General features: G+C 35.5%; 1 protein-coding gene across 1 annotated transcript; it reads right to left on the reverse strand.

Annotated features, from left to right (window-relative positions):
- Window positions 1–50,765: 50,765 nt before the first annotated feature.
- On the reverse strand, window positions 50,766–51,428 carry LOC126024669 (AP-3 complex subunit sigma-1-like). The gene has a single exon (XM_049785112.1). It carries the CDS (start codon window positions 51,426–51,428, stop codon window positions 50,847–50,849), a length of 582 nt encoding a protein of 193 aa, XP_049641069.1. The 3' UTR covers window positions 50,766–50,846.
- Between the last annotated feature and the right edge of the window lie 20,661 nt (window positions 51,429–72,089).

The raw sequence follows: 72,089 nt of genomic DNA on the forward strand, positions 1-72,089 counted from the left end.
GGAAAAGATAGAGTGAGTATGAGAGAGAGTGTATGAGAAAGAGAGAGAAGAAAAAATGTCTGCCATAGAGGCAGTATTGGGGGAGAGCCAGAGGAAATGGGAACAATGGTGGCAGAAATAGTGCACTGGTGAAGGGATAGGTGTTGGAACATAGTATGACTGAAACTCAATCACAAACAACTTTGTAACTGCTATCTCCTGGTGATTCAATAAAAATTTATTAATTAAAAATAATTTTATCTTTATTGGGATTTTTTATTGATAAGATTTCTGGGTTTTATATTTTATGAGAGAAATTGTGGTGATGGTAAACTGGTAAAACTCAATGGTTGATTCTTTACCTAAAAGTCACAACTTGGTTGCCTAGCTGATTGCTGCCATGTTGAATCATAAGCACAGGTTAAAAGACATCCATTTTATAAGATAATTCTACAACAAAAACATGAATGTAAACTTTCTCCTTTTGAAAATGTTGGTAAGTAATTGATCAAAAATTAAGACTCTAGAAGAAAGAAAAAAAAATATATGGTCAGAGGGGAAAGATGAGTACAACTTTTCCTAGAATGTTTTAATTGTCATACAGAGCTTTTATAATTATTTTATATAGTAAAGTACAAAAAAGACCGAAGTTTAGCTATTTTAACAGGAAATTGACAAATTATTAATCATACAGTATTTATTTGAGTTAAAAATGCTTGCATGTTCTATGTGACATTTTCTATATGCAGTATTTAATCTATTTTTATTAGTGGATTATTTGGTTCAGAAAGTTTGTTTCTTTTTCAGAAAAAATGTGCAAATTATTAAGACTAATAGGTATGGTGTAGTGAATATAGGCAATTTAATCAAGAATAATAAAAATTTTCTATTGAAGTAAGGGTTTATTTTCCATGTAACATCACAAAAGCAATTGTCATTTACTAAGTATTGAAGACCTAGCCTAATAAGATCTTGGGGAACAAATACCAAAGCTAACATGTGAGTCACATTCATGTTTTATTTCATCATTTTTTCCTAAGAAAGTGTAACTAATTTTTTAACATCAAATTTAATCCTGCTAGCGTATATAGAAATAAGAATTTAGCACCTCTGTTAAGTAGTTAGTCATTCATGCTGAAAATTTTGGGAACTAGTTACAGAAAGTTTGAGATGATTTCTGCTTCATAATTGCATATTAGACAAAACTGAACATAGAAGTAACTTCTTCTACAGTAACTTATTACTTGTTATAAGATATGTCTGTATATTGAATGTAGGTCAGGGAGCAAACAAAGGCTTATGCACTAATTAATACATATTTTTATTTAATATGAGTTTTAGTTTATAGCCAACAAATTGTCAATGTTCTTATTGATAATCTTTGGTTTTTAACTGATTGATATAGTTCATTTAATAAATACCATATTCATAATGTTTAACTCATTGCACTTTTGTCTTAAACTTTGCTTTCTTTTTTTGAGCAGTTTATATAATTTACTCACATCTTTTTCATAGAATATAAGTATAATCTGGTAAAATCTGATGCTGGCAGAGATTGTGTATGTGTGTGTTGTGTGTAAATTTCTCTATATCTAGTAATTATATTGATAACTTTGAACATACTTTCCATTCACCCCAGAATATTCCTCTTTCTTGGATGCTGTGTTCTCTGTTCCCACTGGACCCATGCAGAAGTCTTATTTCAATTTTCTACATCAAGTTGATTGTGAATTATCTAGACTGAAGGAGTGAAGAGATGAAACACCAGAACAAGACGAATTGAAAGGAACCTAAACACAGATACTAGTACTTAATAATGTTGTGACAAAGATAATTTTTTGCTCATCTACAGTGATGAATGACATTCAAAAATATTTTGGTGATTGCCACCAAACGAATTATAAGCGGCTGCTGTCCTGACCTGCTACTGTGGGTTTTGGGATCAACCATACCCAGAAGCTTCTGAAGAAGCTATATTATCAGAGGTGAGCTGACACTGGCCAAGAAGGGTGGAGTCAGAGAAGCATGACCACTCTGCTATGCTCTGTAGTCGCATGCATCTCCTAGTCAATGAACCCTAGAACAATACTCAGAAGACATCACAATATAGGTGCAACAATGGGGAAACAATGAAGGCCAACACCATGCATAAAGAATAATGATGGCAGCTCTGATGACCTGAAAATTGCCAACCACCTATTTAGCCTTTCAGATAGAGTTTAGAGAAGAAATATGGAGATGTTCATAGAACTCAAAGAAAGCATAGATTGAGCTGAATAGACCACAAAAGAAATTCAAAAGGATAGGAAAATAGAAATTAGAAAACTCTAAACTGAAAAAATGGGACTGAAAAATGTGGTAGGCAAAATGAAAACCTCAATGGAAAGTCTCTCCAACAAAGTAACAGCATCTGAGGACTGAATCAGTGAGCTGGAAGATTAGATGCATAATAACTCTATATAACAAAAGAAATTAAAAAAGAACCTTAGAGAGAGTAGTGGAGAAGAGGCATCAGGAGAGAGAGCCATCATCATCAGAGATACAGCATCGGATTCACCATCAGCAACTCGGTATCATCAAAGAAGCAGCAGCAATAACATCACCAGAGAGAGTTGGTCTGCCTGGAAGCCAGTTGTTAGGAAGCCTGGTAAAAGAAGCTGAAAGTGAGACAAAGGCCGAGAGAGCCCAGTAGGAGTAGAGAAGTGGCTGCTAGGAAAAGGCTTAGTATGGGAGGCCATGTGAGATGTGGTAGGAACTATGAAATAAAGCTGGCTGACTCCTGGAAAAAAAAAAGAACCTTACAACAAATGATCAGACAATGGAAAAATCATCAAAGAATGTGAACAGATAAAAATAGAAGTCTTTGATAAACTCAATAGAAAATGTAATAATCATTGAAGTCTCAGAGACTCAGGAAGAAATACCCAGGAAGAATAAGCAGACAAGGAAATCATTGCAGAGAAATTCCTAGAGCTCAAGTGTTCATGCATCCAAATCCTGCATCCTTAAAGAGTTCCAGCTAAAAGAGATCTGGAAAAAAGCTCCCCAAGACACATCCTAGTCACAATGACAAACCTTACAGATAGGGATAGAATACGGAAAGCAGCAAGATCAAAAAGAGAAATTACATTCAAAAGAGCATTATTAATATTTAGAGCATATCTGTCACAAGAAGCTCTCAAGTCCAAAAGGCAGTGGTAGAATATAGTGACAAAAGTCAATGAAATGAGGTCAGTGGAATAGACTTGAATATTCAAAGAATGCTCCCCAGACATACAATCGACTAATTTTGATAAATGGGCAAGACATCCAAAATGGAGCAAAGAAAACCTCTTCAACAAGTGGTGTTGGCACAACTTGTTAACCACTTGCAAAAAAGCAAACTCAGACCCCCAGCTAACATCATGTACGAAGGTAAAATCCAAATGGATTAAAGACCTCGATATCAGACCCAGAACCTTTAGGTATATAGAAGAACATGTAGGTAAAACATTCCATGATATTGAGACTAAAGGCATCTTTAAGGAGAAAACAGCATTCTCCAAGCAAGTGGAAGCAGAGATAAACAGATGGGTATACATTAAGCTGAGAAGCTTTTGTACCTCAAAAAAAATAGTGCCCAGGATACAAGAGCCACCCACCATGTGGGAGAAACTAATCACCCAATACCCATCAGATAAGAGGCTAATATCCAAAATATACAGGGCACTGACAGATTTTACAAGAAAAACAACAACTAATTCCATCAAAAATGGGGAGAAGAAATGGACAGACACTTTCATAAAAAAGAAATACAGGGCCCGGAGAGATAGCACAGTGGCGTTTGCCTTGCAAGCAGCCGATCCAGGACCAAAGGTGGTTGGTTCGAATCCCGGTGTCCCATATGGTCCCCCGTGCCTGCCAGGAGCTATTTCTGAGCAGACAGCCAGGAGTATCCCCTGAGCACCGTCGGGTGTGGCCCAAAAAAAAAAAAAAAAAACAAAAAAAAAAAAAAAAAAGAAATACAAATGGCCAAAAGGCACATGAAAAAATGCTCCTCGTCACTAATCATCAGGGAGATGCAAATCAAGACAATGATGAGATACCACCTCACACCACAGAGATTGGCGCACATCACAAAGAATGAGAACCATCAGTGCCGGCTGGGATATGGAAAGAAAGGAACTCATCCACTGCTGGTGAAAATGCCATCTAGTCCAACCTTTATGGAAAGCAATATGGAGATTCCTCCAAAAACTGAAAATTGAGCTCCCATATGACCTAGTTATACCACACCTAGGGATATATACCCTAGGACCACAAGAATACAATACAAAAGTCCCTTCCTCACACCTATATTCATTGAAACACTATTCACAATAGCCAGACTCTGGAAACAACCAAGATGCCCTTCGACAGATGAATGGCTAAAAAAACTGTGGTACATATACACAATGGAATACTATGCAGCCATCAGGAAAAATGAAGTGATGAAAATTTTTTATACATGGATGGACATGGAAACTATTATGCTGAGTGAAATAAGTCAAAGAGATAGATAGACACAGAATAGTCTCACTCATTTATGGGATTTAAGAAAAATAAAAGACAGTATTGCAATAATACCCAGAGACAATAGAGATGAGGACTGGAAGGACCAGCCCATAGTATGAAGCTTACTACAAATAGTTGTGAATGCAGTTAGAGAAATAACTACACTAACAATTATCATTACAATGGTAATGAGAGAGAGAAAAATGGAATGTCTGTCTTAAATACAGGAAGGGGGCTGGGGAGGAGGGAAATGAGGGCTGTTGATGGTGGGAAGGTTGTAGTGGTAAAGGGGGTGTTCTTTTCTGTAACTGAAACTCATTTTAATCGAAACATTTTTGTAATCATGGTGCTTAAATAAATATGTTATGAAAAAATATTTTGGATTCTTAGTTTAGATTAATTTGTGTTCAGATAGCTTTTTAGCTTTATCTGGTGACTTATTTATATTCCTAATATATAGATATAATGATACCTACCTCAGTGAATGACTATATTTTTAAATGCATTGCTGTTTTATAGTATATGGTATATTCTGGTGAAAATTAGATGTTAGTTCTATGCTGTAAAATAACCTTACATATTTGGCTTTATTTTTTGTCTTTTTAAAAATTTATTTTCTTTGTTTAACTTTATTTTTTAATTAAAAAACCAAGAGTTGGGGGCTGGAGATATAGCATGGAGGTAAGGTGTTTGCCTTTCATGCAGAAGGTCATCAGTTCGAATCCCTACGTCCCATATGTCCCCTGTGCCTGCCAGGAGCAATTTCTGAGCATGGAGCCAAGAATAACCCCTGAGCACTGCCGGTGTGACCCAAACACCACACACACAAAAAATAAATAAAAATACAAATAAAAAAAACAAGAGTTAAATACAGAGTTAAAAAGTTGAGTTTTATAGTTGCATTTTGGTCATAATTTATTTACATTTATTATTATTAATATTGTTGTTTTTGGTGTTTTGGTGTTTTTGGCCACCCCAGTGGTGCTCCAGGGTTATTCCTGGTACTGTGCTCAGAAATCACTCCTGGAAGACTTAGGAAACCATATAAGATGCCTGATGTTGAATTCAGGTGAGTTTCCTGGAAGTCCAATGCCCTACCTGCTGTGCTATCACTCTAACCCCACATAGAATATTTTAATACTCACCTCTCACCAATACTCAGTGTTCATTTCCCATCACCACCATTTCCCCTGTTACCCTCTTATTCTCCTCACACCCATCCCCAGCCTACCTCTATGGTAAATATTTTTCTCCTTTCTTTCTCCTTTTTTCCCTTTTCCTTTTTTTTCCTATTAGGCACCATGGTGAGCAGTACTGTTACTGAATAGGTATCATGCATTTCACTTTATTTCCTAATAATTCCCAGTTCTTGTTCAGAGTGAATATTTTCAACTATTATTGTCATAGTGGTCCCTTCTCTCTCTTACCTGCACTTTCCCCTAAAATCTTTTTTTATTATCTTTGGATATTATTCTTATACTATGGCTTTTCTTATATCCCACATATGAGTGTGACTATTCTATGTCCCACTTCCTCTGAGTCATTTCATTCAGCAGGAAACTCTCAATGTCTATCCACTTACAAGACAGTATCATGATTTCATTTTTCCTAACATCTATATAATATTCCATTATGTAATATATCATTGTTTCTTTATCCACTCATCTGTTATTGGTCATTTGAGTTGTTTCAAATTATGACTATTGTGAACAGTGCTGGAATGAATATAGGAATACAGATGTCTTTTCTGACTTGTATTTTTGGGCCTTTAGGGTATATTCCCAGGATTAATAGAGCTAGGTCAAATGGAACCTCAATATCTACTTTTTATTTTATTTTATTTTATTTTTTTAGGAAAGTGCATCAATGGTGTTTCATCATTTATGAAGTCTTTAGCTACAATGTCATGGAGAGTTCCTCCTATATTTTTCTCTATATACCTTATTGTTTCAGGCCTGATATCAAGGTCTTTTCTTGTTTGTTTGTTTTTTGGGAGGTGTCATACCTGGTGGTTACTCAAGGGTTACTCTTGGCTCTGCGTTCAGAAATCACTCCTGGCAGGCATGGAGACCATATGGAATAGCCGGATTCGAGCCACAGTCTGTCCTGGATTGGCTGCATGCAAGGCAAATGCCCTATCACTGTGCTAACTCTCCAGGCTCATGATATCAAGGTTTTTAATCCATTTTGATTTGATGTTTGTGATCAGTGTTAGAAAAAGTCCGAGTTCTTTTTCTTGCACAAAGTAGATCAGTTTTTCCAGCACTGCTTGTTGAAGAGCTTGCCTTAATCCAGCTCTTATTTTTGGCTTCTTTTTAAAAAAGTAACATCTACCTGGGGATATGTTTCAGTATATATCCAATTCTGTTCTACTTATCTAAGGGTCAGTCTTTATTCTTATATCATGTCATTTTAACTATTACCTCTTTGTTGTAGAATTTCAAGTTGAAGAAATTGATGCCTTTCATTTTCTATTTCTCAAGGATTGCTTTAGCTATTCATGAAGGTTTATTGTTCCCTATGGTAAAACCTGAAACCATATGATACATAGAAGGAAATGTAGACAGAATTTTACGTGATATTGAAATTGAAGGCATCTTCAAAGGATGAAACACCACTGATGAAGCAAGTGGAAGCAAAGATAAACAAATGGAACTATATTAAACTAAGGAGCTTCTACATCTCAAAGGAAAGAGTGACAAAGACAACATTTCAGAAAAATTTCTGAGGTCCTCCCCTCCTCACTATACCGTTATTCTTTTTGCTTATAGAATGTAGTACCATGATACTTTTTTGAGTTTTTGTCTTTCCAGTCAGAGGCCTGAAAAAACATCATTTATTTCCTGAATTACTCCTAGTCAACAAAATTATCTTTTTTCATGAAAAAATTTTGATTATACGCAACCTGGTGGCTGGAGGGAGTATATAAGGAAACATATTTAACTTGTACATAGCTTACCCATGTTAGATTACTAACAACTCTTAAGATTTCCAGAGTCCTGCTAGAAGTGATCCCTGAGCATAGGGGCAGGAATAAGTTGTGAGCACCACTAAAGTGGCCACAAAACATTATCTGGACTTCTGTGAATGATTCACTGCTTTATTCACCAGCAAGTTTTTTACCTCAGAATTCTACTATGAAATTCTTAGCTGTTTGCGATTTCATTACAGTATGATATAAAAGAACAATTATTCTATATAGACAGATTAATATTTTGCAGGTTCTCAAAGGAAGCTATATCCTAGAGAAGATTGATAAACTATTTTTGAAGATATATTTGGTTTCTCTGATAATATGTACTAAAAGTCATAACATACAGGAAGAACAATTGTCTAAGTTAATTATCTTGGTTAAGCCCAGAAGACTGGTAATAAGGTGAAAGAAAAACTGTTTACTGGTAAGAGTTTGAAATTGAACTTTGTTGTCCTTTAAAAATTATTGGAAAGTCTTCACTCAGGGGCAATTGATGTTGACCATGTACCATATGCGATCTATTCACTAGCAGCTTCCTAGAAATGTCATGGCAGTTGGAATTCTGGTAAGCAATGAAAAGAGGCAATTATTTCATGAACATGGACGTTAAAGCTAGAAAGGAACTTAGACATCACCTAGTCTAACAAACCAAAATGTCACAAAGGAGGTCTGTAAAGATTCAATGATTTGCCCAAAAGATCCATGATAAATAATGATTAGTCTCTGACACTCCCAGTTGCCTCATGCCATCTTCCCTTCTAAAGCAGAAGCTTTAATAATTAGCTCCTTCTGTCACATAGATCATAAACACTTGTTATTTTGGTCAAAGTACTGAAGCTCTGAACACAACAGAGGACATGTAGCAGGTGTGTTGGTAACCTACTCTGATTATGTGTAAACTGTTGACATTTAGAGCATATCTTGCTTTTCATATAATTAGACTTTCTAACCTGGCTTAAGGAGTTAACAATTCTATAACTTAAGGCAAAAAATATACTTTTTAACTATTGAAAATAATTTGGTAATATATAATGGATGGGAAATAAAAGAAAGATTAAAAATTCACCCATAACCTCAGAACTAAGGAGTAACCCCTATTATATATCATGGCACATTAACTTCTTAGTTTCTCTTTATGTGTCTTACTCTGTCCTATAGATTTGGGATCATATTGCACTGTACCTGCTTGTTCACTTATCACTATATCATGAAATGTCTTCCATGTCTTTAGAGAAACGCTTAAAAACACCACATTTAATGCTCACAAGTAAGCTATTGCATTGCTTTCTCCTGATCCCAGATCAATTTATTCTTGACCCAGTGGCTGGACGTGTGTGTCTGTGGATGTTCTAAATAGTGCTGTGATGAACATCTCCACACATAAATCTTCATTCCTACTTCTTATTACTTCCTTGGGGGTAGATAACTGAAAGCTGAGCTACTCGGGCAAGAGGCATGACCTTTTCCGAATCTCATGATACCTACTGTCAAATTCAGAGACATTTTAAATGTGAAGTAAAGGTCAATGGAAAAGGCTCCCCTCAAACTTCTTTTATGAGGCGGATTTACTAAACTTGCTGACCCAAACCAGATTTTTAATAACTTGAACATATCTGAAACTTGCTAATTATTAAAAAGGATCCTATGTCTATGCTCAACATCCCATAAAGTGACTTCCTTTCATTTGAAAAAAAAAATTATTGGGCACTTGCTGGGAACTGAATACTGCAGATAAATAGTTTGTGGAGGAAAAAGTTATCCCTCCTGATGATGTGATTTCATGGCTAATGCTGACTGAGTGGCATCTTTGGCTTTCAGGCACCAGCTATATTTCAAGTAAGGTTTCAGATGCTGTTAGAATAAATCATTTTATTTGTTCAGAGTCTATTTCATTAAGTATCTTTATAATTACCCTGATCTTTCTTGAATTTTGAAGAAGTTATATGACTTTGATTCATTCTATTTATTTTTTAACCAAAGAATTGCTCATTGGGACAAATTTTAACTTATTAAGAGAAAATATTTAGTTTAGTTAGAAGTTGTTTTTTATTTAATATGTATATAACTAACCCTGTTTTCTAGGAAGAAAGACTGTTCAATTTCAATAATGTTTCTATCTGTTGTTATGATGGTCAGTCAAAGATTGTCAGATGAAATATGCCTCCTTCCTGGAGGCCTGGCATACAATTTAGTCTATAAAATAAAAGGGCTATTAAAGAGAGATATAGGATTTTATTTTTATATTTATTAATTTGCTTATCTAAAGAGAAAGAGTATGTGCTAAGGAATGAGCAATAGTATATCAGGAAAGGCATTTAAATTGCACTCAGTTAATCCAGATTTGATCCCCAACATTCTATATGGTTCTTCCTAGCCCCCTCTAGCACCACCAAGAGTAATTCCTGACCATGGAGTCAGGAGTAAACCTTGAGCATTGCTGGTGTGGCCCCAAAATTAAAAAAAAAATTAGATCTTATGTACCTTTGATTTATCATTGTGTAGCTATTTGCCAGAGTCCAATATTCAAGAAATATTTACAATGATTTTGTTCTAAAAGCAGAGACTTCTTTGAGTAAAAACTAATTTTTGACATGTATACAAGTATTTGAATAATGGATAGAAACAATAAATTACTAGTATCAAGTGATTTCGTTGCTCTTAAAAGCAAAAAGCACTTTTGGGAATTTCATGGAAATGACTTCATTTTCATATCACTCCCATGACAATCATTTGATATTACTCTGGGGTACAAGTTTACTTTTAATAAGGAAATACCTATATATTTTCTTCTGAAAAACAAGCAGAGGAATGGGTATTAGAAAAAAAATATCGGGTTGTCTAAAAGCAATTGTGATATCTTTGATGATCTTGCCTAACTTTAGATTTCATGGCTGCAAACAAAATTTGTTTGTAGGAACTGCTTTGAAAGACTATGCTGTTCTTTCTGAAGCTTAATGAGTATTCATTATTTCGGCCATTTGTATTTTTCTGTTTCTCAGATTCCAACTGCATAATCTAATTACAGTCTATTTATCAGTGAGTGAGTGGTGTGTGTTTGTGTGTCTGTGTGATTGGCAAATGATCAGACTGGGGAATTCAGACTTTGAAACATGCCACTCTCTGGAAGGCAGAACCATCACTGGATCAATGTTAAGTAATGGATCTCTGTGATCAGGTAATTCATGAATTTTTGGATTTGTTCATATTAACTTTGAGGTCTAGGACACTGATGTTACTACTCCTTGTTTTAGCTCTCTGGGACTCAGCACCACATTTGCATAATGAGAAGCTTCACAAGAGAATAAAGGGGATTAAGTGAGTTAATGCATACAAAGTGGTATATAGCAAGCTCTAAAAACATTTTAACTGATACTGTTACAGTGAAAGCACACAAATGATTATCTTGTTTCAAGATAGGTAAAATAACACTCAATAGATTGAACCAATGCAGACATTTGCAATCCAGGTGTGCCTTTTCCTTTAAACATGCACAGATCACATTCCTTACATACATTACTGAGTCTTCTTTCTTTGGTACTAGGAATATTCACCACAGTGCCTCCAGAGTACATTAAAAAAGTTTATGCTCTCTCTCTTTTAAGTTTATGTTCTCTTTTGAGATGTTTCCTTTTATCTGCTCAGTGATAATAGTTTCCTGTATTTTATCCATGATATCATATTCAAAATATCTTAGTGCCTGGTTTAACTGAAATCAAGCCAACAACGCTAGCCCCAATTTTTGAAATAAAAATGTGCCTATTACAAAATCATTCTAAAAGCTGAACACGAGTTGTGCTAAATAGAGCAAATGAAGCCGTGCATTTTAAAACAAACAATATCCCTTCAAAAAAAAAAACCTAATTTTGATCTTTAGGATGAATTGCAAGTTTTCTCAAATATTATGTGATTGATACTTTTTAACACTCACACTTATTTTCACTTTTTAAAAATAATTAATTGCTTTATTGAAGCAATCACAATTACAAAATTGTTAATTGTTGGGTTTCAGCAATTCAATGTATACTATATAGTATACATTATATATATATATATATATATATATATATTGGTATATATACTAATAGTCTTTTCTCTACTCTAGTTGCACTAACCAAACTCTGTGGTGAGCCCCCCTAGCCTGTGATGGCCCTTCCTGACCCTAACTCTAATGTATCTGAATATTAATATCATAATATCTTTTGTTTTCTAATATTCCACAAATTAGTGAGATTATTCTATATCTATTTATTTCCCTCTGGCTAATTTAGCATAATAATCTCCTTGTCCATCCATGTATAAGCAAATTTCATTACTTCATTTTTCCTAACAGCTGCATAGTATTCCATTGTGTAGATAAACCACAATTTTTTTAGCACTCATTTGTTGTTGGACATCTGGATTGTTTTCAAATTCTGGCTATTGTAAATAGTATTTTGCTGAACATAGTAGTGCAGAAGGCATTTTTGTTTTGTGATTTTGTGTTCTTGGAGTATATCCCTATGAATGATATTACTGGATCATATGAAAGCTCAATTTCTAGTTTTTTGAGGAATTTACATACTGTTTTTCAAAAAGGCTAGACCAGTCTGCATTCTCACCAGTAGTGAAAGAGAGTTCCTTTCTTCCCACATCTACACCAGCACTGGTTTAAACTTATTTTCAAAACCTAACATGTCTCTTTATCTGGAGACTCACAAATCATTAGGCTTCTTGTGTCCTTTTCAGTAATCAGAATTAAATATAAACTCTGGCTTATTTGGGAATTTTTTAGAAGATTATTTTGAGTTTTTTAGCTTCTAAAGTTGGCCTTTGACCTAAGGAAAGATCAAAATCATTGTTTCATCTTATTCTTCTTTTGGGATGGCTATACCCAGCAATGATCAGGGGTTTCTCCTGGTTCTGCACTTAGAAATCATTTCTGTGGGCTCAGGGAACCATATAAAATGCTGAAGTTACTATTTTTATCTTTACTTTTCTTATACTGGCATGGGAATGCCCACTGTCATTTTTAGTAACATAGTTGTATCTACCCTGAACTTTTCTCAGATGTATCACTATTTCTGCTTCCTGCAATGTTTTTCCCTTCTACTACACACTATTTTATATTATAATTTGTTCTATTACCACCTTCACAATTTGTCAGCCATCCTTCTATTCTTCTATCACTTGAACAATTATTTCTCTATTATTTCCCTTTAGATCATGTAATTAGTAACTTAAATATGTTTTAAAAGGAAATTAGTGGAAAATAATGAATAGAGATGGACATGAGATTTGGAGAAGACTATAACCTCATAAAAATATTTTGATCACAGCAGAAATAGCAATTGATGAGTTTTTGGAGCAAGATAGAGGAAAGTGAATCTGAACTGGTAGTACCTATTCCAGAGACCAGAACATTAGGAAAACAGTAGAAACAGATATGCATAGCTAGATATAGATAGCGGTTGACAGTGTCAGAAGGAATATATTGCTAATTTAGAAGAGTACAGGGGAGGAGGAGAAATTAGTATATAGTTTATGATATGGATAGAAGGTATTGGGTGAAAGATGATAAACAGTATAAGAATGTTAAATGAGAAAGAAACTTTGAAAATTGGAGATTAAAGTGGGGAAACCCAGGGTGGGTAAGAGAGGGGGTTAAAGTTTATTCAGGATAGAGTTTATGCTTAATGGGGACTGTTAATTTTTTTTTGAGGGGCCATACTTGTATTTAGGTACTTATTAGTGCCCTCTGTTGTCAGGGATCACAGTTGGCATTTTTTTTTAGGGAAACGTATTAAGTCCCTGAATTAGGGATCAGACCAAAATCACAGTGTGCAAGGCAAATGCTTAAACTTCTTCATTTGTCTCCAGATTATTGAGTACTGGTTTTATAAAGTATGAATGCTCCTAAAAGGGACACTTGAGGACCAAGGAGAAACAGTTGAAATTGGGCAGAATAGCATACTTATGTGAATATGTGTGTGTATGTAATGGGGAGGGGCATATGAAGAGAGATAAATGGAGATCATTTTCTTAGTTCTTTAATTTGGTAGAGAAATCTAAAGTGTTACTCTCAGCCTTGACAGAAAAGACAGATTCTATGAATAATGCTTATATATGTTTATGTTAGATCGCAAAGAGACGTCCATAATAGTCTGAAAACCTTTCTAGGGAAGGCAGTGATTCTCAAGTTATAGAATGCCTAGGAAACCTCTGGAGAGGTTGTTACAACTGAAGTTCTAATTCAGGGATTTTGGATTTGTATTTCCATCAAAATCCTTACTGAAGTTGCTCTTGCTTGTTGGAGATTATACTTTGAGAACCACTTGAAAAAAAAAAAACTCTCTGTGCTCTTAGAGATTCATTAAAAATGCCCATAAATTTCTTTTGAGCAATAAAGTACTTGGTATAAGGAGCAATGTGAACATACTCTTTCACCTCTAAATTATATGCATATATTAAACATTTGAATGTCCATAGGAAATATTTAAATTGTTATTAATTCTCATCAATGTAGTAGTTCAATAAAGAAAAGAATATTTTTTAGCTCCCCTTTGTTTTCTGTTTTAACATAAAAATTTAACTTTGCTTTCTTCTAAGAAGCCTTCATTTCAGATTTAGTATAGAGTGACCCTTCTATGGCATAGGGAAGAAGAAACAAAGGAGAGAGTTGGGAAGATTTTCTTTCTTGGATAGTGGAAGGATGGCTAATAGTGAAGAAAGAAATATAATTATCTAGCTAGGAGGCTCCTCCAAATTATTGCCCACGCAAAAGGGTATGTTCTCTTAGCAACCTTCTTGTTCAATGCTTCCTGCTCTTACCACTCTCTGCTGCTCTAGACTCCCCACTAGATTGAAGTCTGCATTGGAAGTTCAAGGAACACACTAAGAGAAGGATGGGGCACATTTTTCAATCTTCTCAGAGTAGAGATTTAATTGAAGTAGGAGCCCCTGCATCTACTTGAACATTTCTCATGATAAATGAACACAATATACACGCCCTAATAGACATTGGCAGGATAAACAAAAAGCTTTTAAATATTAGCATAACTTTCACATTTGTTCTTGTTCAGACTGGATAGAGTTGTCCTTGCTCTTGATAAAGGATTCCAGGAGCTGAGGCAATGATGAAGAGAGTTGTTTAAGTAAAAGAAGGGAAAGAGTCCAATTAATAAATAATAATAAACTGCAGAAAAATGAAAAATATTGACTTGTTAGTGTTCCTAGTTATCAGTTATCAGCAAATTGTATATGTTGGTTACTGTAGTTATTGATATTTGATGTTTTTCTCTGAAGAAAAGAGAAAATGAACTAATAGACAAATCAGACAGAGATTGTATATTTGGATTTAGAGCTTCCAGATCAAATACAAAATACAGCATAACATGGATTTGAGATAAGTGATCATTAGTTTTCTGTATGAAACTATAAATATGAAACATATTTATATTTATAAAATTAGTTTTTCTGGGAATCTTGTACATTTGTTTGATAAATCTTTCAACTCTACTTGGGTATTTTTTTTAAGGTATAGCCTTAATTTTAAAGCCTATAAGTTACTTGTCTAGTTTTGTCTGGTTTCCTGTCTCAATAATATTGAAATTTCTTAAGTAAAAAGATGCAAACTCATAGGTGATATCTATGAGTTTATCTTGGTGTTCATAAATTATATTTATATTCTTAGAAAAGGAAAAAATATAAAAGTAAAAGTGACTACATTCTCTTTGGCAGTCAGCTAAAATTGTCAGCTGGGCATGAACTAACAGTCAGGTCTTCTTTAGACTATATATGCTATGTTCAACGCCTCTTTGGACAATAATTATAATCTGTTATGGAGAATATCAATTTAAAGGTCAAGTGCTTTTCAAAAATGGCAATTATTCAGTATTTCCTACTTTGAAGCAAAGCACACACCAGGATTCGTTGTAACACTGTCTTTTCCACTATACATATATGCTAAAAAATGGATCACTTAATTATATGACTATCTGTCTTTTGGGAGGATAGGTGAACATAAATGGGAGCTGTCAGGACAAGTACATTGCTTTATCTGTGACTCAATCTATATCTAGAGCCATTATAGGTTACAAGTTGACTTTTAAAACAAATATCTAACATATAAATTACTTTTACAATGCAAAGTGGGCATTTTGATATAAAAAGACAGCTTGGATAGAAAAAAAATGGTACATTGCATTAGTGTAACTCCAGACTAACCTCATTCCTTTTCCTTTCCTCTGATTTCTTGTCATCAGTCAGTTTAGAAGAGGACTGAGGAACATTCAGCTTCCTAATTAACTGGGGAGGTAAGGGGGAAGAAAGCCATGCAGTTAACCCCTGTAATTGAATCACCAATTACAATAATAGAAAGGAAGGCAATAATGAATCAGAAATCTGGGAAAGTTTCATAGAGAAGAATCTAGGCAACACCAGAGTCAAATGATTGGATATGTTAAGTATGGGCAGCCAAACCCCATTAATTTCTTCATGTGTTTTACTTAGTCCTTTGGGACTCATATTTGAAAGGGGATTCAGCATGCTGGAGTAAATGAAGACAATAATGCTGGAGTCAGCTAAAAAGTGAAGCTAGGTTCAGCTGTAGTAATAGGAAAAGTGGATGGTAAAGGACTGTCTTCAAAAGGTTCTAACAGGTGCAAACATTTCCAGTAACACCCTTGGAAAACTAACCCTAAGATGTCCTAATATTTGAGCTAGATAAGTTTTAATTCAATATTTTCTGATAAGAAAGCATGAAGACAGGGTCAGATTATAAAAAAAAGGAAAATAAAGCACTAAACAATATTGTTTTAGGTTAGATTGTGTCTCTTGACTGCAGATTTTAAATTGAATAATGGATCCTGAAAATAAGTACTTAGTTTCAGCTTTTATGGGCTTCTTATGACTTTAAATACTTGCTTTAGGGTCACTTATTAATATATAAAGCCAATACAGTACTCGCCTTATTTTTGATGGAATAAGCATGATATATACTAATGTTTTTAGATATTAAATTAATCTAATGAAACCTCCAGTCCCACAAACTTATTTTCCAAAAGACAAAAATGTGCTAAAAGGCAGAAAATTCTCCTTATGAAGCTTATCATAGTTTTGTAATTCAAAGATGAGGATCTGAGTATCTAGAATATTTCACTCTGTGAAAATTGCCCAAAAATCTTCCTTGTGAAAACCCTGTGCCCATGATTACATCATGCCACGTGAAGACTCTTTCTTTGGAAACAATAGCTCCATATTGCTCTTCTTGAACTTACTGCCTGGTTTCAAAGGGCTTTTCATTTTATTTTTATTTTTTTGCCTCTCTTGGCTCTGAGTGGCTGCAACACATGGTAAATCTTTAACTTCAAGTGTCCTTCTGTGGTGACCAACTAAAATATTAGCAAAATAAATGTTTTATGGGAAAATGTTGGCAGGAGCCCCAACAGAAACAGGTGGTATTGGGTTATTTCAATATAATATAATGATACAGCCAGGTTTCCATCTGGACAGCATGTGGTTGGGTCTGCTCAGAGAGTATCAAAGAGTGTGAGTATGCACGGGGGAAACCAACGGTGCACAAGTGTGCAGCTAGATGGCTACTTTACAAAATAATAGTCTGGGTTTAGAGTCCTTTGGGTTAAATATTTTTACTGTCAAAATCTGAATTTCTTCATAAAATATTAAAGGCGAAGCAAACCTCTGACATGCAATACGAGCCGTGTAATTATAAGGCAGTTCCTGGAAACCAAAGAGAGCATGCATTAAAGTGAGGCGTTTATTATAAAAGACTTCATTACCCTTGGAAGTGAAGACATATTTAAGAGGAAGCCTTGGAACAGAGAAGCCTTTTTTTTTTTTTTTAAAGAGGGCTTGCTATACTATGAAAACAAGAGTCAGCCTTGTTGGTAGGAATACAATTAAAAAATAAAGAGAGAGTGGGATTAGTTAACTACTTAGGACCTGATTATGATCCAAAACTCAAAAGATGTATTCTTAATTTACCACCAGGGAAGAGTCTTTCTCTCTCTTCCATAAAATTCCTGCTTTAGGCACTTCAAAACACATGGAATTAGGAACACTTGGAACATTTGGTCTTGCATTCAGCTCTCCTCACTACATTCATGCTAAGCTTGATAATAAACTCTTGGCACAAGAACTCCCTCTATGTATCCCAGAGAGAGGCATCAAATTTTGGCTAGTGTGGAGGTAGATCCTCTTCAGAGGCAGAGGGACCTCACTCCCTGGCTCTCTGAGCAATAGCCAGAGGAAGAAGACAGGATTATGCATATGGGGAGAAAGCAATTTGGAAATGGCTTGCAATCTTTTCAATACTGACAAGAAGACTCAGAAGCTTTGGACACCGTCTGCCAAAATGATGGAGTCACTTGGACTCCAGAATGTTTAGTTATAAAGACCTGAATTCTAGAGGACTATTTGCAGTCAAACACTGATAATGCAGAAACAGGGAGAAATTCAAAACAATGACCTAGACTGATATCTAAGTTTTGGTAGACAAAAGGGCTGTAATTATGAAGGCTCAGGAAGAAGAGATACTGAAGGCAAGCACTTAATTGTAATGTTCTCATGCCATAACCTTGGGGAGAAGCATCCAAGATACTTTTGCTTGTTAAAAGACTGTGGTCTGTCCTTTCTAACTACTACAGTTTCTAGATTAACAAAGAGAAACATATGAAATAATGCAATTGGAGAGACATTGGAAGCTCAGAGGCTGATTCTTTTCCTATGACATTCTTTGGGTACATCTGATCTGTAATTAGAGAAGTTAGTAGTACCTAGAGATAAAGCAAGCTGTAATGTGGGTTATATAGGAACATGATTTTCTACAACTGGAACCTAACTGACACGAAGCAATAATGATGTACACCAGTTATTCTCTACAAAATGTATTGGCTGCACCATAAGATTTTGTTTCTCATGAGGTTCCATATTGTGGAGGCAGACACAGTTTTCCTAATTGTGATATTATGATCTAATGGGGAGACATAGACTTTGGATACCCTCTATGACACTGTTTCTGAACTACCTGGCAGAAGGACTCCCCATAGAGTTATTGTTTGGGGGGAATCCCATGGAGAAATTGTTCTGGGATTCTCCTTGAGGTGAAAAGCTTTGAAGATGGGAAAGGACAGTACAAAGAGGAGCACCATCTCCCCAAGATTGGTGGTTAGTATAGGGCTTGACTCTAGACTGTCCCTCCTCCCTCACAGAGAACTTTGATTAAAGTTAATACCTATTAACACTTTATTGCTTCTGAAGCATTTTATTAATTTATTATTATTTTTTTATTTAAACACCTTGATTACATACATGATTGTGTTTGGGTTTCAGTCATGTAAAGAACACCACCATCACCAGTGCAACATTCCCATCATCAATGTCCCAAGTTTCCCTCCTCCCCACCCAACCCCCACCTGTACTCTAAACAGGCTCTCCATTTCCCTCATACATTCTCATTATTAGGACAGTTCAAAATGTAGTTATTTCTCTAACTAAACTCATCACTATTTGTGGTGAGCTTCCTGAGGTGAGCTGGAACTTCCAGCTCTTTTCTCTTTTGTGTCTGAAAATTATTATTGCAAGAATGTCTTTCATTTTTCTTAAAACCCATAGATGAGTGAGACCATTCTGCGTTTTTCTCTCTCTCTCTGACTTATTTCACTCAGCATAATAGATTCCGTGTACATCCATGTATAGGAAAATTTCATAACTTCATCTCTCCTGACAGCTGAAGCATTTTTAAGGCCCAGTGCTCATGCTTTTCTTCTCCCTGGTTCCTCACTTGCCCAGGTTGTTATGCTTCTGCTGTGTCCTGTCACCCTCTATGTATCCTAATTTCTCTGGTCTTATATAAGCATTGTTGGAATGGAATAAAGTGTCTCTGCTTATCAGCCTGGAGCTTGTTCTTTTTTGGTCATCAGCTGGAGTGAACAACCTTGGTCCCAAATGCACTAAGGGGATGAAAATTGACCCTGCCAGATAACAGAGTAGGTACTGTAGACAACCAGAAATTGAGATGTTCAAGGGCAGAAAATGCATTATTCTTCATTTTATCAATCATCCCCGTCAAATTATATATACTTGACATGACCACACTAAATGTTTAATGAAAAGATGGAGTTTGGCAGACATCTATCAACAATTTCAGAAATATCTTTTGACCTTTTTTTGATGGGCACAAATTCGATCAACTGGGTTTATTTCCTATCTAGTTCTCATGTCATACCTTAGAGAATATAGAGAAGACAATAAATACATAGATATACCAATGACCACAAATCTTACCACTCCTGAGAATCTTTTCTGTTAGGGTCTTTAATTCTCATCAGAATTCTGTGAATTTAGTAGTTTTATCTTCATTTTCTAAGATAACTTATTTTTCAAGTTCACAAAGATTATACATGTTGAAACTCAGGTTCTTCAGCCAAAGTCTAATCTGAGTCCAAATATCAGGTTCTTTTCTCTACATATCAAGCTGTATCACTTTTCCAAGCTAAGGAAATAGTAGAGTGAATGTAATGCTTTAAAAAATTGGTGAGAAACTTTGTTACACCGATCAAATTTATGCCTCAGATTTTACTGTTTTACTTTTTACTGGGTAGGTAGAGATATCTCAGTCTTTATAAATCATGAGCAGGTTCCAGGGATTGATCCTATGTCAGCTATGTGCAGAGCAAGAGTTACTCAACTACTATACTACTATATTCTCCGAGGATAGGACAATTTTCTGAATTAATTGCATAACATTAAAAACTTACTGAATATCATATTCTGAAGGTATCTCTCCCATTTTCTTTTTCCCCTAAATATTAAATTATTCATGTCTCCAAGTATAAGGAAACTTGTTCTAATGAAGAATAAAGCGTTTAATCCATAGAGGTAAATGAGTGATCTCTGATTTAGAGAAGTCTGAGAGCAGCCTTGTGTTTGGCAGGTGGGAGAACATGGTCTCTCTCTCTCTCTCTCTCTCTCTCTCTCTCTCTCTCTCTCACTCGCTCTCTCTCTCTCTCTCTCTCTCTCTCTGCTACAATTCTCTGGTGGCTTAACTTGTAATAAGCAGAAAGAGAAAGAGACCTGAAGCTTGATGGAGATATGCAGTAAGCCTGAGATTTGGTCAGTGCATGGCACAATTGCCTCATTAGTTTCAGGCTATTGGGGAAATTGTTCAAATTCCTCTTTGGTGTTGTAAAGACAAAAAACTCAGATGCAGATGTGATATTTGGATAGTAACTCTAAGGTATTTCTGAAAATGTTGCTAATACATAGTATTTATTAATTATGCATTCAATATGGGAGTTCTATGCAAATTACTTTGTACATAAGAAATATTTGGGCTTAAAATGGAGGGATAACTGGCTTGAGATCATAGATGTAGAAGAGGTGAATTCAAAGCACAGTCTAGTTTGCCTAACTCTAAAAACTAGACTTTTAGCCATTAAGCAAAAATTATAACCCAAATATAGTGTTGTGTAAATAGGATATTTGAGAATGCATTTCATATCAGTGAGGGTAAGTTTGGATCCATGGATAGCCATTTAGAAAGAACTAAATGATCCTTTCCTCATGCCATGGCTAAATAAGATTTATATAAATTTAATGCATAAACGGAAAACAAAAACAAAACACAGACTAATAAATGTAATAGATAAAAATGTTAGTGAATGGAATAAATGATGGCAGGAGATGGAGAAGGACTTTAGAACCATAATTTTAAAATACAAGATTTGGCTACAGAAACTCTAACATTTCTTCATGTCAAACTAAAAGGGAGATTAAAAAACGAAATATGGAAAAAGCATATGAATACTTTTTGTCATCTGAATTATGCATATGTCCAATGCATACAATTTTTTTGAACTGATTGACAAATACTCTAATAGAAAAGTGCCAAAGAACATGAACACATACATAACTTACTGAAAAGAAACACAAATGAGAAATCAACAACTAAAATTGGTTCAACATTACAATCACTGATAAATTTTTCTTAATACATTTCTTATTTTTTCATCAGAGAGATAAAATTAATAGTTAATAATATTTAATAAAGCTAATACAGGTAAATTGGCTATAATTAGGGTGTCATTAAATAGTTCTGAAAGAGTAATTAGTAGAACCTATATGTAGGGCACTTTGCCCACAGATAACAATGTTTTAAATTTGTTCAACATTTTTTTGTCTAAGCAACCCTAATTTTAGTAATCTGTTCTAGAAAAAAAATAATACTGACTGTGAGCAGTGACTTATCTTGAAAGCCATTGATTCATTTTCTTTACTTCCCCTCTTAAATTTTTTAATATAAATTACTTTATTTAAAGAACATGCATCATATAGTTGACATAGTTGATCACAATATATTTGTTTCCAGTTAAGTGGGAGTGAAATTATTAAAAAGTTAAGAAAGAAAAAAAGAAATAAAAATATTAAAAGAGTGCAGCGACAAGAAACTGAAAATTATTGTATCTCAGTGATAGTCAATATCAGAAAATATAGTAAGCTCTTGGTGCTAATTGATCATTCGGTATTTCATTTGTTTATAAACATTAGATTGTTTCAGTTAACATTGGCATCTAAATTGGTGTGCTCCTGTAGGGTTAACTATTTAAAAAATTGAAGTATTTGTGCAGCCACAGATTTTGTGGTCTAGGAATTTCAAGCACTATGCTGATACTATTTTTGTAGAACATGGTTTCAGCTGGCAGTGCTTTCAGAAGTACGAGAAAGAAGGCTGGGGAAGGGTGCCCACATTCACTACAAAAATGTTCTGGTGAGGCCACAGCACAACTACTGACATAGCTGTGTAGCTAAAACACAGAGCTTAACAGAGCTTTTTCTCCGTATAAAAACCATGCAACCTATTTTCTCCCTTAACAGAGCATGCACCCTGTTTTTCCCAAACAGACCACTTATCCTGTCTTTTCCTTTTCCTCCTAAACCTGACTGACTGAGACACATTGTAAATATCCCATCCCCACCTAAAATAAAGGGCTGTTGGAGTTATTCCCCCTGAAATGACTCATGAATGGTTTTGGAATCTATAAGCTCTTTTCTCTCCCAGGGATCTGACATCACCAGTTTCATTTACACCTGAATTTTTTTTTTTTTTTTGGTCAGATGGTTTCTCTGCAGAGAGCTGTAAATGAGAGGTGAAGCAGGGTAATTGTCCAAGTGGCAATTGTGGGAGATGGATGAAGCTGGCATGGCTTCAGCAGAGCAGGGACTTGACTTTTTCTCTCCAGAGATTTCCAGCTTTTAGCTGTGTGGCTGGTATACCCATACTTTTTAGTGGCTTGATATGCATCTCTTTTGGTGAGTCTATGGAACTAAACTGAATGCATTTATGGCAATGGCATTTGTCATGATGCTCTTTCCTAATAGTAAAAAAGACAATCTGAACATCTATTAATAAAAATTTGGCTATATATACACATATATTTTATAATAAATGGCAAAAAATTACTAAAATAACTGTTGAAAAATTTTTTCTTTGAGTCTGATGAAGAACTTATTGAGCATAGGGGTCAAACTTGGGTCCTCTTTGTGCTGTACTTACTATCTCTCCAGCCCCTGTTGAAAAATTTTAAGCTACAAAGCATCTATTTTCCTAAAAATTATATATATTTATACTTTATGGAAAAAGCAAGGAGACATAAAATTAAAATATTGTATATGTCATTTTGTTTTATAATTTTTAAATATACATGTTTTTATAATTTAGCAACTTATTTATAAATTTATTTATTTTGGTTGGAGACTTTCATTTGGTAGTGCTCAGGCTTTGAAGTCATCTGGCGGGACTCAAGGAACCATATATAATGCCAGGATCAAACCTGGGCCAGCCATGTACAAGGAAAGTGTCTTTCCTGCTATACTGTATGTTTTTTTATCCTTTTTTTAAATTTATTTAAACACCTTGATTACATACATGATTGTGTTTGGGTTTCCGTCATGTAAAGAACACCACCCATCACCAGTGCAACATTCCCATCACCAATGTTATACTGTATGTTTAGCCAGCCTTTTATTCACTTTTTATGTGTTAGAGGGCTAAGGGTCACATGAAAATATAATTGCTCTACAGGGTCTCGAGGATATTCTACTTTGAGATTTCCAAGTAAAGGTAGTGAGCTATTGATTTGCTGAATACATGGATACAAAAAACAGACAAGATCTTAGACCTGAAAATCAATTCACCTTTGGAAGCAGAGTTCAGCCAGTCTCTTTCCACACTTCCGGCACAAATTGGGATCTGATCTCTCCTCTCTTTCACCATTTCAATTCTAAGTAATTATTTTTTTGTTTGTTTTTGTTTCTGGGTCATATCTGGCAGTGCTGTGGGATTACTCCTGGCTCTGCACTCAGAAATTGCTTCTGGCAGGCTCCGGGGATCATATGGGATGCCAGGAATCAAACCCATCCTGTGTTTTCAGCGTGCAAGGCAAACACCCTTCTGCTGTACTATCGCTCAGGCCCTCTAGTACTTCTTCACCTGTATCATTATTTGAGAACATTTAGGAATAGACAACTTGTGTGTACTTTTATGCAAAGAGATAGGTATTATAAACATTTTGTTTAGTATTTTTTGAACCAAAGCCCATTGCTTTGATGAGTTAATACTTGAATTTAGGTTGAATTTATCAGCTCTGTTCATGTTTTTTTTTTCTTCCGAAAGAGTTTAATTAGCTCTTTAATGAAGGAATCTACTTTCCTGTGTAAATTCATGCCTCGTTAAATCCTGGCTGGAAACCATTGAAAGCAGGACTGGGAGCTCTTTACTAGTGTTTCACTAATTGCTTTTTGGTGGTCTAGAAGTAGGAAGTGAAATTCTGTAATTCTAAACTCCAGATTCAGAAACTTGGAGCTTTTAGGGTGCAGTGCAAGTGTCAAACAGAATGTTTTCTTGTTAGGGAAAGGCTTACTAGTCGGGGGTGTTCATTTAACACAGTTTTGTTGTAGCTGGAAACTTTAGAGCAGTGCATGATCCTCTTTATGTTTCTATCCAACCAATTGTGTTTGAGGCAGTCTTTATTTTTATTCATTTTTATTTTTTGTATCACTTCACATTTTTCTCTATTATGTACTAATCTGCATTCAAGCCAACCATTTTATCAATTAAATGGAGATATCATAAATGTATCTCTCTTCTTTAACATTCAGTCATTCCAGGAATGATATTTGCCTGTGTTAAAAATCAGTTATTCTTTTGTGAAATAGTTACTTTGTGGAAATAAAAAAAATAAATATGAACAGGCATAAAAGTCTGTTTTCTATTGAAGCTTTTTGAACAAATTGATCTCTACATAAGTGTCAACTTATGTTGTTTCAGTGAAATTAAGCAAATAAAGCAAAATTATGTCAACCTAGAATTATTGTGTGGATCTTAATACCTCACTAAAGTTCAAATAAATTTCATGTCATTAATTAATTAATTAATTAAAATTACCTAAAGTGTGATCTGATGAGAAAAACAAGCTAGAAGTCCAATTGCTTCTTCAGGAAAGTAGCAAATGAGACAGTATATTCAGTTTGGCATCCAAAAACTGGTCCTTACACTAGAGTGATATAGAAAATTTTTGCTTGGGTTTGAAAAATATAAGTATCTCTATCTAAATAAATTAATGCGATGGTCCCAAATCTAATATTTTCATTTTAAAGTTACTAGAGGAGCCAGAGCAATAGGTAGGGCATTTGCCTTGCACATGGCTGATCCGAGTTTGATCCCAGGCATCCCAAATGTTCCCTTGAGCCTGCCAGGCGTGATTTCTAAATGCAGATCCAGGAGTAACTCCTGAGTGAAGCTGTGTGTGAGCCCAAAACAAAAAGCAAACACACACACACACACACACACACACACACACACACACACACACACACACTCCAAAAAAATCAAAGCTACTAAACCTTGTTTTAGGTCTAATAGTAAAGTCTTAATGATTAGAGAAAATCCAAACTTATTCATCAGTCCCTAATGTTTTCAAGAACGTTAAGTTTTGTTTTTGTTTTTGTTTTTACTCAGTGTCTAATAAAGAATTTTGAGACTGCCTTGGTGAGGGATGAAAAGCAGAGCTACTTAGGACTGGTGACTTCATAAGCTTTATAACATGCACCTAATTACGCTAGAGACCTTGTGGAAGGTGTGCCTTTGAGATATTTATTACAAGTCTAGAGTATTATGAAGTTAAATAAATCCTTCTCTTTGGAAGGAATACTCACATTTGCAATCATCTATGAGAAACACACTGATTTATTAATAACTGTGTTGGGAAAAATTAATCTATTTGCATTTTTAGCACAGATCTGGAACATATACTTCTAGAATATTTTGTGTATAAGGAAAATATTTTGTGTGCATATGAAATGCAAAAATATGTTTTATTTGGCTATTAGTAATATAGGTCAGAAATTTTATATATATTATGAATCTCTGCCTTTTTTTCTATCCTGCCCCATAAAAATAAATCTAGACATGCCGATTAGGTGAATATTCAGAGTCCATGGTATAATCATGGTCCAAGATTCATTTTATGGGGCCAGAGAGATAGCATAGCCTTACATGTGGTTGACCTGGGACAGGACCAGGCTCAATTCCTGGTCCTCTGAGCCTGCCAGGAGTGATTTCTGAGAGCAGAGCTAGGAGTAACTCCTGAGCACCATGGGGTGTGGCCCCCAAACAAAGAAACAAACAAACAAAAACATTCATTTTATTTTTCTGTTCCTCTATCCTCAGGATATTACTTCCATAACCAAGATTTCTTCATGATCTTATATGATTATTGATATTGTGGTCACTGGTCTTTCTTTGCCTAGGTATGAAATGAAAAAAGAGTTGCCAATTGTTCTGAATATCTCTGTAAATAAATATTTTATCTAAGTTTTTACAATTATGGTTATTTTAAAATCAAGAAGGAGAATGTTCCTTAACTGGGTAACCAACTTTACAGAAGAAATTTTAGGATCTTTGTGGTGAATTTTCTGAGCCAGCCAGATTGTTTCCAGTTCTAAATACTTCAGTCTTCTTTCTCTATAAATTCTTAGTATCCAAGCATTCTCTATGACATATGCAAGCTTTTCATTAAGAAACAGGAGAATTGGGGCCGGGCGGTGGCGCTAGAGGTAAGGTGCCTGCCTTGCCTGCACTAGCCTTGGATGGACAGCGGTTCGATCCCCCGGTTTCCCATATGGTCCCCCAAGCCAGGAGCGACTTCTGAGCGCATACCCAGGAGTAACCCCTGAGCGTCACCGGGTATGGCCCAAAAACAAAACAAAACAAAACAAAACCAAAAAAAGAAGAAAGAAACAGGAGAATCTCATATAGTTCACATATGTGGCAAAGTTGTCCTTTGAATGGGAACAATTTGTCCTTTGTCAATGGTATTGCTAGTTCAGCAAGGCCAGCGATCATAAAAGACATACTTAAGCCTCTGACCTAGAATTTATCACCAGCACAATAATTTTCATAATAATAGCTACTTTTTTACTGGTGCCTTATTATGGGTAAAGTAATACTTGCTAATTATGTCGAATCCTCATATGTCTCTACAAGAGTCACATTGATATTCTAAATCTTCAGCTAGAGCCACTGGAAGTTAGATGGGGTTAGTTAGACCACTAACTCAAGCCAGACAGTTAACAAGAACTAGATTTGGGAATGCCCACACATATCTGATACTAAATCTGTCTATCTCTTCCTGTTTCCTGCTGCAAATTTGATGCTGATTTGTAAATGAGATTAAAATTCTAGAAAAAATTTGATAAGCTCGTTTACAACATAGAAAATAGTAATTAGCACAGTGTGATGTTTCCCTGCCTAATCTCAATGTCAACTGTTGACCTGCCTGCCATTGCATAAGTATTGTTGTCTGTATGTAAATACTTAGGGTAATGAGCTTTTGGACCCTTCTCTTCAGTACAGGGTCACAGGGAATATACCTTTATCTCCATGCACATTTTATTTATTTATTTATTTATTTATTTATTTATTTATTTATTTATTTATTTATTTATTTATTTATTTATTTATTTATTTTTGGTTTTTGGGTCACACCCGGCAGCGCTCAGGGGTTACTTTTGGCTCTAAACTCAGAAATCGCTCCTGGCAGGCTCGGGGGACCATATGGAATGCTGGGACTCAAACCATCGATCTTCTGCTTCCAAGGCAAATGCCCTACCTTCATTCTATCTCTCCGGCTCCATGCACATTTTTGATTGGAGTAAGTCATCATGAAAACAATCAACATATTCTCATATTTTTGTTCTTGATGTAAAAAGATGAAGTCATGGCATACAGTCAGATTGCCAACACTGTTAATAACAAACTCACATAATTAAGCATTGATTTATTTCTTTACATAAGTGAAACAAATCGCCTTAACTGCCTTTACTCAGGACCATCCAGTCAGATAGATTATGCATAGGAAATTGAAACTAAAAATTATGGGTGCTCATATTTCACTGTAGGGGAGGTTTACTAGAACTCCAATTAGAACACTAACTAAATGTGTCCTGTGTTTCCTTTGATGAAGGGATTAGATATTAATCTGGGGACATGACTAATTTCCAAAATAGTTGCTTCCTTTGCTCCAATATTCCTGCTTTAGGTTCAAAACCTGGAAACATGTTTTAGAAAGCTGATCAGAGCTTATAATAGCAATAATTACCTTAAAATTGGTTGTTACTCTAGTTAATGAACTGCGGAGTAGAGCATAAGCTTCCCTCTGGGTCCCTTAGGCCTTTAACTAACAAGCTAGTTGTTAACCACTGGTTTATTAAAAAAGAACAATCTCTATAGGGGATTGCATTGGAGTAAAAAAGAGAAGTTGAGTAGTTTTTCTCTGCACATTATTGACTACAATGATCATCTCTTGTAGCTATACCCCTTTCCCTTCATACTGAAATGGAGGGAAGATGGACATTAAAGGTAGCATTTCCTTTCCCAGAAACCAGAATTCTATAGCCCAAAAAGTGGCCCAGAAGTTTGTTATAAATGAAGAGATTCAAAACCTTCCACAAATTTGTGGGAACAGGGTGTGCATTTTAATAAGATTTTATATTTAAGGAGCACTCAGTTTGGTGATGCTTTAAACCCAACTTATAGAACCGAGAACTCATCTCAGAGATTTCTCTGTGGCTCTCATAAGGGGTCAACAGACTCATAGTTCTGACCACAGTTAGACACCTGAGCATAGGTCAATGGACAACAAAGCACACTCAGTACAGGTAACCAACCCTTAATAAATGCCAACTTGAGAAAGATATTTCATTAAAGTATTTCTCTTCTCTAAGTGGATTTGCTTAGAGGAGAGGGAAATAAGACTCTAAAATTCACTCCTTGGTACTGGCAAACACATGAATGTAGGCAATGTAGGTTTGGGGGGTGTTCAAGCACTTATCTCATACCCCTAAAACAATATTGTTCTAAGCTTAATGCTTGGATTAAATCATTTGCCCCTGACCCAAATGCCATGGCTGACTCAATATCTTAGGAGATATGTTTCTTTTCATAGAGACTGCAGACCTTCCAAGCAATCTTTTCCAGTGAGTAAGGAATAATTCTTCTCTATGTTCTGCTTCAGGCCTAAGAGCATTCAAGGTGGTGTTTTACTTCCTTGCTTTGTTTCCTTTTCTAACTACCCACAGAGAAAGATTTCCTCACAAGCTTAAAAAAACCCAAATCACAGAACTGCTGTATTTTATGGATATACCACTGCTCTGGAGCCAAGAGCCAAGCTTAGGGGAATAGCTTTGGTGGGCCCAGGAGGGCTGGAATGATATCATAGGTTAGAAAGTCTATCAGACAGTTGGAGAAAAGAATTTTTCTAGTCTGTAGTTCGCAGATGAACCTGAGACTAAAAAGTGACATCTTTTGGATTAAGCAGAGTATTAGAGATAAGGGAAATAGGAGACAGATAGAGCCAATGAATATCCTCAATGAGGCCCCCAGATCACTTTAGGTTGTGAGTCAGTCTCTGTAGGAAGACAATCGGGAGGTGGACTCCAAACAACAATTCTACCAGGATCTTATTTCCTACTGCTCTTGATGGAAAACTGCTTTCCAGTTTCACTTCCTCTGTGGTTTTCTAGGTGTTGGGTTCAGTCAGTGGGCTTGCTGCCTGCCTTCTAGATTTATTGAAGTTTATTTTCACTCTAGGGAATGTATCCCCTGAATGACCCCTTATTACTCTCACTAAGAGGAGTGCATTTTATAACTCTTTTTTTAAGCTGGCTAATCATGTGACTCCATATAACTAATGGTTTAAAAAATTTAAGCTACAAAATAAAACAAAAGTATGCTTTTAGATTGGCAGACCAAATTAGTAGGTCCCAGGAAAAGAGCAAAAGGGCATATTGGGTTATGAGTAAACTAGGTAGAAAGATGTAATTGAATGGTGGAGAGTGGAATTAGACACTCAGTGATGTGCTTATGTAACATAGACATACTTTGCTCTATAGAGATGAATACCTAAAATATATACTATCATAATTGAATGTTGTGTCAATGTAAAAATAAAACAAATTCAGGTTATTCACGAGAAGCATTATTTTGTAATTCTTCAATGTAATTATTTAGAAATTTAAGCAGAATAATCTGCTTTTCAACTTTTATTATATTCTCTAAAAGTTCATTTCTTTGCATACACATTTTTCCTTCATATTTATTCTTTTAATTCTGGAATATCGCAGACTCTTTAATATTAATATTGAAAGGATCTTGTATAGGATCAATTTCAGCTTTATCACATAATAAGAACAGCGCTAGCCTATTACATCTTACCTAAGTTCCCAAAAGTAGTTAGTGAAAGAATTGAAATTTAACCTCATTAAATTAAATTTAAAAAATGCAAAAAACTAGGGCTGAAGCTACAGAACAATGGATAGGGCTCTTACCTTATATAAGGCCAACACATGTTCTATCTCTGGCTTCTCCTATGGCCCACCAAGCTGCCAGGAGTCATTCCTGAATGCAGAGCCAGTAGTAACACCTGAGCACTGTTAGGTATTGCCCCCAAAAAAGAAAAATTAATATGCTTATAAGGAAATTATAAGTTTATCCACAAATATTTTTCCTATCCAGAAATATATAAAGAAAATTAAATTTACTTGTACTTTTCTATATGATTTCTGTGCATTTTGTTATATTTAGTAATGCATACTATAACATTATTTAATTTTTTTCATAGTACATTTATATACTCTAAGATCTTATGAATAAAACAGCACACTTCTAATTATATCCCCTTTTCCTTTCTTTGTTTCCATCACACTTATTTTTCTAATACACTAGATTGTACCACAGTCAGAGGAGAAACTTTGTTAAATCTCTTATTGTACTTTGTACATAGTAGACATGTTAGAAGTTTTTATTATGAAATGGCTTGGCTTTATTTTCATGTTTAAGTATATTTGGAATATATTTTGCTCTAATGAATAAGATAGGATTCAATGTTAATTTACTAATAGCTGTTTATTCTTTTACCAGGAATTCAAAATGTCAGATTTACCTCATAGTGAATACCTGATTCTATTTAGGGATTACAATTTTTCATAAATATCTTCGATTTCTTCATGGATTTTTATCTAGAAAAGATTTATTTTGAGGGAGGAGAGTTCAATTTTATCAAGTTCCTTCTACATCCTGATCCTTGTGGTTGTTTTTGTTTCAGATTAGACACAATTTATTCTGCCTCACAGTCTAGTATCTCTAGACTAAATAAGAAGAAAAGCATCTAAAATATAAATATGCATATTATCATCAACAGGATTGATAGCCAGTTTGAACCCCCAAACAAAAAATTGATTGCACTTATTAAAATATAATAACATAACTGGGGTTAAAAATAAAATATAATAACATATTTAATTAAGTGAAAGATACCATTAACTATAACATATCATTATTTTATATATCATTAAATAGAACACTGTCAAATTAACTATGACACTCTGCTAAATTGTAAGATGTGCCCAATTTCAGAGATGTTAAACGTAAAGAAAATGGTGCCATAGAATCGATGAAATACCACATCAGTAAAATGAAAAGTTAGAATAGATTTGCTTTTGTAAGAAAATGTTCCTCTCTTAGGAGCAGATACCTGCACTAGTGGCAGGCAGAGGGAAAATGGAGGAAAGAACCAGGGACACTGATAGTGGGAAACATTCATAGGTGAAGCAGGGCGTACATTGTAAGACTGAAACTCAACTTTGAACAATTTTGTAATCACAGTGTTTAAATTAAAATTTTTTTCTTCTCTTTTCAAATGCTTTACAAAAGTTACATCTTGCTTCTTTTTACTTACCTCTGGTAAAATAATCCTTTCGTGTTTGGATGCTCTATATACTTATACTAGCAACATAGCAACATGAGCAAGATTCTCTCCTAAATCCAAACTCCATAGTAAGTGATAGGTCAAGATCTGAACCTGACAAATTTGACTCCAGAGTCTCTCTCTCTCTCTCTCTCTCTCTCTCTCTCTCTCTCTCTCTCTCTCTCTCTCTCTCTCTTTCTCTCTCTGTCTGTCTCTGTTTCTCTCTCTTCCTCTCTCTCTTAACCCCTCAAGCAATTCAAGATATTGCTCAAAGGGATGGAGTAAATACTTGGTAAAAATGAGACCCTAGGGAATTAATGGGGTGCATATATGTTAATGGGGTGTATGTATATATACATAAATATATATGTATATTTTTGTGATTCCTGACATCAAACCCAAAACTTCATTGCATGCAAGGCATTTACTCTACCACTGAGATGCCTTCCCAATTCTCAGTTTGCATTCTTATTCTACTCTGCAAATGTATGATGAGGAAAATGAGACTTGGTGATTTTAAAAGACTTTGGATTATCCCTCAGAATTTTGACTCTTATACCACCACATTCAACCATTTAAAAATTGTAATAGTAAATAGCAGTAACATGGGACTTAACACTATAAGCCTTGGGTTTAGTTCAGTGGAGTCTATAATCTTGTCTAAGATGTTATCAGAATATCATTGAGTAGGAAAGCACATTAACTAGTCTTTTGCAAACTGAGTATATAGTCTCGTTGTGCCTACATATTGGGGTCAGAGAGGAGAGGGCATCTCTGGAATGTTTTAGGGGTTTGTAAAGCCCTGGGGTAAAACCAGTAAAAAGCTTTCTCTTTGTATTCTTAAAGAAGGTAGTGAGTGTGTTACTGAGTTTTAGGCCAAACAAATTTGGGAAACTTTGTTTTAGACCATAAGGGTATATCCCAACTGATGCTAGGAACCTCACAATCTATGTATACAATAGAGATTAATTATTGATTTGAAGTTTGTCTCTTATTTTTTTTTAACAAATTGGTTTATGAGTTTATCCTGGAGACTTTAATTTTCTGACCTAAATATCTCAGTTTGGCTGATCACTGAGCCCTCCCATAGAACATTGCAGAGCTGAGCTGTTTCTAAGATCTTTCTGATAGGTGAGAGAGGCAGCATGTAGAGAATTAATTAATATTTATCTGGAATATGTGACTGCCTGAAGGATCAACTTATATGATCTTTTGAAGCCATTTTCCTCTATACGGCATGTATTTAAGTGGCTTGTGAATTCTCATTATTCTCTTCTAGGGCGAAGAACAGTCCAGATGGAGTGAGACTATTGCTTTGGATCTTTACTAAAGGTACCAATACTCAGTTTAATGGGGAATCAGTCAGCATTTCATCTGCAGGCTCCAAATATTCCTTTTCTCTAAAACAAGTAGACAGGAGAAAACTAATGCTTTGAAAGAGATACAAGTTTGGGAAGACTGTCCGCTCATCATCAGAAACTCAAAAGGAGAAAGGAGTTTAGGCCTTAGCAGTTCAGGCCTGACTAATTGCTTCCCAATTCTGGACATTAAACTCCCTTACAATGGTTTTCTACCTCTATTTTGTCCCAGTGTAACTGAGATTTTGAAAAATAACTTTCCTGAAGTGAATCTTTTCTTCTACAATTCCTAAGCTCATGGTTAAAGCTTCTGATTGGCCATCGAAGAGAAAAGAAATCTGCTGACTCTTACAAATGAGAATTAACTGCAGTCTCATATGTTAAACCTTAACTAATGATCCCTAAGAAGAACTGCTCCCCGTCCTCATTAACTAATTAAACAATTCCAGAGAGCTATCCATGCAGCAAAATACTCTTAAAGTAACTGGTTCTCTTCTCTCAGTAAGAATTTATTTAGTTATTTATTTATCTATTTATTTCAGCAAACCCAGAGGATGCCTGAATGCTGCTGGTGTTGTGCCTAGCAGCAATGTCATTGGTGTAGTGGCTGATTCTATCCTAAGGGTTGACTGTACCCCCAAAGGATGCCCCTTAGAAGCCAAACCAGACCTCAGAGGATTTTCCCAGGGTTTTCTGTGCATTTTCTTTCTCTGTAGGATTGTGAAAAAGAAAACTGTGTTGGCCTCACAGCATGAGGGAGTTTATGTTCTTAGCTGTAATTAAGGAAAATGTGCTTCTTGAGATGGTGAATTTTTTCATCGTTTCTCACTTTGTGAGGACCCTCTGCCCTGAGACATTTTGAATTAAATAGCTAAATTCTAAAATGTTAGCTATGCTAATTTATTTATTTGTTTGTTTTGTTTCTTGGGCCACACCCAGTGACTTTCAGGGGTTACTCCTGGCTATGCGCTCAAAAATCACTCCTGACTTGAGGGACCATATGGAGGCTGGGGGAATGAACTGTGGTTTGTCCTATGTCAGCTCCATGCAAGGCAAACCTGCCCTACGCCCTACCATTGTGCTACTGTTCTGTCCCATACTCTGATTTATTGAAGAATTGGCCATTAAGATTAGGTTTTCTTTGAAGACTAAATACATACTGCCTCCATGGGTAGTTAGCAGTGGTGATTCTCATGTAATCAACTGCAAGTTTGGCCATGGTTATGGTCCCCGGGGAATTCTCTAGAAAGGGGTCCTCAAACTTTCTAAACAGGGGGACAGTTCACTGTCCCTCAGACCATTGGAGGGTCTGACTATAGTAAAAACAAAACTTATGAACGAATTCTTATGCACACTGCATATATCTTATTTTGCAATGAAGAAACAAAATAGATACAAATACAATATGTGGCCCGCGGGCCATAGTTTGAGGACCACTGTTTTACTTGAATTGCAGATGCTGTAGCTGGCCCTGCCAAATACTCATAGTTGAAACTACCTGTATAAATTTGCTGTGCATTCCAACAACTGAGGAGGCAGTACTAACTAGTGATTAGTTGTTAAATAACTAAGTTAGTACTTGCCCCAAATTTTAGAGCAAAAACCTCTTCATGATTTGTCTTTAAATTTGTAAAATGGGAAATCAAAATCCAGGCCCACAATTGCTAGTATGAAATATGCGGGGCTAGGTGTACTTAATTTATTTTTGGACTTGGGGGCCACACCTACTGGTGCTCAGAGCTTGCTTCTGTCTTTGCACTCATGGAACACTCTTGGCTGGGCAATACTCCCAATAGGTTTAGAGAAGACCAAATGCAATGCAGGAGATTGTACCTAGCTGGTTTCATGAAAGGAAATTGCCTTCCTACTGTGTACTGTCTCTTCAGCTCCTAGATATACTTTAAAATTCAGATATTTTTCTTTTTTTTATTAATTTTTTATTTTTAATAGATATTTTTCTTATCTTGGAAAAGTAAGTTAGTTTGGCTTTCCTTTACATTAAATATCAAGTTCTGCCCAAATCTGGGTACCCCGTAATATTTCTGTTGTAGAATGGATAACTATTCACACTAAACAAAGATTAGGCACAGGCTCACAAAAATTACAATTAGGTTCAAAATTTATTGCCAAATAAATTTGTTATAACTTTTATAAGAGCTGTTTTTCACTTTTTTTTTTGTTTGTTTTTGGGCCACACCCAGGGACGCTCAGGGTTACTCCCGGCTATGCACTCATTTCTGTCATGGGGAACCATATAGAATGCTGAGAATCGAACTGAAGTCCGTCCTAAGTCAGCAAACGCCTTGCAACTATGCTATTGCTTCGGCCCCCACTTTTTTTTTTTTTTTTTTAGATTTGAAATATGTAGGGAAGAAAGTGATTTAAGACATACTCATCAAGTTAGTTTTTTAAACTAAGGTGTGGGTAAAGTACTTATAGCAATTATTCTATAGATTAACTGCCCAATAAATGTGAAATACGTTGAGACTCTTCAGTCTACTTCCTTTATATTACTTTCTCTTAGATTTTGTCTAAATTTTGTTTCAGCCTGCAAAATCTTTTTATGTCTACATACCTTCAGATAAAAATGGTCTTTTTTATTTTTTTACTGCATTTTGCCTCTTAAGACTATTTATATCTAGTTTAACTTACTAAAATAATGAAAATGTCCTAGATCTGTGCTATACAATAATGAATCTGTGAACCACATATTGGTTGAACACTTAAATGTGAACAGTATAATTGAGAAAGTACCTTTTAAATTTTACTTATCTTAATTAAAATTAAAGTATCCAAATTACTTAAAAATCAAAGTAAGTAGTGATTAAAGCAGGTAGTAATTAATACATATTAGAAAGGCTAGGTGTGTCAACGATAAGCTTCAAGTAGCTGGTATTTGGGTTGATATTACTGGGGCTTTTTTAAAGTGAATGCAGCCATCCTCCCCATATCTTTCTTCTTGACAGCTGTAACCCACAATCGCAGTCACCATGTTCATAATGGGTCAGCTCCATAGACTCACTATGGAGAAGAGATGTAAACCAAGCCATGAAAAATTAGGGGCACACTGGCCATGCAGTAGAAAACTGGCATCTCAGGAGGAGAGGATGGGCCAATCTCTCACTTTACTGAAGCCACACCTACAGCATCATTCACCCAGAATCACCTTTTTGCTTATGGATCTGCTTCAGGACCCCTCTATGATTCTCTTTGGAGATGCCGATCTGATCAAACACAGGTACTTTCTCATTTGAGCTGATATAACCAGGGTTTTTGGAGCTAGTGTGGGCACACTCGAAGCTTATCTTTCTTCCAGGAGGCCTGACTGCTGAGAACATACTTCTAAAAACTGCAGAATTAGTAATGGCGCTTTGAATTTTTGGACAACTTTATTTGTTTGATGCTCTCATCCCTATAGGAAAACACCAACTTAAAAGAATGTTTAGTTAACAAAAGAGCTTACTAAAACTTGTGCCATTGTATTAATGACTTCATTGGAGATTCAACAATTTTCCAAATGTGCATGCTATTGTACTTCTTTTTTTCTTTTTCTTTTTGTTTTTCTTTTCCTTTTTTTTCATTATATTTTTTTAAAATAACTTTGCTCTTATCTGGAAACAAATGCAATCTGGTTAACTATGTGATTAATTTTCTTTAAATAAAGTAAAAAAAATAAAAAAAGAAAGACCTGACTGTGGAGTTTAGTGAAGAGATGATCTCAGATCTTCATAGTGCAAAGTCCTTTACCCTTGAACTGCTGAAACTGTTAAGAACTCATAAATTCCTTTTGTTTATTATCCATGAATGTATAAAGAATAAAGTTTTTGTTTTCATGGAGAGCATAAACATGAAAATGTTTGCTTTTAGTGCCAGGAATTGAAACCCAGGACCTCCCACAAGCATGGCAAGTGCTCTTACAATGGATTACAATCTTGGCCCAGGACATACATACTAAAACAAAAGTATACTGATACACCCAACAATAGAGTTATTGATCTGTTCTGGAGACACCAGAAAGAATAGTTAACCAATCTGGTAAGGGATTAGAGAAAAGTATTTTGAGAAGGACCCTACTTTTCATACAAGTCAAAGGAATTATCCAGGGATGGTAGGCTACAAATAAGAGATATAAATTAACAATAGTTTGATGTATGGTAAGCTATGAACTATTAACCTGACTGAAAAGACTGAGGTTGGAACTGGAGGGATGATGTGATAAGAATAATAGGATCTTGCACATTGCTGAGTTTCTCGAGGTGATACAAAGAGCCCAAAAAGTAGAAATTTATTCTTTCACAGTTTCAGTCAATATCAGGAAAACAAACTCTATTCTAGATATTTTGGAATGAAAGAGAATCAATTCATGCATGGATTTGGAAACCAGTGTAATGAAATAAAAACCAATGTAATGATAAAAACAAAGATAAGTCCCTTTTAAATAAATTTAGAATTCCAGAAGTTACCTGCTATTTCAGGCTTCCCTAAAACCTAAAACCCTAAAACCGTAAAAACAATAGACCAAGACTCACGTCAATCATTTGTTATTTTCTAATAGCTAGGTACCCACTGCAGCTGTAATATAATGTATTTTTTCTTTTCTTGCTTCCAAATCTATAGAAAATTCTCTCAATGTGAGAAGTTAGAAAGGAAATGTGTGAATTGTAGTCCCTAAACTTTTCCTCAAAATAAAGGAAGAACTAAGAAAAGCACTAACCAATAAGCAGTATTATGTTCAACACTTATGTCTCAAAAGTTTCCTTAGATAAGAATCACAGAATTTATCATTCAAGTCAGGTTATTTTTGAAATTAAAATAACTCTAAAATTCATTACCATGCACTGTTTGATACACAAAAATATCATTTGCAATGGTTTTAGCAAATAGGAACATAGAGCCTGCATCAGAGCATGATTAAAAATGTGTAATTATTTTTTAGGTATGGGTTAGGGTATTTGAATGTTAAGCACATAAACTTCTAGTTGTGTGCTTTTGAAATTCTTATAATAAAAGTTAAAAAAGAAAAATATATGAAATTGAGATTTTAAAAAAATTATCTATAATGTCTATTATAATATACATCATTTGATAATTCATTATCATTTATTTCAATTGATATGTATATTATATTTGAGATACAAAAGGAGAGGGGCAGATACAGATTAATATTTTCATATGTGAGGTGTAAAGAATTATAATAGAGGAACAAAAAATGGCCAAAGACAACAGAAATTGAGAACTGTTTTCAGTAAGAAACTTACCATGAGGCCTCAAAGTCGTTGCACAAGCGGTAGAGCATTTGCCTTGCATGCACTAACCTAGGACTGCAGTTCCATCAACCAGCGTCCCTTATGGTCGCCAGGGGCAATTTCTGAGCACATAGCCAGGAGTAACCCCATAGTATCACTGAGTGTGGCCAGAAAAGCAAAAAAAAAAAAAAAAAAAAAAAAAAAGGAACTTACCATGCATGAGTGGGAGAGAGACACTTAGACTTAGACAAATGTAGTGAAGGGGACACTCTGGTTGAAATTATGATGCTAGAGTTTTTCATGTACAAATTCCTACTAGTAAGAGTTTCATAAGCTATGTTATTAAAATAAAGTAATTTTTTCTCTGTGATGTCTATCTAATCTATCTATCTATCATCTATCTATCTATCATATTTATTTAGGCTTTTAGAGAATAAGTAATATTTCATTAGCAGAAAAGAAAAGGCTTTTGAATTTAGATATTGGACTAATGAAGACACCTAAAATCTGTTCAAAGTTGGTCAGCAGGTCCTTTGAGATAACTTTACTAATTTATCCAGAAGATGAATTACAAGATATTTAGCTCCTAAAGTGATTTTTAAAATTTCTTTATTTAAGCACTGTGGTTACAATATTGTTCATTGTTGGGTTTCAGTCATATAATCCACACCATCCTTCACTAGTGTACCCTTCCCTCCACCGATGTCCCACATTTCTCTTCCATTCACCCCTCTGTCTCTAGGAAAAGCAATTTGCTTCTCACTCTCATTCTCCCTTATTTTGATACTGTGGTCTGCATTATTGTTAATAGAGAAGTGTCATGTTCTTACCTTTCAGCACAGAATTCTTGACCAGAGCTATCAGTTCCAGCTATAATTGTCCTAGTAGACCCTTCTCTACTCTAACTGCACTCACCACTCTTTTGTGGTGAGAATCCTGCCCTAGACCTTCTGACCCTTAATTTTATTGTCTCTGGATATTGTTACCATACAGTCTTATTTTTCTTATATCCCACAAATAAGTGATACTATGCTATGTCTATCCCTTTCCATCTGGCTAACTTCATTCAGCATAATAGTTTCCATGTCCATTCATATATAAGAAAATTTCATGACTTCATATTTTCCTAACAACTGCATACTATTCCATTGTGCAGATATATCACAGTTTCTTTGACCACTCATCTGTTGTTTGGTATTTGGGTTGTTTCCAGATTCTGAATATTATAAATAGTGCTGTGTTGAACATAGGATTTCAGAAATCATTTCTGATTTTTTTTTTGAGTTCCTGGGGTATATGCCTGGGAGTGGAATTGCTAGATCATATGGAAGTCCAATTTCTAGCTCTTTGAGGAATGTCTATATTGTTTTCTAAAAAGGCTGAACAAGTCTGCATTCCGACAAGCAGTGAAAGAGAGGCCCTTTCTCCCCACATCCACACCAGTACTGGTTGTTCTTCTTCTTTTTTTTTTTTTGGTGATGTGTACTAGTCTCTGTAGTGTGAGATGATATAGTATTGTTGTTTTGATGTACATCTCCCTCATGATTAGTGATGAGAAGCATTTTTTATATGTCTTTTTGGCCATCTGTATTTGGCCATCTATATTCTTTGAGGAAATGTCTGTTAATTTCTTCTTCCTATTTTTGGTCTTGATTAGATATTTTTTCCTGCAAAATTCAATCTGTGCCTTGTATATTTTATTTTTTAACTTCTTGCTGATAGGTATTGGGTGTAGAGCTTCTCCCATTCAGTGGGTGGCCTTTGTATCATAGTCACTATTTACTTTGAAGTGCAGAAGCTTCTTAGTTTAATGTAGTTCCATTTGTGGTGTTTTCTACGTGAAGTGCTGCGGTTCATTGACTAGGAGTAGTGTGTGTTCAACTATATTTAATATTCTGTTGCTGCTCCCCAGTTGGGGATACAAACATTGAGACAGCTTTAAAGAAAAGAGCATGCCAAGTACTATATCAAGCAGAATCTTTTGGGCTCCAGACAGCCAAGTAGTGTTCACATTAGAATTCTTTGCTGTGAGGCTATTCTCTTTCCACCTTGTTTTGTTTGAAGACACTCATGCAAAGGGTAGACAACACCCAAGAAGAGGTTCCAGAAGATCTCCTAAGATGACTTTTCATAGTTCTTATTATGTAGATAGTGGTCAGTGAAGATTTATTCTGTCAACTAAAAAAAAGAACACTGCAGTGTTTTTTTCTTTGCAGGAAGTGAGTTTAAACTCAGATGGCAGTTGTCAAGAATGGAAAAAGTCTGAAAAGAAAGTTATCTAGATGTCAGAGACGTTGGCTGCCTTTTTTGAACATGAATAAGTTGATTGCATCATGCTCACTTGATTTTGTAGTTTATCCAGTTAAGCTCTTAACTCTACTTTTGAAAATGTAAATTTATTATGAGTTTAGTGAAGTCCTGGCTGTTGATTCTCCATCCTGAAAGCAGATGTGCTTTTGGAACCTGCTGGTTTGGAAGACTCACCGACCATCCAAAGAAACTGGATGTAAAATGAGCAGGGAATGTTGGCTTCCTATGTCTATGAAGCTTTGTAATATAAGAGGTGTTTTCCATTTTCAACAATGTGCTGCAGTATGGTCTGGAACAGTCTGTTGTAATTTTCTCCTCAAATCTCCTACTATTCTGCCAATAGTGAATTAGTCTGTCGTTAGTTTCACAGATGTGCTTTGATCCCTACACGCTTGTCTCCTGGCAGGGAGACATTCACACCACTGAAGCAAAAATTTAAACAATACCATGCAAAGAACTTAGGAGATCAGCTTGGAGCTCTGGGTGCAAGTCACATCTATGTTACTAATTAGCAATGCCATCTTGGGCGAGGTAATGAAGAAAGATACCCCTCTTTCTCAGTTCTCTGATTTGTTGAATGAGAGCGTTTGATTGATTCTGAAGTCCTTTACAGATCCTTTAGTGGTGAATGAAAAATACACTTTGGGTTTAAGTATTTATGCCATTTTGCTGATAGAGTTTAGCCTTCCACACTGCTTTTTCTAGATTAAAAACTTAACTTCTTTGATTACTAGCTCAACACTCCCTAATATGCTATATGTTAAAAGGGCAAGAACTGTCTGGGTCATATGATCTATCTTTTCTGCTCTTTCAAAGGTCCAGTTGTTTAAAAGAGGAAAATAGTTTAAAGAATCACGTATTCAAAGCTGATAAATCTCAGTGATTTTCTAGAGACCTTTATTCCTAGCTCTCAAATTATAGATTTATTGAGCCCAAGGCCCATTGAGGTGAATTATTTTTCCTAGGCTGTGTGGTCAGGGCTAAACTTAACTTCAGTGTGCCTAACTGAATCAGTCCTAAAATTCAGGCTTGTTATCAGCCCGTTAGTGAAAAGAACCTTGGTGATTTTAATTTTATATTCACCACTTTGATAGCAATATCATGGTATATTGACTTTAGAGGTCAGAAAAGAATGTAACAGTGGGTTAGGAATATCTGGAGGCAATTTTTGGCTCCACTGTGTTCAAAATCAACTAACACACTTGATTTTAAGATTCTTGTTCCCCTCTTATGTAAAATGGAAATAGCAATGATGCCTTATTTCTTCCCTTCAGGATTTTCATGTAGAAGTTATGCATATGAGATAACACAAATAACAAACAGATACATTTAAAACATATAAATATAACACACTCTTATTGAATACTCTTTATATGCAATTTAGACACATTTCACAGTCAATTCTAAAACAATTCCATTGGACATTTTTTAGCAATGGGGAAACTGGAATCAAAGCTACTATGATTGTTGGGATAATGAATGAATGAAATGATATTTAAGCAAAGAAAGCCCAGAACTTGCACTGTAAACTGAGAATTAACAGAGCTTTCAGATGTCCAACAAAAATAACCACCATCTCTGGTTCCTACATGCACTGTGCATTCTTCTGGATAATACTGGAAGAAATATCTATATAGCCTGGTAACTATTAGACAAATAACATATATGTCTATATATAATATATAACATTAATAATATAAATATGATATAATAAAAACACTATTGATAACTTATTAATAATTAATTGATATTAATAAAATAATATATACATAAATATATAAAACCTGGTGACTGTTAGACTTTTTTCATGGTGAATGAGGAACATGGTATTCTGATTATAGTGCCTGTTATGTCCAGAATAGGAGTGGGGGGTTACTAGTTTGGGAAATGTTTATTGAAAATAACCCCCAAACCATTCACATGTCCTTCCTATGTCTGGGAAGTTTAATTATCACCACAGTAGAATGATCATCACCATTAGAACCAGAGACATGTTTGAGCAACAAAAGAACAAATCATGGATCTTTTATTATAACTGTCTTTCTGTCTGTCTACTATCATGTATTTCCATTTGTCATCTTTTCAAAGAGGCTTTGATTTCTTAATTGATTCATTAAAAGTCAAAAGAATTCAAGGGTATGTTTTCCAGTTGTTCTCTGTTGACCCACCTGTTTAAGCTGTGTAGTACATCTAGAAATCTGTGAAGTTCCTAATACAACTGTGAAGATTTCAACCAGAAGTTATGACAGAGCATTTCTCCAGGAAGGGACCTACTTCTGATACTCTCACATTTGCATACACTTAGAAATGCCAGAAAGAAATTGAAAAAAAAAAAAAAAACCAGAACTCTTTCAAAGAATAATACAAAGTTTTAAGTTTATTTATTTTATATAATAAATATATATTTAAATATGTACTTCTAATTAATATATATCATATAACAAATAAATATTTATATAAATATATTTAAAAATTGTGATCTCCAGAGTCCTTCATAGTTGAATTTCAGGTATATAATAAAATTCCCACCACCACTGTCAACCTTCCTATCACCAGTGTCAATCTCCCTCCACCAATGAACTCAAAGTACATCCTATACCACCACCCTTTCCACATAAACTGCCAGTATAACAGACCTCGATAACTTTAGATTGTTAAAGTTTAGGTTCCTTGATTCTATTATTGTTGACATTTGCTTGGGCATTTAGTTCTGTCCGTATTTATTACCTCACCAATGCATCTGAGACCATTTGGCCCCTGGCACCCAGCCGTTTTTTATTTTTCTTTCCTGTTAGTTTTATAGAAAAGGCAGAAATATATAATCTCTGTCCCAAGGTTCTATGAAAAGGCAGGAGCCACAATTTAAAATATAAGGAATAAAAAAATACAATTAAAGAGGTGTGTGTTTCAGGGTTTTTTTTTTTTTTTTGGTTGTTATTTGTTTGTTTTTGTATAGGCACAGCAAAATATGGAGAAAATAGAAAAAACCTTTGGCCTAAAAACAGGGAGACTTTACCCATGAAGCATCCTGGCATAAGAACAACCATAGGTTCTGGGCATACTATGTTATCTAATCCAAAGTCTTTCTCTGTGATCCAGTAAAAGCTCTTCACAATCAAAGTTGTTGTGGTCAGGTTTCTGTAATTAGACATCCTGAGTTTTGTACAGATCTATGTTGAAGTCAAGGTGACATGAAGCGTCTTCTGGTTTCATCACACCATTAGGTGGCAGTGCAGAGAATCCTGCCCTGAAAGTAGGTTGTTGCTGCTACCAAGTCGTCAGGGTGTTAAATAAACCTACTCTGGAGTAAGTCGATGCCAGGGCAGCATTAGGGCCTTTTCTGGTAAAAGTCTGATTCCTGGTACCAATATAGAAAATGTTTGTGATATTTATCCATATATGTTTGTGATTAAGATTTTCAATGCTTTATGATGTGAGAAGTTAGTTGTTATAATTTCCAACTTTTGTGGAGGCATGTTTTGTGTCCCATCTCATGGACTATCCTGGAGAATGTCCCATGTGTATTAGAGAAGTATATTTAATTTATATTTGAGGATTAAAAGTCAAATTATATATATCTAATACACATGCTATATGTTATATTATAGTATTGTGTATATTGTTATATTATATAGTTATATTATAGTATTATATATTGTATTACACATATATATCATGTATTATATACACAGATACATGTTTAATATGTGTATATATACTGTGCCCCTCTTCCATTTCCATTTCTTCTTTCAAAATAAGAATTTCCTTAGTGAGCTTTAGTCTAGTTTATCTATAGGGAAATGACAAGATGGTATTGAGATATCTATCCTATTATTATTGTGTTAATGTCAATGATACCTTTTAAGTCTACTAGCAATTGTTTTGAGTATTTTGCTGGTCCCTTGTTAAGTGAATATATGCTTAGGATTGTGACTTCTTCTTCATGGTGTATATGTCTCCTTGGTTATTAAGAAATGACTTTTCCTGTTTCTCATAACTTTTTTGAGTCTGAAGACTGTGTCATATTAGTATAACCACTCTGGAATTTTTTAGGGGATTGTTTGCTTGAATAAATGTTTCCAACATTTGACTTTGAATATGTCTTTGTTTCATCTGCTCAAATGTGTTTCTTGTAGGTAACAAAAAGTTTGGTTCAACTTTCTAATCTATCCTGCCACTCTGTGAATCTTAATATTCACTTATTACATTGACATTGAGAGAGATTATTGCCATGGAATTTTGTTTCATATTTTCTGTAGAAGTTTGGTGTATTTGTGAGATTCATCTTATCTTTAGTGCTCTTAATTGTTATTTTGAGTCTGTGAAGTTCCTGATCTGTTATTTATCTGTGAAGTTGTGTATTCCTTCAAATCTGAATGCCAGTTAAGTTGGGTGAAGTATTCTTGTTGATACCATTTATTTCATTTAAATTTTTCACTACTGTCTTCAGGCCCTGACAATTACGTTTTATAAATCTACTGTAAATTTTAAGGGTACTCCTTTGTATGCAATTTTTTTCTATTTTTTTTTATCTGTTTTTGGTTTTTGGGTCACACCCAGCAGCGCTGAGGGGTTACTCCTGGCTCTGCACGCAGATGTTGCTCCTGGCATGCACAGAAAATTGTATGGGATGCCAGAGTTTGAACAGGGGTCAGTACTGTGTTGGCCGCATGCAAAGCAAACACCTTACCACTGTACTATCTCTCCAGCCCCTGTAATTCCTTTTTTGATCTTTTTTAAAAGTTTTGGTTTTTGGATCACACCCAACGGTGCTCAGAGGTTACTACTGGTTCTGTCTGTGCTCAGAAATCACTCCTTACAGGCTCAGGAGACCTGTGCAAGACTCAAACTTGGGTCTATCCCAGTTCAGCTACGTGCAAGGCAAATGCCCTACTCCTGTACTATCACTCTGGCCCCTCTTTTTTGATCTTGCTGATTTCAATATTCTTTTTATTTCCTTTTTTTTCTGGCCTTTGAGTTATATCCAGCTGCGCTCAGGGATTACTCCTGGCTCTCTGTTCAGAATTGCTCCTGGCAGTCGTCGGGGACCATATGAGGATGCTGGGATTCAAACCACCGTCCTTCTGTATGCAAGGCAAATGCCTTACCTTCATGCTATCTCTCCGACCCCTGATTTTAATATTCTATCTCTAATGTTTCCATCTTTATCAGTTGGTTTTACCTTGGGATGCTTTTATTTGGGTCTCTTTTAGCTTGTACTATTTGGGCATCAGGATGTAAGTTCATGCATTTTCCACCTCTGGGAACTTCTCCGCAATGATGTCTTTGGCTGTTACTTCTCCATAGGAGTTTTCTGCCAGGATTCTTATATTATTTCTCCTGAATTTATATAAAAATTCTTTTATTACCTGCTCACTTATTTTGAAGCCCTTTTCCAGCTTCTGATTTTGTCTGGAGGTTTTCTGCACTTCTGATTTTGGTTCTCAGCTATTATTACTCTGCTGGTTGGGCTTCAGAAATTTTTTATTACACATAAAAATTTTGTCAGTTGTGACACTTCTTTTTTTATTTTTCTTATATCTCTCTCTGTCGTATCTTCTTGTTTTTTACTTGCAATCCGTTTCATTGTTTCTTTGCGCTTGTTGAAAATTTTAAGCATCATAAGCATTTCACTCTGAAGTCCATTTCAGAGAGATTATATGGAGGTTATTATGGATTGTGTCTGTCAGATTGCAAACTTCATCCTCAAGATATTGTGAGGTTTTGACCTGCTTTACTAGGGCTCCTTTTGTAGTCTCAAGGTATGTATTTTCTATATCACTGCCAGAGTCTTCCCCACTGTTAGCAAAATCTCAGGGGAGCTTTATGTGGATAGGAGATTATTTTGCAGTCTAGCTGCCCACTCAAGAGGCTATGCCCTTGGGTGTGGCCTCTAATCTGTGTGGGTGGGTAGCAATTCCATTAGTTAGGGTAGATTACCTACCTCCACCTCTGATATGCCAGCTATTTCTCTCTGGTCTCTTGCTCTGAGTTTAATTATGTATTTTCCCAAAAGACATCTTATTGATAATACAAAAAAGTTTTTATCAATTCATCTCAGCTTTCAGAAAATATTATTTTTAACAACAATAGAAATAAAGATAAAATGTGTGTTTCTTCATAAAAATCACAATTATATATTTTTATAATTATCTTTATTTAAACACAGTGATTACAAATATGATTATAGTTGTATGATTACAGTCATGTAAAGAACACTCCCCTTCACCAGTGCAACATTCCCACCACCAATTTCCCAGATCTCCCTCCTCCCCACACCCCCACACCTGTAATCGAGGCAGGCTTTCTACTTCCCTCATTCATTCACATTGTTATGATAGTTTTCAGTGTAGTCATCTCTCCAACTGCACTCATCACTCTATGTGATGAGCTTCATGTCATGAGTTGCACCTACCAGCCCTCATCTCTCGTCTCTGAGATACTGTTAAAAATGTCTTTCATTTTTCTTAAAACCCATAGATAAGTGAAACCATTCTGTGTCTTTCTCTCTCCCTCTGACTTACTTCACTCAGCATAATAGATTCCATGTCCATCCATGTATAGGAAAATTTCATGACTTCATCTCTCCTGACGGCTGCATAGTATTCCATTCTGTAATGTACCAGTTTCTTTAGCCACTCATCTGTTGAAGGGCATCTTGGTTGTTTCCAGAGTCTGGCTATTGTAAATAGCACTGCAATGAATATAGGTGTAAGGAAGGAATTTTTGTATTGTATTTTTGTGTTCCTTGGGTATATTCCTAGGAGAGGTATAGCTGGATCGTATGGAAGCTCAATTTCCAGTTTGTGAAGGAATCTCCATATCGCTTTCCATAAAGGTTGAACTAGATGGCATTCCCACCAGCAGTGAAAAAGAGTTCCTTTTTCTCCACATCTCCGCCAGCACTGCTTGTTTTCCTTTTTTGTGATGTGTGCCAATCTCAGTGGCATGAGGTGGTACCTCATAATAGTTTTGATTTTCATCTCCCTGACGATTAGTGATGTTGAGCATCTTTTCAAGTGCTTTTTGGCCATTTGCCTTTCTTCTTTTTCAAAGTGTCTGTTCATTTCTTCTCCCCATTTTTTTGATGGGGTTAGATGTTTTTTTCTTGTATAGTTCTGTCAGTGCCTTGTAAATTTTGGATATTAATCCTTTATCTGATGAGTATTGGGTGAATAATTTCTCCCACTCAGTGGGTGGCCTTTGTATTCTGGGCACTATCTCCTTTGAGATGCATAAGCTTCTCAGCTTAATATAGTCCCATCTGTTTATCTCTGCTTCCACTTGCTTGGAAAGTGCTGTCTCCTCCTTAAAGATGCCTTTAGTCTCAATGTCCTGGAGTGTTTCACCTACATGTCGTTCTATATACCTTATAGTTTCAGATCTTTAATCCATTTGGATTTTACCTTTGTACATGGTGTTAGCTGGGGGTCTGAGTTCGCTTTTTTGCAAGTGGCTAACCAGTTGTGCCAACACCACTTGTTGAATAGGCTTTCCTTGCTCCATTTAGGATTTCTTGCTCCTTTATCAAAAACTAGGTAGTTATATGTCTGAGGAACCTTCTCTGAGTACTCAAGCCTATTCCACTGATCTGAGGTTCTGTCTTTATTCCAATACCATGCTGTTTTTATAACTATTGCTTTGTAATACAGCTTAAAATTGGGGAAAGTAATGCCTCCCATATTCCTTTTCCCAAGGAGTGCTTTAGCTATTCGAGGTTGTTTATTGATCCAAATGAATTTCAAAAGTGTTTGATCCACTTCTTTGAAGAATGTCATGGTTATCTTTAGAGGAATTGCGTTAAATCTGTACAATGCTTTTGAAAGTATTGCCATTTTAATGATGTTGATCCTGCCAATCCATGAGCAGGGTATGTGTTTCCATTTCCGTGTGTCCTCTCTTATTTCTTGGAGCAGTGTTTTATAGTTTTCTTTGTATAGATCCTTCACATTTTTATTCAGGTTGACTCCAAGACATTTGAGTTTGTGTGGCACTAATGTGTTCTCTTAATGTCCATTTCTTCCCTATCATTATTAGTGTATAAAATGCCATTGATTTTTGTGTGTTAATTTGGTAGCCTGCCACTTTGCTATATGAATCTATTATTTCTAGAAGCTTTTTGGTAGAGTCTTTTGGGTTTTCTAAGTAGAGTATCATGTAATCTGCAAACAGTGAGAGCTTGACTTCTTCTTTTCCTATCTGGATTTCCTTTATATCTTTTTCTTGCCTAATCGCTATAGCAAGTACTTCCAGTACTCTGTTGAATAGGAGTGGTGAGAGAGCAGAGCCTTGTCTTGTACCAGAATTTAGAGGGAAGGCTTTTAATTTTTCTCCATTGAGGATAATATTTGCCACTGGCTTGTGGTAGATGGCCTTAACTATATTGAGAAAGGTTCCTTTTATTCCTGTCTTGCTGAGAGTTTTCATCAAGAATGGGTGTTGAACCTTATCAAATGCTTTTTCTGCATCTATTGATATGACCATGTGATTTTTATTTTTCTTGTTGTTTATGATGTGTATTATGTTGATAGATTTACGGATGTTAAACCATCCTTGCATTCCTGGGTGTAACCTAATTGATCAAAGTGAATGTTCTTCTTAATGAGGCACTGGATCTTGTTCGCCAGGATTTTGTTGAGGATCTTTGCATCTGTGTTCATCAGTGATATTGGTCTGTAATTTTTTTTTTTGGCAGCATCTCTATCTGGTTTTGGTATTAAGGTGATGTTGGCTTCATAAAAGCTATTTGGAAGTGTTCCTGTTTCTTCGATTTCATAAAAGAGCCTGGCCAGGATTTGTAGTAATTCCTCTTGAAAGGTTTGAAAGAATTCATTTGTGAATCCATCAGGGCCTGGGCTTTTCTTTTTGGGCAAATTTTTGATTATGGTTTTAATTTCCTCAATAATGATGGGAGTGTTTAGATATGCTACATCATCTTTATTCAACCGTGGAAGGTTATATGAGTTCAGTAATGTATCCATTTCATCCAGGTTCTCATATTTAGTGGCGTAGAGTTGCTCAAAGTGCTCTCTGAATACTCTGAATACCCTTTGAATCTCTGCAGTATATGTAGTGATCTCCCCCTTTTCTTTTTCTTTTATACTTTTTCTATCTTCTTACTTTTTTTCCTTTTTTTAAAATTTTTTTATTTAAACTAATTTATTACATACATGATTGTGTTTGGGTTTCAGTCATGTAAAGAACACCACCCATCACCAGTGCAACATTCCCATCACCAATGTCCCAAATCTCACTCCTCCCCACCCAACCCCCGCCTGTACTCTAGACAGGCTTTCTATTTCCCTTGTACATTCTCTTTATTAGGATAGTTCGAAATTTAGTTATTTCTCCTCTTGATCTTATGGAGGTATGTTTTATGTGCCAGCATGTAGTCTATCCTGGAGAATGTCCCATGTACATTGGAGAAGAATGTGTATCCAGGTTTCTGGGGATGGAGTGTCCTATATATATCCACTAGGCCTCTTTCTTCCATTTCTCTCAACAGGTCTAGTATATTCTTGTTGGGTTTCAGTCTGGTTGACCTATCCAGTGTTGACAAAGCCGTGTTAAGGTCCCCCACAATTATTGTGTTGTTGTTGATATTATTTTTCAGATTTGTCAACAGTTGTATTAAATATTTTGCTGGCCCCTCATTCGGTGCATATATGTTTAGGAGAGTGAATTCTTCCTGTTCTACGTACCCCTTGATTAATATAAAATGTCCATCATGGTTCTTAAACAATTGCGACATGTAACAGAAATATATAAGGAATGCTTCAACTGTGAACCATACAAAACACCAAACATTTTCAGGTTGTACATAATTGAAAGAAATGTCTCAAACACTTTTTGAAATACTGTAATAGCAAATACACAGAAGCATGCCTTAGGTGGACACAGGAATGCAGTTTAGGAAGAAAAAAGAAAAGCTCACCAGAACCACTCAATTTCTTTAAGATTACTGAGCAAGAAAAGGAACACTGAGCTTCCAAACTGATTTAAACAGTTTCTATACAGTACCTTGACTTAAATCCAAGAGCAAAAGTTAAGACTCTCCTCTCCTTTATTTTTGGTAAACAACTGCATGGTAAACTTAGATGACTTGTCCCCCCCTGGAGTTTTACCTGGGAGTGGCCTTTTTAATTGTTTATTTAAAAGAGGGCAGGTTTGGCACTTTTATACTGATGTCACCAATGTTAATATTTCTTGGGATCTCAGGAAGATTCATATTCTTTACAGCTGATACAGCACGGGCTGGAGCTCCTGCTAAGCCAGCCTCAGATTTCTCCAGTTTGTTTTGTGCATCAATTTGTGTGACAATTTCATTCATGTTGGTCTCCAAAACCATTCCCCCCATCACCATTTCTGCAAGGATATTGTGAACCTTATCTACATGGAAAATTAAATCCAATTCACAAACATTTTCAAAACACTTGTCCAGAGTTTCCACAAATACTTGAATCAAGTCTAAAATGCCAAGTTCACTTTCTGAAGAATCCACGCAGAAGACAAAATATAATGTTGCATAATGTCTATAAATTAGTTTGTTGTCAGATCCTCCAATTAAATATCCTCCTTCAAGGAAATTACAAACATTTTCATCTCTCTTAGATACCAAGTGGAATGTCTCCCTGATGATTTGCTGTTGTGTATCTTTACTGTAGGGCTGGTAGAACTTGGAGAGCCGGGGCTTGCCGTGGTTGTTAAAGATGAGGATGGCCTTGATCATGGCTGGGCCGGGCAGCGCGCAGCGGGCCTGCCTCCTCGCTCCCTCCTGCCCGGCTGCCCGCCCTTCGTCCCTCCCTCATTTAGTTATTTCTCTAACTAAACTCATCCCTGTTTGTGGTGAGCTTCATGAGGTGCGCTGTAACTTTCAGCTCTTTTCTCTTTTGTGTCTGAAAGCTATTATTGCAAGTGTGTCTTTCATTTTTCTTAAAACCCATAGATGAGTGAGACCATTCTGCGTCTTTCTCTCTCTGACTTATTTCACTCAGCATAATAGATTCCATGTACATCCATGTATAGGAAAATTTCATGACTTCATCTCTCCTGATAGCTGCATAATATTCCATTGTGTATATGTACCACAGTTTCTTTAGCGATTCATCTGTTAAAGGGCTTCGTGGTTGTTTCCAGAGTCTGGCTATTGTGAACAGTGTTTCAATGAATATAGGTGTGAGGAAGGATCTTTTGTATTGTATTTTTGTGTTCCTAGGGTATATTCCTAGGAGTGGTATAGCTGGGTCATTTGGGAGCTCGAGTTCCAGTTTTTGGAGGAATCTCCATATTGCTTTCCATAAAGGTTGAACTAGTAGGCATTCCCACCAGCAGTGGATATGAGTTCCTTTCTCTCCACATCCTCGCCAACACTGCTTGTTCTCATTCTTTGTGATGTGTGCCAATCTATGGGGTGTGAGGTGGTATCTCATAGTTGTTTTGATTTGCATCTCCCTGATGATTAGTGATGTGGAGCATTTTTTCATGTATCTTTTGGCCATTTGTATTTCTTCTTTGTCAAAGTGTCTGTCCATATCTTATCCCCATTTTTTGATGGGATTAGATGTTTTTTTCTTGTAAATTTCTATAAGTGCCTTGTATATTTTGGAGATTAGCCCCTTATCTGATGGGTATTGGGTGAATAGTTTCTCCCACTCAGTGGGGGGCTCTTGTATCCTGGGTGCTATTACTTTTGAGGTGCATAGCTTTTCAGTTTAATATATTCCCATCTGTTAATCTCTGCTTTCACTTCCTTGGAGAGTGCAGTTTCCTCTTTGAAGATTCCTTTAGTATCAATGTCCTGGAGTGTTTTACCTACGTGTTGTTCTATATATCTTATGGTTTCGGTCTGATATTGAGGTCTTTTATCCATTTGGATTTAAACCTTCATACATTATGTTAGCTGGGGGTCTAAGTTCAATTTTTTGCAAGTGGCTAGCCAGTTGTGCCAACACCACTTGTTGAAGAGGCTTTCTTTGCTCCATTTAGGATTTCTTGGTCCTTTATCAAAAATTAGGTGATTGTATGTCTGGGGAACATTTTCTAAGTATTCAAGCTTATTCCACTGATCTGAGGGCCTGTCTTTATTCCAATACCATACTGTTTTGATAACTATTGCTTTGTAGTAAAGTTTAAAGTTGGGGAAAATAATTTCTCCCATATTCTTTTCCCAATAATTGCTTTAGCTATTCTAGTGTGTTTATTGTTCCAAATGAATTTCAAAAGTGCCTGATCCACTTCTTTGAAGAATGTCATGGGTATCTTTAGAGGGATCGCATTAAATCTGCACAATGCTTTGGGGATTATTGCCATTTTAATGATGTTAATCTTGCCAATCCATGAGCATGGTATGTGCTTCCATTTCTGCATGTCCTCTCTTATTTCTTGGAGCAGAGTTTTATAGTTTTCTTTGTATAGGTCCTTCACATTTTTAGTCAAGTTGATTCCAAGATATTTGAGTTTGTGTGGCACTAGTGTGAGTGGGGTTGTTTTCTTAATGTCCATTTCTTCCTTATTACTATTGGTGTATAGAAAGGCCATTGATTTTTGTGTGTTAATTTTGTTGCCTGCCACCTTGCTATATGAGTCTATTGTTTCTAGAAGCTTTTTCATAGAGACTTTAGGGTTTTCTAGGTAGAGTATCATGTCATCTGCAAATAGCGAGAGCTTGACTTCTTCCTTTCCTATCTGGATTCCCTTGGTATCTTTTTCTTGCCTAATCGCTATAGCGAGTAATTCCAGTGCTATATTGAATAGGAGTGGTGAGAGAGGACAGCCTTGTCTTGTGCCAGAATTTAGAGGAAAGGCGTTCAGTTTTTCTCCATTGAGGACAATATTTGCCTCTGGCTTGGAGTAGATGGCCTTAACTATATTGAGAAAGGTTCCTTCCATTCCCATATTCTTGAGAGTTTTGATCAAGAATGTCATGTTGGACCTTATCAACGTTTTCTCTGTGTCTATTGATATGATCATGTGATTTCTATTCTTCTTTTTGTTGATGTTGTGTATTATGTTGATAGATTTACGGATGTTAAACCATCCTTGCATCCTGGGATGAAACCTACTTGATCGTAGTGGGTGATTTTCTTAATGAGGCATTGAATACTATTTGCCAGGATTTTGTTGACGATCTTTGCATCTGTATTCATCAGCGATATTGGTCTGTAATTTTCTTTTTTGGTAGCATCTCTGTCTGGTTTAGGTATCAAGGTGATGTTGGCTTCATAAAAGCTATTTGGACGTGTTCCTGTTTTTTCGATTTCATGAAAGAGTCTTGCCAGGATTGGTAGAAGTTCCTCTTGAAAGGTTTGAAAGAATTCATTAGTAAATTCATATGGGCCTAGACTTTTGTTTTGGGGCAGACATTTGATTATTGTCTTAATTTCCTCAATTGTGATGGGTGTGTTTAGATATGCTACATTCTCTTCATTCAACCTTGGAAGATTATAAGAGTCCAAAAATTTATATATTTCTTCCCGGTTTTCATTTTTAGTGGCATAGTGTTTCTCAAAGTAGCTTCTGATTACCCTTCGGATCTCTACCATATCAGTAGTGATCTCTCCTTTTTCATTCCTAATATGAGTTATCAAGTTTCTCTCTCTCTCTTTCTTTGTTAATTTTGTCAGTGGTCTATCAATCTTGTTTATCTTTTTAAAGAACCAACTTCTGCTTTCATTGATCTTTTGGATTGTTTTTAGGGTTTCCACTTCATTGACTTCTGCTCTCAGCTTTGTTATTTCCTTCTGTCTTCCTATTTTTGGGTCCTTTTGTTGAGTACTTTCTAATTCTATGAGCTGCTATTCAGGTATGCCCCTTCTTCTTTTCTGATGTGTGCTTGCAAAGCTATAAATTTTTCTCTCAGTACCGTTTTTGCTGTGTCCCATAGGTTCTGATAGTTTGTGTCTCCATTGCAATTTGTTTCTAGGAAGGTTTTGATTTCCTCTTTAATTTCATCTTGGACCCACTGGTTATTCAGTATTAGGCTGTTCAACTTCCAGGTATTAAAGTTTTTCTTCTGTGTCCCTTTGTGGTTTACATATAATTTCAGGGCGTTGTTGTCGGCGAAGGTAGCCTGCAAAATTTCTATCCTCTTGATATTATGGAGGTATGTTTTATGTGATAGCATGTAGTCTAATCTGGAGAATGTCCCATGTATATTAGAGAAGAATGTGTATCCGTTCTTCTTGGGGTGGAATGTCCTGTATATATCTACTAGGCCTCTTTCTTCAATTTCTCTGTTCAGGTCTAGTATATTCTTGTTGGGTTTAAGTCTGGTTGACCTGTCTAATGTTGACAATGCCGTGTTGAGGTCTCCCACAATTATTGTGTTGTTATTGATATTATTTTTCAGATTTGTCAACAATTGTATTAAATATTTTGCTGGCCCCTCATTCGGTGCATATATGTTTAGGAGAGTAATTTCTTCCTGCTGTACGTATCACTTGATTAATACAAAATGTCCATCTATGTCCCTTACAATTTTCCCAAGTATAAAGTTTGCATTATCTGATATTCGTATGGCCACTCCAGTTTTTTTATGGGTGTTGTTTACTTGGATGATTTTCCTCCAGCCTTTTATTTTGAGTCTGTGTTTGTTCTGACTATTCAGGTGCGTTTCTTGTAGGCAGCAGAAGTTGGTTTGAGTTTTTTGATCTATTTAGCCACTCTGTGTATCTTAACTGGTGCATTTAGTCCATTGACATTGAGAGAAAGAATTGTCCTGCGAGTTAGTGCCATCTTTATATTAAAGTTTGGTGTGTCTGTTGGTCAGTCTTGTCTTAAAGTATGTCATTCAGTTTTACCTTTAGGAATGGTTTTGAGTCTGTAAAGTTTCTGAGCTGTTTTTTGTCTGTGAAACATGTATTGTTCCTTCAAATCTGAAAGTGAGTTTTGCTGGGTGCAGTATTCTAGGCAAAGCATTTATTTCATTGTGTTTTGTCACTATGTCCCACTACTGCCTTCTGGCCTTGAGTGTTTCTGTTGATAGGTCTGCAGTAAATCTCAAGTATGTTCCCTTGAATGTAACTTCTCTTTTCGATCTTGCTGCTTTCAGAATTCTGTCTCTATATGTGAGATTCTTCATTGTGACTAGAATGTGTCTTTGGGTGTTTTTTCTGGGGTCTCTTTTAGTTGGTACTCTTCAGGCATGCAGGAATTAATCGCATGTATTCATTAGCTCTGGTAGTTTCTCTTTAATGATGTTCTTGACCATTGATTCTTTCTGGAGATTTTCTTCCTGGGTCTCTGGGACTCCAATGATTCTTACGTTGTTTCTGTTGAGCTTATGATAGACTTCTATTTTCATCTGTTCCCATTCTTTGAGTAATTTTTCCATTGTTTGATTGTTTGCTTTAAGGCTTTTTTCCCATTTCTTCTGCTGTATGAATTTTTATTCATCTCATCTTCCAGTGTACTAATTCTATTCTCTGCTGCTGTTAATCTGTGGGAAAGCTCAACCATGTTTTTCTTCAATTCATCTACTGAGTTTTTCAGACCTGTTATTTGACCTGAAATTTCAGTTTGGCATTTTCTGATTTCTATCTTCATATTCTCTTGATTCTTATTAGTGTTCTCTTCTATAATTTTTTTGAGTTCTTTGAACATCTTCTATATTGTGATTCTAAACTCCTTGTCTGAGACTGACTAGTTGGTTGGTCATGTTCAAGTCATCAGAATTGCCACTGTCATTCTTTATGTCTGGCGCTGGCCTGTGTTGTTTCCCCATTGTCACACTTGTATTGTGGGTTTTTCTACGTGTTGTGGTTGTATTCTTTGGCTAAATGATGTGCACAGCCGGGAAGTGAAGCGGAGCTCCTCTGGCTCTATCCTTTCTGGGCTTGTAAACTCACCTCCAGGGAAGGCTCCAGGGAAGGCGTGCCATTCGCATATGGGCCACACACAGGGTGAAATCAGGCTGAAGATGGAGCATAGCACAGAAGACAGGCAGATAGGAGTGCTGGCATCTGAGTTTTAGCAGAGTTTAGCAGCTTCTCCTTTCTGGGATTGTAAACTCACTTCCTGGTAAGGCTCCAGAGAAGGCAAGCCTTCCACAGATGAGCTACACAAAGGATGAAACCAGGCTGAAAATGGATCACAGCAGAGAAGACAGGCAGATAGGGGTGTTGGCATCTGAATTTCAGCAGAGTTCAGAGGCTTCCCCTTTCTGGGCGTGTAATCTCACCTCCAGCGAAGGCTCCAGGGAAGGCGAGCCGTCTGCAGATGAGCCACACACAGGATGAAATCAGGCCAAAAATGGTGCACAGCACAGAAGACAGGCAGATAGGGGTGCTGGCATCTAAGTTTCTGCAGAATTCAGTGGCTTCCCCTTTCTGGCCTTGTAAAATCAGCCATTTCTTATTCACTCACTTGCTCACTGGGTAGCTTCAGAATGCAGTTTTTTTTGGGGGTTGCTTCCCAGGGCTCTGAGGAGAGCTTGAAGGATTCAGGAAAGACAGAGGAGCACAGGACAGGGTTCTCTTTAGGCCCTCAGTTTCCTCAGAAGAAGCACAGTAGGGTGGAGACTCTGCAGGTGAAGCAATCAGCACTTCACCTGGCAGTCCCCACTGTCAGCATTTCTTACTCACTCGCTCCTGATCTCCCCTTTTCATTTCTAATACACATTATCAAGTTTCTCTCTCTCTTTTGCTTTGTGAGTTTTGCCAATGGTCTATCAATCTTGTTTAGTTTTTCAAAGAACCCACTTCTGCTTTTGTTGATCATTCGGATTGTTTTTTTGGGTTTCCATTTTATTGATTTCTGCTCTCAGCTTTGTTATTTCTTTCTGTCTCCCTATTTTTAGTTTTTTTTTGTTGTTGTTCATTTTCTAATTCTATAAACTGCATCATTAAGCTATTCATGTATGCTCCTTCTTCCTTCCTGATGTGTGCTTCAAAGCTATAAATTTTCCTCTTAGTACCAATTTTGCTGTATCCCATAGGTTCTGATAGTTTGTGTTTTCATTGTCATTTGTTTCCAGGAAATTTTTGACTTCTTCTTTGATTTCATCTCGGACCCACTGATTCTTCAGTAGTAGACTGTGTAATTTTAAGGTGTTAATATTTTTCTTTTGTGTCCCTCTGTAGCTCACATCTAACTTCAGAGCCTTGTGGTCAGCAAATGTAGCCTGCAAAATTCTATCTTCTTGATTTTATGGAGGTATGTTTTATGTGCCAGCATGGGGTCTATCCTGGAGAATGACCATGTATGTTGGAAAAGAATGTGTATCCAGGTTTCTGAGGATGGAATGTCCTATATATATATATATATATATATATATATATATATATATCTACTAGGCCTCTTTCTTCCATTTCTCTTTTCAGGTCTAGTATATTTTTGTTGGGTTTCAATTTGGTTCACCCATCAAGTGTTAACAAGCCTGTGTTGAGGTCTTCCACAATTATTGATATCCTTTTGCAGATTTGTCAACAATTGTATTAAATACTTTGCTGGTCCCTCATTCGGTGTGTTTAGGTTTAGGAGAGTGATTTCTTCCTGCTGTACATATCTCTTGATTAGTAAATAATATCCACCTTTTTCCCTTACAACTTTTGAGTATAAAGTTTGTGTCGTCGGATATTAGTATGGCCACCCCTGCTTTTTAAGGGTGTTGTTTGCTTGAATGATTTTCTTCCAGCCTTTGATTTTGAGTCTATGTTTATTCTGACTATTCAGGTGTGTTTCTTGTAGGCAGCAGAAGGTTGGCTTCAGTTTTTTTTTTTTTTTTTTTTTTGTGGTTTTTGGGTCACACCCAGCAGTGCTCAGGGGTTATTCCTGGCTCCAGGCTCAGAAATTGCTCCTGGCAGGCTCAGGGGACCATATGGGATGCCGGGATTCGAACCGATGACCTCCTGCATGAAAGGCAAACACCTTACCTCCATGCTATCTCTCCGGCCCTGGCTTCAGTTTTTTGATCCAATTTGCCACTCTATGCTTCTTAATGAGTGCATTTAGTCCATTGACATTGAGAGAAATAATTGTCATGGGATTTATTGCCATCTTTGTGTAGAAGTTTGGTGTGTTTTTTGTTCTGACTTGTCTTTAGACTAGATCTTTCCACTTTTCTTTTAAGGCTGGTTTTGAGCCTGTAAAGTTTTTGAGCTGTTGTTTATCTGTGAAGCCATGTATTCTTCCTTCAAACCTGAAAGTGAGTTTTGTTGGGTGCAGTATTCTTGGCGAAGCATTTATTTCATTGAGTTTTGTCACTATATCCCACCACTGCCTTCTGGCCTTGAGTGTTTCTGGTGACAGGTCTGCTGTAAATTTCAAGGATGTTCCCTGGAATGTAATTTCCCTTTTTGATCTTGCTGCTTGCAGTATTCAATCTCTATCTGTGAGATTCATCATTGTGACTAGGATGTGTCTTGGGGTGTTTCTCCTGGGGTCTTTTTTAGCTGGTACTCTTCGGGAATACAGGATTTGGTCACATGTTTTCTTTAGCTCTGGTTGTTTCTCTGTGATGATGTTCTTGACTGTTGATTCTTCCTGGAGATTTTCTTCTTGGGTCTCTGGGACTCCAATGATTCTAAAGTTGTTTCTGTTGAGCTTATCAAAGACTTCTATTTTCCTCTGCTCATATTCTTTGAGTAATTTTTCCATTGTCTGATCATTTGATTTAAGGCTTTTTTCCAATCTCTTCTGCTGTGTAAAGTTGTCATGCATCGCATCTTCCAGTGCACTAATTCTATCCTCAGCTGCTTTTAACCTTTGGAAAGCTCATTCATTATGTTCTTCTATTCATCTACTGAGTTTTTCAGACCTGTTATTTGACCTGATATTTCAGTTTGGAGTTTTCTGATTTCTATCTTCATATTCTCTTGATTTTTATTAGTGTTCTGATCTATACTTTCTTTGAGTTCTGTGAGCATCCTCCATATTTTTTCTCTAAACTCCATTTCTGAAAGACTGCTTAGGTGGTTGGCCATTGTTGGTCATCAGAGTTTCCATCTTCATTCTCTATGGCTGATGTTGGTCTGCGTAGTTTCCCCATTGTCACGCTTATGCTGTGGGTTTTTCTACGTGTTAAAGCGAAGTGGAGCAGCCACGCTCTTCTGCTTCGACCCCTTATAGGTGGGCTTAAGGGGGCAAGCAGAGTCAGCTTTATCCACAACTTTGGCCCGGAAAAACTCACTTCAGCCGAGGCAAGCCATCAGGGGATGAATGCCAGAGAAGACCAAGGTTCCCAGGTTGAAGCAAGCCAGGGGAAGCCCCAAAATGTCTGCCAAGCTTAAGGGGCCCAGCAGAGTCTACAATTATATCTTTACATGACTGAAACCTAATCACAATCATGTTGTAATCAAGGTATTTAAATAAAGATATTATTAAATAAATCACAATTATAAATGTTTGCATAATGCATGTATATACAATTTTAAATAATTTTGTACATTTAATTTATTGTAATCTTTTATTTAAGTTTATTTTATAATTGAAAATTAATCAAAGTTTATTATAAATAAACATTATAAATCAAGATGTCCACATTATTCTGACCATATAAATAATGTACACTGCAAAATCAAATGGTCTGTAAATCACAATTATACTTTCCTTCCTTGCACAGACTTCTTGAATTAGTATTGTATTAAATGTGTAATGTATCAGTTCATTTTAAAAAAATCTCTGACGATGTGTTGGTGAATTTTCTATGATCTACTCTGAATTGGTGACACTCCCCACCCCAGTATTGTTTTAGAATTTCTTTGACTTTTATCTTTTCTTGCATCTCTTGCATTTTGAATCTTGTATTTTCCTTATGTCTGGATGTATGTGAAAGTATCTTCTAGATGTTTTCTGAAAAAGGTGCATGGAGATGTATAATTGAGACTATGTGTCAGCCAGAGTCTGTCAGCCTGGTCTAGTGAGGATACTGAAAGCATATGAACAATTAAAATAATTTTTTTTTAATTCTGAAGAAATATTAACAGTTAAAATATGTTTAATTTTAAGATGGGTTAAGAATTGATTATAAAGAATATAAGATTAGAGTATGTAGGAAGTAGACACTACTTTTAAGGATGAAGGAGAACCCTGGGGGAGTAACAAAAATGGAATGATTTTTCCTTCTCCACAGTCACAGGTAGAAATAAAAGCACACAGGAACCCAAATAAGACCCTTCCTTGCTTATATCTTAAAATGTCTCCTTAGCTCCTAATATTGTCAAAACCTAGTAAAGTTGAAGGATAACGCTCCAAGCTGAAGGAGTAATGTTTCAGAGTCCATTGATTTTTTTTATAATGTAGGGTAAAGAAGAGCGGGTTTGGATTTGAGAGGAGATATTTGGTTTATTTGAAAGCTTATTTGAAACACTTGAAATACATTTTATAGATTGTTTTGGGGGGTATTGGGACACACCTGGCAGCACTCAGGGGTTGCTTCAGGTTTTGTGCTCAGAAATCGTTCCTGCCAAGCTCATTTAGGGGACCACATAGAATGCTGTGGAGCAAACCCAGGTCATTTGTGTGTAAGGCAAATGCTCTATCGCTGTGCTATTGCTCTGGCCTCATGTGCATAGAATTTCAGGTTGAAATAATGTTTATCATAGAATTTTGAAAGCATTGCTTTAATGAATTCACTTCTAGAATGTGTGGTTGAGATGTCAAATTCCTTAGTTTCAGGTCCTTTCTAAAATTTGTTTTTGGGCCACATGCAGGCATCCTCAGAACTTACTTTTGGGTCTGTGCTCAAGGATCACTTCTGGTTGTGCTTTAGAGACAATTTACAGTGCAGGGGGAATCTAATAGAAGTTGACTACATGCAATGCAAATGACTTAACCCTTATACTATCTCTTTAGTCTAAAATTTTAATACTTTTACCTAACTCCTTCCATATGTAATATTTAAATCTTTTTCTCATTTGCACTTCATGATGATACAATTTAATATAAACCTATTTCAATTTATAATTCCAACAATCAGCAGATTCTTTAGTATTGAAATTGATGATATTTCTTTCTTCTATTTCTTTTAAGATTTAAGGGAGAATTCATACTCAGCAGTGCCTAGCACTTACCCTTGACTCTGCATTTAGAGATCACTCCTATTGTGTCTTGGGAAGTCACAGGAGATTTCACAGATTGATCCTAGGTCAGTTGCATGCAAAAAGTGCCTCCCTGCTGTAATTTTAAAACATCTTTTCATTGATTCTATTATCCATATTCCATTCTTTAATTTTCTTGATTTTTAATCCATTTAAAATAATTTTTTATCTTTTCATATGCTTTTTTTAGCTGTATCTTCCACCTGTCTACTGATTATTTTTAGCTTTTTTGCTTTTATTTTTTATTTCAGATGACTGGGGGGGCATACATGACAATGCTCAGGCCTTACTTCTGGCTCTTCACTCAGGAATTACTCCTGATAGTTCATGGTGTACCATTTAGAAGTCCATGAATTAAACTCTGGTCATCACATTCATCTTGTTTCTCTCTCTCTCTCTCTCTCTCTCTCTCTCTCTCTCTCTCTCTCTCTCTCTCTCTCTCTCTCTCTCTGTCTCTCTGTCTCTGTCTCTCTCTCTCTCTCTGTCTCTCTGTCTCTCTCTCTCTCCTTTCTCTCCTCTCTCTTCTCTCTCTCTGATTTTGTTTGTTTCTTTTAATTTCTGTAATTCTGTTTGTTTATATTATATATTGTTAATTTTAGACATTTTCCTTAATTAGTATTTGGGGAGTTCAGGTAAACTTACAAGTGAGCTGGTACTAAGAGGGTGTTTATTTATTTACTTATTTTGGTCTGTTTGTGGTATTATGGCAGAATGATTAGGCAGATGTTGCTATTTGACAATTTATGTTGGTATTAGATATGGGTATTAGATATGGGAAATGTTTTCTAGAAGAGAGTACATTGATATCTTGCCAGAGAAGGTATTAATGTGAGACTGAGTGACAGTATTACCTTATGTCTTAGAAAAAATTTTTCAGATTTGGCTGTCTGAAGTCAGAGGGTAAAGGGGGTAAAAATTTAAGCCCTGATTTCACCTATTAAAATGTTTATTATGTTTTGTTTAACATCAAGACTTCCTTCCCTTTCTTAACATTGAAAATTAAATTAACTTACTTCTGAGACATTTGAAAAGGAAAGTGGAACAATATTAGTCCTAACTAATTTGATTCAGGAACAATAAAGGAATCCATCAGAGAAAATCAGTCACATGTATTTATAGCTAAAACTTAAATTTCTATGGAGCAGTCTTATGAACTATAATTATTTTCTTTATTACCCTATTAACCTGAGTATATGTAAATTACTAAGCTTGATAATTTAGTGTGGCTGGTCTAGTTTTACATCTTAGTTTTTAGTTGCAAACATCAGTTTAAACTAAAATGTGCAAACAAATTCCCTCTTTTTAAGAAATTCTGTATTAATTCTCTTAGAAATTCTTTTTCATATTTTTAAAATTTTATAAATTTTGTCTTTGTCTTTTTGGGGACACAATCTGTGTGCCACTGAACTGTTTCCATTATTTTTATGATATGCTGCTTGTGTTTCATTCCATGTATACTTAATATTGTAATTCTCAGTTAATTCATCCATGCTCTTATTCCTAATGTTTCTGACATCTCACACCTACCTCTGTTTTCTTTCTTATTTTTTTCTGATAACTTTATTTCTTTACTTTATATATCTATATATATCTTGATTTTTCAAAAGTAGTTAAATAATTCACATTCACTTTGATTATATCTAAGCAAACAAAAATCCAATGAATTTTTAAAAAGTAGGTATCAGCTAAAGTGCCTAATAAAATTAATAAACCTATGAAGATAGTTAATCAAAACATATAACCTCTGAATCTATTTTTCTCTGAGTAAATTTTAGTTAATTTTATTGTTTCAGAGTTGGAGTCACAGTTATGTGTTCACAATAAAAGTTATAATACTGTAAATTGGTTCATTCAAATGAAGACTGATGAGAGATGGTGTGGATTTCAAGAGCCAGGGCTTTCTTAATAAATTAAGAGCATTATGTTTTACATTAAAATCACATGCATGGAGATATTTTTAAAAGTATAAACACCCAATACTAGATAAACACAATCAACATTTGTAAGGATGGAGCCCATATGTTAGTACAAATAAACAAAGATAAAAGCAAGGAAGCATAAAAACCATCTAAATTATTCCAATGACAATTTGATCAAATCACCTTTGTTCTATCTGAGGAGAAAGTTGTGGTTTATCTGGAATTATTTTAAACAATAGTTTTCATATTTTAATTTATAAAAATAGAGCATATTATCTTTCTGAGATTTGAATATAGCAATTATCAAATTATATATACCACTATAACAAGATTCTCAGGCAGCTCTGATAAGAGTAATTCATACGTCTGGGGTTGGAGGGATAGGATATTAGCTGGGTTAGGAACTTGCCTTGTGTGTAGCTGACCTGGGTCTAGTTCCTGGCACCTCATATGGTCCCTCAGAGCACCGGAAATGATCCTTGAGTGAAGAACCAGGAGTAATCTCTGTCACCAGGTGTGACTCCAAAACTAAAAACAAACAAACAACAAAAGAAAAAATGTACTTCATAGGTCTTTTTTTCTTAAAAAAAAAAAAAACAACAAAACACAGGATATTCTAACAAGACCATTAATGATTCTCTAGGCATTATGCTTTCAAATTTCTGAAATTACAAAATTAAAACCTTAATGTAATAACTTGCTTCTGTCAAAATAAATAAATTGTATTTAGTTCTATTTATATTTATTCACCAAAGACAAAAGGCATCTTGATTGCTACTATTAGATTATATGATCTTTTTTGTGTTCTTTCTAGGCCTTTTGCCCTCTAGAGCATGTGCCCTTTCTTGAATCTCTCTCTCTCTTTTCTCTTTCTCTCTCTCACTCTCTCATTTTCTCTCTTTATCTCTGCCCACCACACTCACATTTTTCTAATTAAATGTTTTTTTTTAAAAAAAAATCAGTTTTTTTCAAAGCAGCATTTCCTCTTTTGATTCCCAGAAAACTTTGATCTTAAATGTAGAGGCCTAATCATCCTTACAAACTAGAGACAAGTAATTAAAAATGTTTATTAGTTTTAAGACTCCACGATTACAGTTAATCATAGCCGAGATTTAGGCATACACACCAATAACTATCCTACTTCTCTTCACAGTGTCTCCAGGTACACTTCTACCCCTAACTTGCATCCTTGATAAGCACAAGTTTTCATTTTATTATTGTAGTTTGATCTCATGCTTTCAGTGTTGTCTCTACTTAGATATATAGATACACTATGATAAATGTGCCTGAAATCCTGCTGCTACTCTGTTACCTTTCATCTATCTCTTCTTAATTTTTTACTTTAATACTTTCCTTCCATTGTCCTCATTTATATACTCTAGGGTCAAAGCTGTTCTAGATATGTCCCTTTTATTTCTTGCATTTCCCTCATGCTGTTATTTTCTATAGCATAGATAAGTGAAAGAATATGCATTTGTCTTGACTTGCTTTGTTTAGCAGGATATCTTCCAGTTCAATCAAAATTATTGTGACTTGCACGATTTTACCCTTTTTGCATGTGCAAAATGTGAATGTTTTTGTGTCATTGAGGTAGATACCAAGAAGTGGAATTGCTGAGTCATATGACAGCTCTATTCTTTTTTCTTTTCTTTTCTTTTCTTTCTTTCTTTCTTTCCTCTTCTTTCTTTCTTTCTTTCTTTCTTTCTTTCTTTCTTTTTTCTTTGCTTTTCTTTCTTTCTTTCTTTCTTTCTTTCTTTCTTTCTTTCTTTCTTTCTCTTTCTTTCTTCTTTCTTTCTTTCTTTCTATTTCTCTTCTTTCTTTCTTTCATTCTTTCTTCTTTCTTCCGTTCTTTCGTTCTTTCTTTCTTTCTTTGTTTCTTCTCTTTCTTTCTTTCTTTCTTTCATTCTTTCTTCTTTCTTCTTTCTTTCTTTCTTTCTTTCTTCTTTCTTTCTTTCTTTCTTTCTTTCTTTCTTTCTATTCCTTTCTTTCTTTCTTTCTTTCTTTCTTTCTTTCTTTCCTTTATCTTTCTTTCTTTCTTATTTTTATTTTTTTTAGTAAAAGGTGAAAGATTTATGTGATCTGAAGAGAAACCAAAGTGACAGCTCTATTCTTACTGGAGAAATACACATCTTGTTTTTCATAGGAATTAAACCCAATAACATTCCCACCAGCAGTGGGTCAAAATACTTTCTTCATCACATAAATCCAATACAAATTTTTCTTTTTTTAAAACATAGAAACCTGCTTCTAGAAACAATAAATTTATATAGCAAAGTGGCAGGCTATAAAATTAACATGCAAAAAATCAATGTTTTTTTTGTATACCAATAATGATAGAAAAGAAATAAATATTAAAAAAGCAACCCAATTCATATTAGTATTACACAACCTCAGATACCTTGGAGTCAACTTAACCAAAGAGGTGAAGGATCTATACAAAGAAAACTACAAAAACCTGCTTCAAGAAATAAAAGACGACCTGAGGAAATGAAGAAATATACCCTGCTCATGGACTATGAGGATTAATATAATTAAAATGGCAATACTCCCCAAAGCATTGTACAGATTTAATGCAATCCCTCTAAGGATACCCATGACATTCTTTGAAGAAGTAGACCAAAAACTCCTGAAATTCATTTGGAACAATAAATACCCCACAGTAGCTAAACAACCCTTAGGAAAAGAAGATGGAAGGTATCACTTTCCCCAATTTTAAATTGTATTACAAAGCAATAGTAATTAAACAGCATGATATTGAAATAAAGACAAACCTTAGATCAGTGGAATAAACTTGAGTATTCAGACATACAATTAATTAATTTTTATAAAGGGTCAATAAATAAAAAATGGAGCAAGTAAAGCCTCTTCAATAAGTGGTGTTGGCACAACTGGTCAAACTTGCAAAAAAGTGAACTCCGACCTCCATCTAACACAAAGCACAAAGGTCAAATCCAAATGGATTAAAGAGTTCGATATCAGACCCAAACTATAAGATATATAGAACAACACGTAGGTATAACACTCCATGACATTGAGACTACAGACATCTTCAAGGAAGAAACAGCATTCTCCAAAAATGTGGAAGTAGAGATAAACAGATGGGACTATATTAAGCTAAGAAGCTTCTGCACCTCAAAGAAAACAGTGCCTAGATTACAAAACTCACCCACAGAATGAGAGAAACTACTCATTCAATACCCATTAGATAAGGGGATAATATTGAAGATATACTGACAGAACTTAAAAAAATCTAACCCCATAAAAACTATGGGGAGAAGAAATGAACAGACAATTTCTCAAAGAAAAAATACGAATTGCCAAAAGGCACATGAAAAAAATCCTCCACATCACTAATCATCAGGGCGATGCAAATTAAAACACAATGAGGTACCATTTTACACCACGGAGACTGACACACATGACAACGAACAAGAACAATCTGTGCTGGCAGGTATATGGAGAGAAAGGAACTCTCATTCACTGCTGGTAGGAATGCTGTCTAGTCCAGCTTTTATGGAGAACAATATGGAGATTCCTCAAAAAACTAAATTGAACTCCATATGTTACAGCTATAGCACTCCTAGGGATATACCTTAGGAACACAAAAATACAATTCAAAAACCTTTTCCTCATACCTATATTCATTGCAGCACTATTTACAATTCCAGACCCTGGAAACAGCCAAGATGCCCAAAACAGATGAATGGCTAAAGAAAATGTAGTACATATACACAATGAAATATTATGCAGCCATCAGGAGAGATGAAGTCATAAAATTTTCGTATACATGGATGCTCATGGAATCTATTATGCTGAGTGAAATAAGTCAGAAGGAGAGAGATAGATGCAGAATAGTCTCATTCATTTATGGGTTTTTAGAAAAATAAAAGACATTCTTGTAATAATTTTCAGAGACAAAAGAGAGAAGGGCTCTAAGTTCCAGCTCACTACATGAAGCTCACCACAAAAAGTGATGAAGATAGAGAAATAACTACATTGAAACTATCATAATAATGTTAATGAATCAGGGAAGTATAAAGCCTGTCTAGAGTACAGGTGGGGGAGGGATGAGTGAGGAGGGAGATTTGGGACATTGGTGATGGGAATGTCGCACTTGTGAAGGGGGATGTTCTTTATATGACTGAAAACCCAACTACAATTATGTTTGTCATCAAGGTTGTTTAAATAAGGATATTAATAAAAAAGAAAAACAAAAAAAACCAAAAAGAATAAAGAACTGGAAATTAAACTCCCATATGATACAGCTATAGCATTCCTAGGGATATACCTTAGGAACACAAAAGTACAATTCAAAAAATTCCTTTCTCATACCTATATTCATTGCAGCATTATTTTATAATTACAGACTTCCGGAAGCAACCAAGATGCCCTTCAACAGATGAATGCTAAAGAAACTGTGGTACAATGTACCCAATGGAATATTAGGGCAGCCGTCAGGAGAGATGAAGTCATGAAATTTTCCTATACATGGATGCTCATGGAATCTACTATTCTGAGTAAAATAAGTCAGAGGTAGAGAGACAGACACAGAGTAGCAAAATAAAAGACATTATTGTAATAATGCCCAAAGACAATAGAGATGAGGGCTGGAAGGACCAGCTCACGATATGATGCACACTACAATAGTTAGCGAGTGCAGTTAAGGGAAATAACTACAAATATAACTATTAGTAACAATGTGAATGAATGAGGGCAGTAGAAGAGCTTGTCCTCGTAATATAGGTCGGGGAAGGGAACGAAGAATATGGGGGAGCATTGGTGATGGGTCTATTGCACTGGTGAAGAAAGCGTGTTCTTTATTCGGACTGAAACCCAACTACAATCATGCCTGTAATCAAGGTATTTAAATAAAGATATTAAAAATTTAAAAAGGGGGAGGGGGGGCCGGTGAGGTGGTGCTAGAGATAAGTTGTCTGCCTTGGCAAAGCGCTAGCGAATGAAGGACCGCAGTTCGATTCCACCGCGTCCCATATGGTCCCCCAAGCCAGGGGCAATTTCTGAGTGCTTAGCCAGGAGTAACCCCTGAGCATCAAACGGGTATGGCCTCAAAGATCAAAATTAAAAAAAAGAGTTTAAAATGATAGAAAGAAGCATTTTATCTTGTATATAGTGCACCTGCTATTTACTTGCAGACATTTGCATTTTTCACTTAATTAATAATGTGGAAATCAAGCAATTTCCTCCTGGAGAGTTGGTATTGTTGGAAAGAAAAATTGGAAAGTAAAAAGGAAATGCTATGTGCCCTTGGAAAACAAGCCAGGAAAGGTCCACTAGAAAGGACACAGAAAAAGAAATTGAATAGAATCGTACAGAATTGAACAGCCCATTGCTTTCTAATATTTGCCTTTGCCTCCATTATGACTGTGTAAAGACACGCAGATTTGTCTTACTCTAAACAAGAGAAGGAAGCATGTTAGCAGCTACCTAAAGCATCATCTCAGTTTAAATTTATCATCCTTATCATATCCTGTTAACTCACTTGAGGGCATTTGAGGTGACATCTCACCACAATATAGTTTTACAATCCACCTTCAAAACAGGTAAGGCCAGACAGCATTATCTTCATTTAACAGAGAAAGATGATTGATACTGGTGAGATAGAGATTATTACTTGGGTTTGGTGGGATGATAGGGGCCATTCTCTCCAAGAACCTCCCAAAGAGAGCAATCCTTTGTTAAGTCATTTTTCAGTTTTTCTTTTTCTTTTTCTTTCTCTCTTTCTTCTTTCTCTCTTTCTTTCTTTCGCTCTCTCTTTCTCTCTCTCCTTTTCTTTCTTTCTTTCTTTCTTTCTTTCTTTCTTTCTTTCTTTTTCTTCTTTCTTTCTTTTCTTTCTTTCTTTCTTTCTTTCTTTCTTTCTTTTCTTTCTTTTCTTTCTTTCTTTCTTTCTCTTTCTTTCTTTCTTTCTTTCTTTCTCTTTCTCTTTCTTTCTTTCTTCTTTCTTCTTTCTTTTCTTTCTCTTTCTTTCTTTCTTTCTTTCTTTCTCTTTCTTTCTTTCTTTCTTTCTTTCTTTTTTCTTCTTTCTTTCTTTCTTTCTTTCTTTCTTTTTCTTTCTTTTCTTTCTTCTTTCTTTCTTTCTTTCTTTCTTTTCTTTCTTTCTTTTTCTTTCTTTCTTCTCTCCTCCTTCCGTCCTTCCTTCCTTCCTTCCTTCCTTCCTTCCTTCCCTTCCTTCCTTCCTTCCTTCCTTCCTTCCTTCCTTCCTTCCTTCCTTCCTTCCTTCCTTCCTCCTTCCTTCCTTCCTTCCTTCCTTCCTTCCTTCCTTCCTTTCTTTTCTTTTCTTTTCTTTTCTTTTCTTTTCTTTTTCTTTTCTTTTTCTTTTCTTTTCTTTTCTTTTCTTTCTTTATTCTCCTGATTATGTGCTCAGAAATTGCTCCTGGCTTGGGGAGACCATATAAGACGCAAGGGGATCAAATCTAGGTCAGCCCTGGGTCAGCCACGTGCAAGACAAAAACCCTACTGATGTAGGGGCTCCGGCCCCAGTTTTTGTGTTTTGTTTTGTTTTAGTTTCCATTTCTTGGACTAATTTATTATTCATTTCTCCACATTTTAAATAAGTCTGCCATGAAGATGATCTATTTAAGATGAATATTTTTTTCTAGTTTTCTATACTCCAGAGAAGTCTTTTATGAGAAAAAGGAGCTTAGAGCAATCCAGAGGTACAATGCATTTGAAAATTAAAGATGACACCATTTAAACTCCACAAATTCTTTACATATAAGTTAATAGAAAGAAGTGTTATTTAAATTTACTTTTATATGATAAATTTCTACATCCTCAGTTCCAGCGATGTAATAAGCTCTCAATGAATGTTTAGTGAATTAATGTCTACTTTTTATATATAAAGTATATTATGAAAGGGTAGAAAAATTAAGTCTTATAAATGAAATACCGCTTAATTAATCATTTATATAGTATATACCAGCTTTGGTTTTCGTTCCTCTTTGGTATTTGGTTGGTCGTGGAGATAGTCTGTGTGCCCCAAACCTTTCCTGTGCTCTCCTGTACTCCTCTGCTTTCTTTTGCTTTAAGAAGAGATAATACGAGTAACCTATCTAATGGACTATGAACACAAGAGATGGGTGTCTTTGTCTAAAAGAAATGTGATGTTGTGGTGAATTGTTTTTGTACTTTCTCTTCCTGATTTGGGAGAAAGGGGAGGGTTGGCAGCAGAGAAGTTTAAATATGACAGAGTGGTTCTTTGGTAACAGCTTGGTGCCCTGAGTTACTGTTGAGGAGAAATAACAAGAGAACTACTTTTTTAGCCTTAATAGGGACATGAGGGAAAAACAAACCATTCTGTGTAAACCATGGAGTTTGTGGGATTTATTTGTCATTGTAAACAAAGCCTTATTTAACTGACTAATCAGGAATATGTTCTAAAGAAGATTAATGACTTGTAGTGCTTCTCAAACTTAAAAAAGTACCAGACAATTTAAAGGAGAAAAATAGTGTCTTATATCAATTTTATTTGTAATTGTTCTAGATAAGGACATTACATTAAGAGTAAGTATGAACTTCTGTTTGCTTGGGCCAAAGAAATAGTACAGTGCTTACAGTTTTTTGCCTTGCGAGGTGGCTGATCCTAGTTGGGGTCAAGCTGGGCATCACATATACTGAGACCCCTCCAAAAATGACCTTTGAGCACAGACTCAGGAGTAATGCATGAACACTGTTGAATTTGAATCAATCTCCCCTATTTTATATGCTTTTACTTTTATATTATCAAAAATAAGCTGTTTTTAAATAATATTTAAGGATAAATGGATACATTTGAATCATGATATTTGGTTGAACAATGGTATACCAGTTGACAAATACAATTCACAATTCAATTTTACATTTTCTTTATTTTCCCAAATTGACTTCTATAATTTTAGAGAAATTTTTAGAGAAAGTTGTTTGCCTATGAATGCTATAGCAAATCTCGTCTCATGTCCTAGTTTGCTACTTTGAGATAATTTGAAACTTTTTTCAAGATCAAACTGAGAGCAACGCACAAATGCTCATTTTATTATATATATTTTTTGTTTAGAGTCACACCTAGTAGTGTTGAGGGGCTATTCCTGCCTCTGCATTCGAAGACTTGAGGAACAATATAGAATACTGAGTTGACCATGTGCAAGAAAAAACACCCTACCCATTGTACCATCTCTCTAATCCCCAAATTCTCATTTTAGTCTGATGTCTCTTACTATCTGTTTCAATTATTGTAGAGTTGCTTTGTTAGTTAAATCTGCATTCAGTGAACACCTAATCCAATCATTAGTTAACTGTGGACAGAAAAACCATTTATTGCAATTTGTGACTATGTTTATTATTAATAAGTACTTTCAGTCATTTAAAGTGAGTCAGAATCCACCTAATAAATTTCCCTGTAATCAGTTTTTTCTAAGTTCTATAGAATGCAGAAGAATTAGG

Source organism: Suncus etruscus, chromosome 12 (genome assembly GCF_024139225.1).
Source record: "Suncus etruscus isolate mSunEtr1 chromosome 12, mSunEtr1.pri.cur, whole genome shotgun sequence".
NCBI lineage: Eukaryota > Metazoa > Chordata > Mammalia > Eulipotyphla > Soricidae > Suncus > Suncus etruscus.

Excerpts from the sequence above, each read along its gene's own strand:
- LOC126024669 (XM_049785112.1), bottom strand. The coding sequence starts at position 51,428 with ATGATCAAGGCCATCCTCATCTTTAACAACCACGGCAAGCCCCGGCTC.